The sequence below is a fragment of the Oryzias latipes genome, chromosome 3, assembly GCF_002234675.1.
Source record: "Oryzias latipes chromosome 3, ASM223467v1".
NCBI classification, from domain to species: domain Eukaryota; kingdom Metazoa; phylum Chordata; class Actinopteri; order Beloniformes; family Adrianichthyidae; genus Oryzias; species Oryzias latipes.
Window position 1 is genome coordinate 3,786,124 of NC_019861.2, and position 70,672 is coordinate 3,856,795.

General features: G+C 44.3%; 4 protein-coding genes across 5 annotated transcripts in view; 2 read left to right on the top strand and 2 right to left on the bottom strand.

The window, feature by feature from the left end:
• Positions 1 to 5,942: 5,942 nt before the first annotated feature.
• On the bottom strand, positions 5,943 to 14,174 carry psmd13 (proteasome 26S subunit, non-ATPase 13). Its single transcript, XM_004066777.4, has 13 exons — positions 13,852 to 14,174; positions 10,925 to 11,003; positions 10,697 to 10,731; positions 10,561 to 10,616; positions 10,435 to 10,478; positions 10,272 to 10,358; positions 9,809 to 9,980; positions 9,658 to 9,737; positions 9,429 to 9,554; positions 6,594 to 6,656; positions 6,434 to 6,514; positions 6,250 to 6,366; positions 5,943 to 6,159 (listed from the first exon to the last, which is right to left on the bottom strand). Exons 1-13 carry the CDS (start codon positions 13,950 to 13,952, stop codon positions 6,064 to 6,066), a joined length of 1,137 nt encoding a protein of 378 aa, XP_004066825.1. The 5' UTR covers positions 13,953 to 14,174; the 3' UTR covers positions 5,943 to 6,063.
• A 459-nt stretch (positions 14,175 to 14,633) lies between these two features.
• Positions 14,634 to 18,436, top strand: sirt3 (sirtuin 3). Of its 2 annotated transcripts, none has more exons than XM_023951749.1 (8): positions 14,634 to 15,049; positions 15,133 to 15,178; positions 15,522 to 15,701; positions 15,771 to 16,003; positions 16,086 to 16,186; positions 16,573 to 16,734; positions 17,752 to 17,961; positions 18,201 to 18,436. In XM_023951749.1, exons 1-8 carry the CDS (start codon positions 14,971 to 14,973, stop codon positions 18,210 to 18,212), a joined length of 1,023 nt encoding a protein of 340 aa, XP_023807517.1. In that variant the 5' UTR covers positions 14,634 to 14,970; the 3' UTR covers positions 18,213 to 18,436. The 2 variants fall into 2 exon arrangements, with proteins under 2 accessions (XP_023807517.1, XP_004066826.1); XM_004066778.4 differs by having other exon boundaries at positions 14,635 to 14,973.
• Positions 18,437 to 25,266: 6,830 nt separating this feature from the next.
• On the bottom strand, positions 25,267 to 48,814 carry LOC101164385 (D(4) dopamine receptor-like). Its single transcript, XM_023951747.1, has 4 exons — positions 47,441 to 48,814; positions 46,456 to 46,568; positions 44,028 to 44,620; positions 25,267 to 27,650 (listed from the first exon to the last, which is right to left on the bottom strand). The coding sequence occupies exons 1-4, from the start codon at positions 47,681 to 47,683 to the stop codon at positions 27,448 to 27,450; spliced, it is 1,152 nt and encodes a 383-aa protein (XP_023807515.1). The 5' UTR covers positions 47,684 to 48,814; the 3' UTR covers positions 25,267 to 27,447.
• Positions 48,815 to 64,289: 15,475 nt separating this feature from the next.
• Positions 64,290 to 70,672, top strand: part of cdhr5 (cadherin related family member 5) — a 17,166-nt gene continuing 10,783 nt past the window's right edge. The window contains exons 1-2 of the mRNA XM_023951760.1: positions 64,290 to 64,540; positions 69,126 to 69,298. Coding sequence (XP_023807528.1) covers positions 64,312 to 64,540; positions 69,126 to 69,298 — 402 coding nt within the window. The 5' untranslated portion in view covers positions 64,290 to 64,311. The remainder of the gene's footprint in view (positions 64,541 to 69,125; positions 69,299 to 70,672) is intronic.

Consider the following 70,672-nt stretch of genomic DNA (forward strand, 5'->3'; position numbering starts at 1 on the left):
AACCACTCTTGCCAATCACCTTGTTGGAAGTCCATCAGCGGGTGTCAGTCAAACCTTTTGAACATTGGACCACTCTATTGAGGCACCTGATTGGTCAGTTTATAACAAGAACAATTTCAGAAAAAATATGAAACTCATCAAGAACATGTTTAAAAAAAGGTATCAGAGCAAGAACGGTTCTTCTGACGGATAGAATGAGTGAGTAACAGCTGTTTATGTCTCTATAGAAGTCTATGGGATTTTGGCTTCTTAGAGCCAGCAGGTACTTCCTCTTTGGAACGCCAGGGGGAGGAGTCACTCAGTCCAGTTCTAATATACATTGAATGGTTTCGCCTACAATCATTAGCCAACTCAAATGAACCAAAAGACACTTTGATTTTAGGAATGTTCTGTCTGCTGTTGTCATGGCGCCTTCCACACTAAATGGCTGCAGAAACCAACACCAGATCACGACTTCAGTTTGTTGTTCATGAAGGCGGCGTTTCACTTTTGTTTGGAAATAGATATAGAGAACATAGAGATAATTACTTGATGAATCTTAGTATACCGGTCAATCTTGAGTTCCAATACTCAACTATGGTCATGAGCTATGGGTCATGACCGAAAGAACGAGGTCCTGAATACAAGCGGCTGAAATGAGCTTCCTCCGTTGGGGGGCTGGACGCTCCCTTAGAGATAGGGGGTGGAGCTCGGTCACCCGCGGAGAACTCGGAGTAGAACCGCTTTTCCTCCACAACGAAAGGAGCCAGTTGAGGTGGCTCGGGCATCTAGTTCGGATGCCTCCTGGACGCCTGTTTCTTTCATGTCCTACTGGACGGAGGCCCCGGGGAAGACCCAGGTCACGCTGGAGAGACTACGTCTGTCAGCTGGACTGGGAACGCCTCGGGGTCCCCCCAGAGGAACTGGAGGAAGTGGCTGGGGTGAGGGAAGTCTGGGCATCTCTGCTTTATTAACCCTTGTGCTATCTTCGATGACCCCCCCCCCCCTTACATTGACGTGTTCTCCCTACCATGATAAAGGTGGAAAGATTTCATGTAATCCATGGACACCAGTGAAGATCACAAATCATTGAAGAAAAAAGGTTCAGAGCACTGTCTAGTGGGTCTAGATGACCCAACTCCCAATGTTAAAGTGCCTAGGATAGCACAAGGGTTAAACTGCTGCCCCCGCGACCTGGTCCCGGAGGAAGACGGATGGATGGATGGATCTTAGTATAAATTACAGTTTATGTCGGCTGCCTCTTTTCCGCTCGGAACCGGGATAACTGTAGAACAGGATGGATTATCTGGCAGCCAACCATTGCTTCTCCTGGACATCAGACATGGTCTGAACCACAGAACCGTGTTCTACCAAAACCTTGTCCCCCCCAGTCTCCAGTTTATGTGACGTAACCATGACAAGTGATCTAAACAGCTACTCCCTGTGTCCACAGCTGCATGTGATCATCAAACATTTCTAATGTTCTGCATTGTCAGGAGACAAGGAGACAAATTCAGAGAGGACAGGTGAAACCAGAAACTCCAGAAAGCCTTTTGCTAACCAAAAAGAAAATACTTTTCTACTTTTTCCATCTTGAAATGTGGAGCTGAAACCAAAGGACTGAAGCATACGGGGATCCAGAATACGCAGAATTTGCGTTTACGCAGGGTGAACATCTGCCAGATGGAAACAAAACTCATAGGATATTTGAAAAAGATCTTTGTTTTTTTGACAAAGGTATTTTGCCTGATATGGTTTTTTTTCATTGTTTCTCCACATGGAAACTATGCAGACTGGCCCCATGTGTTTGCAGGAGCTTCTTGCAATCGTTGATTTAACAATTCTATTCTCACCGCACCTTCGGGCAAAGATTTTGGCCCCCCCACAAACTCAACAAAATGTTTACACATAGTGAACAGCCCCCCCCCCCCAAAATAAAGATGACATCAAAGCGGGAGAAGCCGTCAGAAAACCAGGGCAGTCATGGTGCACAGCCAGAGCAGCTGACCTCTGATCGGAGGTTTGGTTCCCGCCCAACACACATACAGTCAGGACCATAGATAGTTGGACAGAGACACACTTTTTCTAATTTAGTTTCTGTACATTACCACAGTGAATTTTAAATAAAACAACTCAGATGCCATTGAAGTGCAGACTTTCAGCTTTTATTCCATTGGTTGAACAAAAAGATTGCATAAAAATGTGAAAAACTAAAGCATTTTTTAAACACAATCCCTTCATTTCATGGGCTGGTAAGTAATTGGACAAATGAAATAACCGAAAACAAAATGGTCATTACTAATATTTGGTTGATGTTGTTGGCAATGACAGGCTGAAGTCTTGAACTCATGGACATCACCAGATGCTGGGTTTTCTCCTTCTGAATGCTCTGCCAGGCCTTTACTGCAGCGGCTTTTAGTTGCTGTTTGTTTGTGGGCCTTTCTGTCTGAAGTTTAGTCTTCAACAAGTGAAATGCTGCTCAATTGGGTAAAGATCAGGTGACTGACTTGGCCATTCCAGAATATTCCACTTCTTTGCTTTAAGAAACTCCTGAGTTGCTTTGGCTGTATGTTTTGGGTCGCTGTCCATCTGTATTATGAAACGCCGCCCAATCAGTTTGGCTGCATTCACCTGGATCTGCGCAGACAGTATGTCTCTGGATCTGCGCAGACGTATGTCTCTGAACACCCAGAATTCATTGGGCTGCTTCTGTCCTGTGTCACGTCATCAATAAACACTAGTGTCCCAGTGCCACTAGCAGCCATGCACGCCCAGACCATCACACTGCCTCCACAGTGTTTTACTAATGATGTAGTGTGCTTTGGATCATGAGCTTCTCCACGCCTTCTCCATACTTTTCTCTTTCCATCATTCTGGTAGAGGTTGATTTTGGTTTCATCTGTCCAAAGAATGTTTTTCCAGAACTGTGCTGGCTTTTTGAGATGCTTTTAACAAAGTCTAATCTAGCCTTCCTATTCTCGAGGCTTAGGAGTGGCTTGCATCTTGCAGTGTACCCTCTGTATCTACTTTCATGCAGTCTTCTTTTGATGGTAGACTTGGATATTGATACACCTACCTCCTGGAGAGAGTTGTTCACTTGGCTGGCTTTTGTGAACGGGTTCCTCTTCACCATGGAAATGATTCTGCGATCATCCACCACTGTTGTCTTCTGTGGACTCCCAGGTCTTTTTGCGTTTTTGCTTTCTCAGGATGTACCACACTGTTGATTTTGCCTCTCCTAATACTGTAGCAATTTCTCACATGGTTTTTTCCTGTTTTCTCAGCTTAATGATGGCTCTTTTCACCTGCATGGAGAGCTCCTTTGACCGCATGTTGTCTGTTCACAGCAAAATCTTCCAAATGCAAGCACGAGTCCTCTAATCAACTCCAGGCCTTTTATCTGCTTCACTCATAATGACATAACAAGGGAATTGCCCACACCTGCCCATGCAATAGCATGGAGGTCAGTTGTCCAATTACTTACAAGCCCATGAAATGAAGGGATTGTGTTTAAAAACTGCTTTAGTTTTCACATTTTTATGCAATCTTTTTGTTCAACCCATGGAATAAAAGCTGAAAGTCTGCACTTCAATGGCATCTGAGTTGTTTTATTTAAAATTCCCTGTGGAAATGTACAGAAATAAAATTAGAAATAATATGTCTCTGTCCAAATATTTATGGTCCTGTTGAAGTGTCCTTGGGCAAGGCACAGAACCTCACATTGCTCCTGGTGGTTAAGGTTGGCACCAGCGTTTGGCCATCAGTGTGTGAATGTGTGGGACTGCAGCGCTCCGGGCCGTCTAAGAAGGTAGTAAATGAATGAATGGGACCAAAAGCTCTTATGGGGCTCCTAAAAATAGTGTTTTTAATCCACTAATGAAACCAAAACATACATGTAGAGGATATCCAAAGGGAGAAAGGAAATTATTATGGGATGTCCACAGGACCAACAGCTTAGCAGCCATTTGTGGCAAAGTTTGAAATTTAGCGTTTCTTTTACATTTTCCCTCAAGAAAACCTTTGTTTGAGGGATCCTCAGGAAATTTCACACACATTCCACCAGCTTAAGTCTACAACCACCACCAAAGTTTAGTCGACCTTTGACCTTAGGAAGAGGCAGCATCTTCCCTTTAGAACCAAATACAAATTTAAACTCCTGTTGGGGATTTCATTGAATTGCCTCCTAACTTCTCGAGCATCATGGGAAAACAACTGAGATTTTTATTGATACCAAACACAATGTTCACCACTTTAGCATAGTTAACATAATGAACATTTTTAGCCATTTTATGCTGAATGCAATGCTAGTGCTGTCAGGGGGACCATCAGTGTTTCCATGTTTAGCTTAAGTTGCCTTTCTAGGCATCTTGATTTTTTGCTGTGAGGGGCTGGAAGAGGTCGCTCAGCCAGAAAGAAAGGGGGGCACAAGTGTGTGTGAGGGGGGGGTAGTGGCTGTGGGGTAGTTCATGGCTTTAATTCGTCATTTTAAGTTTCTTAGTGACGTCAAAAACGGAGGTAATGAACAGACGTGGAGCGGACAAAGGCTGGGCAGAAACCAACACCAAACTGTGGTCACACCTGTGGTTTTACAGCTGATTTAACCCGGCAATTGTTTTAACCCGTGGTATCCTATGGGGTCCAGATGACCCCCCCCCCCCCCCCCCATCCATTGACGTGTTCTCCCTACCATGACAAAGGTGGATAAAGGTGGAAAGATTTCATGTAATCCATGGACACCAGTGAAGATCACAAATCATTGAAGAAAAAAGGTTCAGAGCAATAATGTCTAGTGGGTCTAGATGACCCAACTCCCAATGTTAAAGTGCCTAGGATAGCACAAGGGTTAATTTAACATGTTGACCGCACGTTTACAGGGTTTGTACACTTTTCAGCAAAGGTTTTCCATAAGATTTCCAAAACTAAATAAAATAGACACATTTCAGTCCGACTATTGTAGTCGGTGCAGAGGCAGGCAGGGACCGTCGATCAAGTACAGGAAAACAGCCCAGACAAGCAACAGCAGTTTCTCACCAGAAATCATCACAAGAACTCATTATTGTTAACCAAACTGCACAGAAATCCCTTCTGTCATCCCTCTCTCCCTCTTAGAGTGAACCAGCATGTCGGAGTCATGCAGGTTGTAGACGCGTCCTTATCGCCTCGCTTTACGACGTCAACTGTTGCAGTTGGAAAAAAAATATTAAAGCAAATTCTGAAAAAAAATTACGGCAAAAATCAGAAGAAAAAAACTTGTAAAAACGTTATTAATAAACTGACTTTGTTGCTTTGTGCTCAATATTGTCGTCAGGATTGAGTCAAACAAATTAAATAAACAGGTCATCCTGCTCAATATTTAATACTTGCCCAACATTTTCCTCTGTAGTGTTTGTGGATAAAGTCAGTGGGAAACGGCGGTGAAGTTAGTTTTATGTTGGATATTCCACAGACATTCAGCGCGGCGTCTTAGGGACCGTCAACAAGTTAGGATGTAGAGGTGACTTTAGATCAAACCCTAGACTCGCTGCTTTGCCGAGGTTCACACATGAATTCTGGCCGTTTCTACACGACCCAGCGATGTGGCACCGCCACACCATTTCAGTTTGCCAACACACAAATGTTTTCTATTCAAATTTCTGAGGTCTGCATATGAATTCTGGCATTTTTTTCCTTTAACTCCCAAACCAAACGACCCAACGAGTCCAAACGTGAGCCGAACTGTGACATCAGACACCACTTTGTTTTGACCTTTTTTACGTAACAAACTCCCAACACCGATAGCGATTTCAATCTCATAAAACTCGCTTCTTTTTAAATGTATTTTTGCATCCACAATATTAAAGTTTCAGGACTTTGACAGAAGTTTTCCTCCTTCATAAACTTTTCACAGACTTTCCAAAACCCGTGTTTAGCGCGTCGACCCGTAAACCCCCCGTCCAGCTCAAGAGATTTGGTTCAGAATTGACTTGTGTGAACGTCGGGTTGCAGTTCTTTATTCGTGGAACGGCGCCGTGTAAATGTACAGAACCAAAGGTCACAGAGAAACAAACGTCCAGTAGAAAAGACCCAGCAGACGGGGGCGCCGCCTCAGGTGAGGATGTCGTGGGCCTGCTGCTCCACCAGCACGGCCATGTTCTTCACGTCCCCGCACCACGAGTCCAGGCGCTCCTTCATGCCTTTGATCTGAAAGGAGACGGGTCAGAACCAGACCTGAGGTTAACCGCAGCACGGAGACGGACTTCCTGTTTCAGAAGGTTTGCTCTTTGATCTGACCTGCTGCAGGTCCAGGACTCGGGGCTGCACCCAGGTCATCTGCACCTTCTGGTCCACCTCATCGATGCTGCCTTTGATCAGGCCCACAGACAGAGCCTTCATCACCAGCAGCTCCACCTGGAGGAGGACAGAGCGTCAGGGCGGTTCCCAGGGTCTCCTGACCGCCTCCAGCTGCCACACTCACCTCGTTCTCTGGGATTTTGGCACTCCGGGCTATTTCGGTGAAGCTCAGCTGTCTGTGGTTGGCAGGACGAGTGAAGGTCATCTGGGGGAGAGGAGGGGGTCTCAATCTGCATGGATTCAAACCTGCGGCGTGCTGGGATAGAGGAAAGGCGTACACTCACCTCCATCACGCACAGCAGCTGGATCTTCTGCATCAGCTTGGCTTCGTGCCCCGCCAGGTCCGGCTGTCCACAACAGACCACAAAGCAGTGAGTGAGGGCGGAGTCAAGCACGGGGAAATGCGCTGATGGCGTTCAGATGAAACGATTGCTAACAAATCAGGATTAGGATTAAGAAGATGAAAGACAGAAAGCAAACAGGAGCCTTTGTTTCCAGTCTGTAGCTTTATTTTTAAAGGTTTATTCATTTATTCAATTTTCTTTTTGATGTTTCAAAATCATTTCAGTGAAATCTCGGTGTGTGGACAACGTTTACACGCTGTGACTCTGAAGTACATCATTACTGTGAACAATAGAGGAAGGAAGTATTTGATCCCATCAAGTACCCATTAGATCAGGGGTCTCTAACTCGCGGCCCGCGGGCTATTTGCGACCCCCGCCTCAATGTGAAAGTTTAATGTTAATGCGGCCCGCCAGTTTGTATGAATGACATTTTTTCATTGTCGTGTGTGGAGCTGATGAACCAACCAATCACAGTGGGGTATGTGACTCTAGAGGGCGTGACAATGACCGGGCTTGAAAGCAGGAGAACATTTAAGGCAGGACACCTGACAGCCTCCTCCCCGGACCACATTAAGGAGCTCCTTACTTTCCTTTTTAGAACGTATTTATTCACTCGTAATTTTCTAAATGCATGCAGTCCGTGCTGAACTTGTTTCTGGGCTGCACAGAGCCGGAGGAGGGTTACGGTTGCGGTTAGGCGCGCGGCGGCGTATCAACCCCGACCAAACGGTTCTCGTGCTGTGACTGCAGCACACCGCTCCCGCAGGAGATGGTCAGCTGAGGAGAATAAATGTCCCACACCTACATGAGTGACAGCTAACGGGGCTTGAACAATAAACACGTACGAGCGACAACAACATGTAGTGACACACTAAAAATACGTGGGGAAAATGCAACAATGAGATGAACCGGCACCTCGCCTGGATCGTTAGTGAAACCAGGCTGGGGGGTGAAGGCGAATCTGCAGCGAGACTGAAGGAGAACAGGAAGTTGGAGTTGTCCTTAACATTCAGTTTAGTTTTAATCTGCCTCTCCCCCTTAGTATGATCTGTTATTATATATTTTATATTTATTTGAATGTTTTGTAATATCTGTAGCCTTTTTTAATCAATAGGAATTTTAAATTATTTTAATTGATCACTCAACTATAAAAACTGTCGGACACGTTTCCCATAATGCATTATTTTGTGATCAACTGGCAGCTTGCAGTCAGCGCAGTACTAAATTTCTAGCTGCGTTCACTTAGGTTGGCGCCTTGGTCCCGCCCCTTTCTGGTGATATTTTTTTGATGATTGACAGGTGATGTTGGAGCAAAACTTTTGCTCGGAAAAAAATCATTCTGACATGAGCAGAACTCTCTGAAATTCCGAAAACGACCGTAGAAGAAGAAACATCGAGTTCCGTTGTGAACAAACAAGCTGCAGCAAGGAGTGAGACGATCTTCTAAACGCGATTTTATTATTGTTCTGATTATTATGAGGCGCCTGTTCGCTCATTATCTTTTTTAATCTGTGATGTTTTTTCTTGGTGGAACAAAGCCAGCAGAAGGATTCGGCTAACACGTGCCAACGACATCTAGCTTCTGATGTACTTAAAATCCATGCAGTCAATGCTGCAATCTGCATCCTGGATGCACGTCAACATGCAGGGAAAACATCAGCCTTCATTTTGTCTGGACACGACTGGAAACAGGAATCCACGTGATCAACACGGTTTCTCGGGACCGAGTAGCATTTCTCCGTCCCAAAGCCGCTCATCTGCTCAGAGACACGGTCCTCCTGAGTCCAGCAGCTCGCTCATGCAGAGTGGCGGGGCGGACTGCAGGTGGAAGCCTCCTTTGGACGCACACCGTAACAAAGGTCCCTCCCCTGTCCGCAGACACGAAGCTACGAGTCCAGCTTCACTGCACAAAGACGCGGTTTGTTTGCGTGGAGCAGCCAGCTGGTCCGGTTTGTGGTCTGAGGCCGCCAATGGAGCGCCACACCGTCTACGCATGACGCAAAGCCAGAGCAGCAGTGACCCACAGTCGGAATAAACGGTTTACACGCTCCACGATCGGATGTACAATCGGCACAACCCACCTGTCTCCACCAGAAGGAAATTTTGATCCGAATGAGTCTGATCGGAGCAGAGTATTTGGAACGGCGTGCTGACATGACGTTCATTCAGATCACTTCTGTCCATGTAAACACAGCTACTCGGGACTTGAGGGTACATGGCTCCACCCATCCTCCCATCCACATAGTGAAGTAGCCCTGTGCAGAAAAACACCTCTAAAGCACACCAAGGGTGTTCTTGGTGACTGTGGTTCAGCTGCTTTAAGAGCATCAACTAACTCCTGCTGTGTCGTTTTAGGCTGATCCTCTCTGTTCTCATGATCATAGAAGCCCCACCAGGTCAGATCTGGTTTGGACCTCAGGCCTAAAGGTGGATTGATGGTCATGTTCTTGTATTTTGTCCCAGTTGGACCAGCAGTCGTCCACGTCACCTCCAGCTTGTTGCTGATGGTTCTGTAGTCCAGTCCGGTCTGCTGCAGCTCTACAATCTTCTCCCTTAAATCCACTGAAAGCTCTTTAGAGTTTCCATGTTGGAGAGTTTCTACAGGTGATTAGTTCCAACGGGTGTCTTCAGTTTTAAACCCAACTGTCCGCTCAGTGGAAACGAGGCTCTAACGGTTACCAGGAGATCAAATACTTCTTCCCTCCACTGTGCGCGTGTGTGTATGACCATGTGATGGCTGCACATGGCAGCTGTGTGTGTGATGGCGTGCGTCACCTGCTGGCCCCAGGCCGACTTGAAGCCCTGAAACTTCTCCACATTTCCTGCGTTAAAGGCGTACAGCGTGTCGATCAGCCACTGCTTGTCCGTGTTTCTAAGGGACTCCAGGACCGGATGCATGAGCTGCAGAGACGAAGCGCACGTGCACACGTCACCTTACATGCACACGTCACCTTACATGCACAGCTCCGCCTGCATGTCAACGCCAGCGCGGCCCCGCCCTCACCAGCTCTCCAAAGTTGTAGACTCCCTCTCCCAGGAGGCCGGCCAGCCCCAGAGTGAAGGCTCGCTCCTGCTTCTCCGTTTCTGCGGAATCAAACGGTCATTCAGCCGCCCCTGTGCCGCCGACAACCCTCTGCCGGCACGCCACCTCTCACCTGGAAGGTCTTTGACGTCCACGCAGCCCAGGTAGCGAAGAGCGTCTTTGTAGTAGGAGGCGTGGTTCCCGATAATGCGGTAATATTTGCTGGACAGGTCGTAGAAGCGGCCGTGCACCGACGTCACGCCATGCAGGTTGTTGAGAATCTCCTCCACCTCCTCGATGATTTTCTGTGGAAGACGCAGGAAATGGTGACGCGCTCCCCCCTCGAGTTTTAACGAGGCTTTTACTCAGAGCTACGCCTGAAATCAGAACCTTTCACATCATCTAAGATGCTCCTCCTCCTCTGTGATGTCACTAACGCTCAGACCAGCAGCAGCTCATAAGCGTGCACGTCTTCTCTGTTGTGCACGAGTTAGAGTTCCAACATGGCGGCTGTCCTCCTCATCCTCAGCCAGGTGTGCCCCCCACCCCGCCCTGAGCGGGTCTGAGCGCGTGCGAGCGGCAGCAGGAGGTCTCACCTTGGTGGCGGGAAGGTCGCTGATTTCCAGCTTCAGACTGCCGATGGAGGTCTTGCAGAGAATGACGGCCTCCTCGCTGCTCTTCACCTGAAACCACGCAGAAACCACAAGTGTGACCCAGAATCCTTTGCTGCGCTCCGAGGACTTGCCGCGCATCACTCACCTTCTCTTTGGTCTTCTCCAGAAACGTGATGGCCTCTTTTGGATCTGGAACAAACACAAAGCTTACATGAAGGCTCCAGAGAGTTGGGGGGGGGCTCTGGGAAAAGGGGAGGGGGGGGCGGCTCACCTGGCATCTGCCGGGCGACGTACAGGATGATCTCCACCAGAGACAGGGGGTTGATTCTGCAGGGGGCAAAACAAGGCATCAGAAGCCACAGAGTGAATGGGGGGGGGGGGGGCAGCTTTAAGCACCTTCAGCTCACCTGTGTTCGAAATCGCAGATGAAATTTTCGTAAAGCTGTAAGAGAGGAAAAGACGGAAAAGTCAGCTGGGGGCAGACATCCTGTTTCAGCAGAAACCAGCCCCTGCAGGGACGTGGAAGCAGCATCAGAACCTGCTGCTGCTGCAGAAGCTGCTGCTGCTGCAGAACCTGCTGCTTCCACTTCCCTGCAGCAGCAGCAGCAGCTCAGGTGAGGCTCCGCTGCACTCACCTGAATGAGGCCGCCCCCCGTCTTGAAGCTGGGATCTTTGACGAAGTCTGTCAGGTTCAGCGTCAGCTGATGCCACAGTCTGTCAGGAGCAAAAAAACAAAACAAAAATCTGAGCCGCAGCGGGAAGACGCAGTTACGGTTTTCTCTGCCGAACACCTTCCCAGGCAAGAATGTTCCCGCTGGAACAGCATTAGACAAGCGTTCCCACAGGATCCATTTCAACTTGACCGCATCACCAGGAGACCTCGGTGTGATTGATTGATTGATTGATTGATTGATTGATTGATTGATTGATTGATTGATTGATTGATTGATTGATTGATTGATTGATTGATTGATTGATTGATTGATTGATTGATTGATTGATTCATTCATTCATTCATTCATTCATTCATTCATCCATCTTCTTAACCGTTTACTCCCTTTCGGGGTCACGGGGTTGCCGGAGCCTATCCCGGCCACTTGGGCGTAGGCAAGGGATGCCCTGGACTGGTCGCCAGTCTGTCACAGGGTAGAATATCTTCAACCACACATCCATTCACTCTCACACTCACACCTATGGACAATTTAGAGTTGCCAATCAACCTATGAAGCATGTTTTTGGAGAGTGGGAGAAAGCCGGAGATCCCGGAGAAAACCCACGCATGCACGGGGAGAACATGCAAACTCCACACAGAAAGGTCCCCCATTGATGTTGTGTTTTTCATGTCCGGGACTTGAACCGGGGGCCTTCTTGCTGTGAGGAAGAGCGCTAACCACTGCGCCACCGTGCCCCGTGCGCCCTCACCATATCAAGCTGTGCAATACGCATACCTCAGAATATGGCGAAAATTGCGATAAATGGTTACATTAAATGTAATAAAACAATCTTACGGCAGCTTGAAGTATTAAAGAAACAAATAAATCCCTTTCTGCATTTGACCAATCGGATGGAGCTCTTCTAGGTTAGATGTTCCTCCCATGTAGACGAGGCTCAGAATTTAAGGCATGTTGACTCTTATTTAAATTACACCATTGCACTGAAATGGAAATGGTGTTTTTGGCTGTTTTGCTATTTGTTCATGTATCGCAAAACCCCAAAAGATTAACGAGTAACCAATCTGAGGTCAGTGAGCACAACCAAAACTTTAAGATTACAGAGCAGATTTTTTATTTATGTAAACCTTTCAAAGATTTGAAGTTCACCATATGGCTCAAAAATACAGTGAAGGGTCAATGAATGCACTCAAATTTAACTTTAGGTTGTTAGATTGACACATTTCTGGCTGAGATGAACCACAAAGAGTTAAATAAATGAGTACTTTTACTCAGATGATCCTATGAGACACTTTATTTTGAAAGGAAGTCATTTGAGGGCTGCACAGTGGGGCAGTGGTTAGCGCTTTTGCCTCACAGCAAGAAGTCCCTTGGTTCAAGGCATGAAACAGAACACCAATGGGGGACTTTTTCTGCATGTTTTTTCTCTGGGGACTCTGCTTCCTCCCACCGTCCAAAAACATGCTTCATCGGTTAATTGGTCACTCTAAATTGTCCCTAGGAATAAATTCGAGAGTGCATGGGTGTGTGATTGTGACCCTGTGACAGACTGGCGACCTGTCCAGGGTGTCCCCGGCCTTCACCCGTAGTGGCTGGGATAGGCTCCAGCAGCCCCGTGACCCCCGAAAGGGATAAAACGGAATAGAAGATGAATGAATGAAATCCTCTGAACCAACTTCTGTCAAAGTCAGAAACTACTTGATATTTCAAAAGAAGGCTATTTTCTCTCTCTGTTTCATCTATGGCAAAAACAATAGTTCATATATCTTATAGTTTGACAACATAAACACAAATCGTCTTTTAAATTTTGAGTGAAATGAAACTTTGTGGATCCTACTGGGTTGCGGTCGATGAGAAATGGACCTGAATGACTCGTGTTGAAGGTTGAAGACCCCTGACTCCTCCAGTTTGGAAGTTGATATTCAAGTCAATAGACCTATTTTAGTCAGTAGAAAATCTACAGACTTGATTGGGTCTGGTTTGACAATGATATAATATTTTTTTAAGACCTAACAGATAATGGAGGAAATCTTTTGACGTTCACAGAAAAAACATTATCTTTGTAGAACGTGTGTCACGCTTCCCCACTGCTCTGACTCATTTAAGCGAGAACACTTCATATAATAAGGAAAATAATTGTCTCATTGCCAACGTTACAGACTTTTTGGATTAATCTTAAACTTTACATTCCTCCTTTGTGTGCTTCAGACATTAACATTCATGCATAAGATGATTCATGATTAGATGATTCATTCTCAAATATGATTTGATTACTTGGCAAATATCACATTCATAGCCGTAAATACTATTAGCAAACCATCTTTTCTATGTTTTATAAAAGATTTCAAAATATATTGAACTTCACTAAAAACCATGCATACCTGCAAAACTGCCCGATTATCAACAAATCTCTATTTGGTTATTGTTTTCGTTTCCTTTGTGTCCTTTTTTGGTTCTTTAATTTTTATTCTGATCTTATTTTATTTTGCTTCAAGTAATGTATCACTTTGGTCACCAAGAGATGACTGTATTATGTCTTCTGAACAGCTCCTATAATGTTATGTCATCAATAGTGTATTAGCGTGTTGATACGGTCTAAAAAACGTTTTCATTTGGTCTTTTTTTGGGCTGTAGAGTTTAAAAACTACATCGTTTTCCTGATCAGATCAAAGGCATTACTGCCCCGCGTCACCATCTACTTAATGTTAAACAATTTAACACTTTAGTAGCTTTGAGAAACATAATTTATTCCTCTTCTAAATCTGGTAGCCAAATGTTTTGGTAGGCTAATGCTAGCGCTTAGCATTAGCTCCGTGACTCAGCGCGCATTGCAATGAATGAGCGGCTAACGGGGAGCTAAGCTAAGTTTTCACATGTCAGACTTTTCTTACCTTTTGTTGTATAAATCTTCCAGCGCGTGCCACTTTGCCGCCGTCTCCGGCGTGGAGCTGCTGCTCTGTTGTTGCTTAAGGTACCCGCTGACATCTTTCATGGTAGCGAAAAGACGAAAGGTAGCTTCAAAGAGAGGCTCTTAAGTGAATCTCAACTGTTAGTTAGCCGTCTTTGCTGAGAGTCTGCGCATGTGCATGCCGCACAGTGCGCTGGGAAATGTAGGAGGTTGATCTGTTTGCTAACTTAAAGTATTTACTTTCTTTTAGTATAAATTTTAGATTGCAAATAGGTGACATACTCGCAAACTCGCGATTTTCGGTATAAATAGAATATATTTAGCCACATTCAGAAAGACTAACCTCTAAACAAAGCTTTAAAACATTTGGCAAAAGAAGAATCTGTAAAAGCTAACGACGGACAGGAAGTTCATGAAGCTCAGGGGTCATGATACGTTCACTGAAACAGGGAATTTGTATAAAACATCTACCACGTTTTTTTAAGTGGCGATACAAACATGAAGCCCATCATTAAAAATCTGTAATAAAATATTAAAGTCAGACTGAGACTTTCATATATCATATATCTGTGCTGTTCAGTTTTCTATTCCATCGTTTTTTTTTTAAACTAAGGATAAACCCTGCTTCCTTAACTTACTTCAGATACAAGCAGTGACCGTTTACATTCATTTTTTATATAAATAAATAGATAGGTAAAACTACCAAACCTAACAATCTAACAACATCAACCACTTTTTATTGTGAAAACTGTGAGAAATATTTTATTTCCGATGTTCACGAATGCATCAGGACGCCAGTGTTTACAGTCAAAGCAGATGATTTTGCTTTTCATGCGTCAGGAAAACGGGCAGAGTGCCGCGTCTGTCACTTTATTTTGAGTGGACGTCCGTGCAGGTGTTGCACAGGTGTTGCACAGGTGTTGCACGGGTGTTGCACAGGTGTTGTACAGGTGTTGCACGGGTGTTGCACAGGTGTTGCACAGGTGTTGTACAGGTGTTGCACAGGTGTGCAGGCACAGCTGCGCGGTGATGGCAGGGTGGGTGTCGCTGCATTCCTCCAGACCGCGTGCATTGCTCGGCGCTTTTGGATCCAGGACTGTATATGGTCAGTGCCCAAACAGCGCGGTCACATGAACACTGCTGTTTTACTTTTCATCCTGTGAAAGGATGCAGGCGTCAGTGTGAGTGGACACTGCTCAGATGTGTTCTCTCAGCAGAGGTGATCTAGATGTTTATGCTCTTGATGGGTATAATGTCTCCACAGGCTCCTGGCTGGTTGGCTGGTTCCCGCCCGCTGCTGCTCTGCTCAGGTACTCACCTGCAGGACACCTGAACCACACCTGTCCTCTCACCAAAACTGTGGGTTCTGTTCCACTGTCACACAAACTGCAGACAACAAAGGAGGCTTCGTTTTTTGTTTGTTTCTTTTATTGGTGCGATGCATTTGCCCATAGGAGGAACTGAATCTGAGATGGGGTGGGGTCCTGAGGGGGGATTTATTCAAGTAAAAACTGTCTCTGTCATCCGTTTGGATCAGCAGACACAGATGTAGAGGAGTCTCTTGAATTCAGATTCAAACTGTTTCCACATTCCTTTTCTTCCAAATCTCAGCGTTTTTTGGTGTTGTTTTTTGTTGGGCTTGGTCACTCACAGATACACACACCCGTCCCGGTGGGGGGGCAGCAGAGGACTCTTCACTGGAGGTGGGGGTGCGTCTGTAGTGCAGCTGACTCTGCAGGACATTGCCAGGAGCCTCCGGGATCGGCAGCACAAGCGGGTGGTGGTGATGGCCGGAGCCGGGATCAGCACGCCAAGCGGCATCCCGGATTTCAGGTTGGCTCGAGAAAGCGGGCGGAAAAACGTTTCTTGTGCTCTGCCGCTAACGTCTGAAAACACCTGCAGGTCTCCGGGCAGCGGTCTCTATGACAACCTGCAGCAGTACGACCTGCCGTACGCAGAGGCCATCTTTGAGATTGGCTTCTTCCACCGGAACCCCGCCCCCTTTTTCGCCTTAGCCAAAGAGCTGTATCCAGGAAACTACCGGCCCAATCCGACACACTTCTTTGTGCACCTGCTCCACCAGAAGGGCCAGCTGCTGCGCATGTACACGCAGAACATCGACGGGCTGGAGAGGCGTAGGTGTTGGCCGCCGCACGCTCGCCGCAGAGCGTGCCGGGCCGTCACTGAATTCCCTCTGCTGTCTGTCTCTGGATCTAGTGGCTGGGATTCCTCCAGAGAAGTTGGTGGAGGCTCATGGGACGTTTGCCACAGCCACCTGCACCTCATGTCTGCAGAAATACAAGGGGGAGGAGCTCCGGGTGAGTCCTTGCTGCCCCCCCAGGGGGGCACCTGCGTCCCTCCACAGACTCCTGACAGACGTCTGGACTTGCTATGTGCACGGGGGGGGGTAGAAGAACCTCTATTCGGGTGTTTCTCAAACTGCTGGACTTGAAAACTGAAACAATAATGCATGATCCCCTCTGCCTGTTCCCACACCGTCATGCTCCCACCACCGTGCTTCACTTGTATCTTTGAGAAACACGTTTTAATACAAAATGGAAAAAAACGGCTTTTCTGATATTGTTCCTTCGAATGTTCAGAAAACTCCAATCAATTGTTGGAAGACGACTTCTCCTTCCAGACTCAGCCTTCAGTGACAGGAACGGACCAGCCGGGATTGAACTCGTGGTTTCTGTCTCCTCAGCCGGCTGTGATGAGCGGGAGCGTCCCAAAATGCTCCGCCTGCGGGGGGGTCGTGAAGCCTGACATCGTCTTCTTTGGAGAGGAACTGCCCCCCCATTTCCTGAAGTACCTGACGGATTTCCCTCTGGCAGACCTGCTGATCATCATGGGAACCTCACTGGAGGTCAGGAAGTCCTCTTTCTGTCTGAACTGGTCTGAAAAGCAGTTTTCCTGTGCCGAGGGCCGTCGCAGCCCTCGCCATGCTGCCGCCATGCTGCCGCCATTCTTCAAGGGGCCGGAAAAAGCCTCTCATGAGAGGTGTCTACAAATCCAAACTCATTCTCACGAAAGACAAACTGCACTAAATCCTCTCTGCTGGATAGAGTTAAATCCATCTGAGCAGTTTTCTGATCTGTGGTTTTTGAAAGGCGCTCTAATGTGAAAAACTCTCTTCCCTTTTTCCAAAACTTTGAGTCAAAGACGGATCAGCTTAAAAGGAAGGAAAACCAAACTGTACATAAAAAAATGAAAGCAGTTTGAACTCGAAAGTACACTTTGTAAACTTGAAGGAAGGAAATATTGAAGATTTGATTAAAAATTTAAATGTGTGTTTGAAATTTTTTTTTTTAAGTTTTAAAAAAACGTGTGAATTTAAAACCTAAATTAAGACACTATAAATCTAAATTTGTTACCAAAAGAAAATGAATATTTATTATTAACAGCTGCTGTTTCTGTTTTTTTCGTTTCTGTCCTCGCTTTCAGAACTTCTTTTATAGTTTCAGTTTGGATTTTTGGATTTTGGAGTTGAGCCTCTGGCTTTACGTGAGGGCGGGGCTTTCAGCCCATCGGGACATGATTGACATGGGGACATAGAAGCTGTGGGGACGTGATTCCCGTTTGTTTGGTTCATCAGAGCAGGAATGACGCAGACGGCGGCAGCAGCAGACGCCGTTCCTGAGCGCAGTTTTAGGTTCTGGAGGTTTTTAAAGTCATGTTTCAGATTTACAGTTTTATTTTTCACATTTTCAATAATTCTTTTAAATTTACGATGTGTACTTGAAACTATTTATTTAGAATTTTTAACTGTATGATGTAGTTTTCCAGTGACTTAAAGCTGATCCTGGAAGCTGTAAATGTAAACTTCAGTGCAGAAAACGGATGAATCAGCAGGTTCCTGCGTTTGCTGCGGCTCGCCCCACAGGTGGAGCCCTTTGCCAGTTTGGCAGGAGCCGTGCGCAGCTCTGTGCCCCGCCTGCTCATCAACAGGGACCCTGTGGGGCCGTTTGTGTGGGGGCGGCGCCCTCAGGACGTCTTGCAGCTGGGGGAGGTGATGGGTGGCGTGCAGGCGCTGGTGGAGGCTCTGGGCTGGACCCGGGAGCTGCAGGCGCTGATGGCGGCCGGCGTTGAGCAGGTGAGCCGCTCCGCCTGCATCCGTGATGCTGAGAGGCGGTTTTCTCCCCACATTCAGACTCCTCCGTCAAAATGGAAGTACAAACACACAATAATTACCAGACTCTTAAGAGAAGTCTTGCATTTTCAGTGTTCAGTTTTCCTGTCAGAAGAAAAATGCCAACCAATTGCAGACGAGGAACTCCTTTTATGGTCCTCAAGTTTCAGCCTGAAACTTCACTCGTGGCGTTTGCTTTTCAGAATGAAGAATGAGGAGTTCCCTCCATCCAAGCCGAACGCTGGACCTGCTCCTCTTCTCTGTCGTCCTGCGTTAAATGATCAGAAACACGCAGAGAGCCACAGAAGAAGAGAATCTGACACGCAGCACAGGAAAATCTGCAGGGTTCAAAGAGGCATGCAGAAATGTGAACCCTCACAGCATTTCTCCTGCAGCAAATCTGAAGTTTGTGTGAATAAAAGACAACAAAGAAACACAAGTTTGTCCTCGTTTCATTTAGTGCAGCGGAGGCTCTTTAAGCAACACGGACAGCAGTGTTTCAGCTCTAAAATATCCGTGTGGAGCGGCATGATCACAGAAGAATCTGCCACTGAAGGAAGAGCATCCGAATGTTTCCAACTAATTCAGTCAAAATGTCTTGATTTTGTATTTACAGTTTTTCTCAGTCGCTTTAGTACAATTCTCAGATCAGAATTGAAGTTTGCAAATACGTGTGTGCATTTCTCAAAACAATTTGTACAAACAGCAAAACACTATGGAGTTCTTGCTAAAGCCTGTAACTTGCTCAAAATCTTTAGTTCATCTCTCAAATCTAAGTCTTTATGTCATTGAACATGTCAGTGCCATCAGAATGTCAAGTCCTTGTGTCATTGTCTACGAACAAGACAGTCAAATGACTTAGTCATGTTGTCAATATAACTGTGTACTTTAGAGGGAGGTTCTGATGGAAACTATGGCTAAAGTTTTGATGACAATTATTGTAAAATGTAAGTTACACCTTTTTTGTTTGATTGCAAGAGACTGGACAATATTCACATTTACACTTTTATTGTTCATATTGTAATTTGTTGACAGACCATGTCATACCAACATAGAAAAACCCACTGCAAACAGTAACACAAAGGAAAAAAAAAGAGGACAATAGTCTGTACAACAGTGCAGGCAGTGCAGTAGGAATTGGTGTGGTCTTCCTACACTTCTTGTCGTTCTTCAAATTCTCATCCACATCACAGCGAATATCCTCTCTAGCAATGCAGTAAAATATGTTTGTCACATTATGACAACTTGGTCAACCATTTTGCAGTTAATGACTTATACGATGAACTAATGACTAGGTGTTTTGAGGAGTAAGACTATTGCACAGTGAAGTATATAATACATTTTGATCAACATGACATAAACAATTGATAATGTAGCAAAGAGCAGAGAATTGTACATAATCATTTGCATGGATGTACCAAAGCAATTGCAACTTGTTCAAAGAAGTGAGAAACTGCTTATATGATGTGCACAAGTGACATCATGATGTGAAGATTGAACAAATAGTTTGGGGAATTTCATTCTGATCTGAGAATTGTACTAAAGCCACTGAGAAAAACTGTAAAAAAAAGAATCTTGCTGAGCTGCTGTGCTGAGTTTTGACCAGCAGAGGGAGCTGCTGACACACGCATGATGCAGCTGTAGGGGGGGTAGTGGTCAGTGCTCTCACCTCACAGTGAGAAAGCTGAGGTTCAAATCCCAGCTGTGCCCCCCCTCTGTGTGGAGTTTGCATGTTCTCCTTGTGTTTGTGTGGATTTTCTTTAGCAACATGTTTCTAAAGTGTCCTGTTCAGGGGGATCCAATTACCCTGTGACCCCCAAATGGGGTACTTCTGTAGATGGATAAGGGTTGATGCCATCCAGAAGTCTGAATTTTCTAGTTTCATATCTTCACTAGCCCCCTAAAACCCAAACATTTAAACATTTCTGTCATCGAACAGCAGTTTGATTAGAGGGTTTTAGGGTTTCTGTCTAAAGACGCTTCAGACTTTTTATACACAGGAAGCGTCACGAATCTGTCCTAAAGGCTGTCGGCGTGTCCTTGAGCAAGACACTGAACCCCACATTGCTGCTGGCAGGTGTTGGTCAGTGTGGGAACAGGACTGTGACTGTGAAGCGCTTTGGCTGGTGTGAACGGAGCATCGGTGAGATTCGTGGCTGGGTAGGCTCTGACGTCATCATTCAGAGCTATAACAGAGAAGCTTATTCACCATTTCACTGGCAATAGTTCAAGTGTTTTGTTTACATTTTCATTACAACGTTTTTCTTCCACTAAAAACGGTAGCATAGGAAAAAAATCACCCAAATTGTTATTATTGACTATAACTATGCCGCTTCCTCTGAAGAAACGCCTGAATAACCTGTTTGGAGAAGTTCTCCTTTTCTTTCTTTAGTTATAAAAGTCTCTCTGTCTGAATGGAGACGTCTGTAGGACAGTTGACACATAATCCTCCATTTAGAAAATAATAATATTAATAACACTGATAATACTATTCTCTGTGTAAAGTTAATGTTTGTACCTGATAACTTCATTAAATGTGGTTCATTTTGTAACTAGCTTTTTCTTAATTTAGTTGAGCTCGTTCTTCTCCCAAAGGAAAGACTGATGGATGGCAGAGGGAGCCAATCAGGACAGTGTTTAGTTCAGTGGCCTCGTGATAGAGTGTCCGCCCTGAGACTGGGAGGTTGTGAGTTCAATTCCAGACTTTCTCTCAGCATTAAGGGGTTGGATTGGGGGGTTAAACCACGGTTCCCAAGTGCGGCTGTGTCTGCAGCTCACCGCTCCCCCAGGGGATGGGTCAAATGCAGAGAACACCTACTGTAGGTGTGTGACAGATAGTGGAACCTCAACCTGACTTTAAGTTTCAGTCTGAAGCTGCACTGTTTCAGGCTGTTTGACTTTTATTGTGGTTCTTCAAAGGCACTTTTTCTCGTTCGTACAGGAAGCATTTGTGTTTGGCGGACGTCTTATATGACAAATTCTCCATTTAGCTTTTTTTTTGTGACCAGATGAACTTGACTGATGAAATTTCTTCATCTTCTTCTCCTGGTTTTCCTCTCCCATGTCTGCAGTCTCTCAGCAGTTTTTAGCCTCCTTGTGTGTCTTTGCTGGTCTTTCTGCTCTGTTTCTCCTGGCTGAGTAACTATGCTCCTCACAGCCAGCAAACAACATTTACAATCGTCCGGACGGGTTTCAGCCTGGTGACCTGGACCTGCTTCTCTGTGAAACTTGGGTTTTTGAGGAACAGCAGATGAGCTTCAGAGTCCAGATGCGTAAAGGTCCACTTTTACAGAAGCTGTTTTCAAATATTCATAAAGGTGACGGATGGGACATGGCAAATTACTGAGAGAGAGTGTGAGCTGGGAGGAGTGTGCTTCTGTCCTAGAGATGGATGAAGTGATCAGAGCGAAGAGAATAAAAAGGGAAAAGGTGGAAATACAGTCGTGTGGAGACGGGGGGGTCATGGTACTGCAAATCGAAACCAAAACTTTCAAATCAGACACAAAAACTCCAAATGTGTCTCGGCGACATGAAGGTGAGCAGCTGAAGGCTCGGCTTCCTGTGGTGACGAGTCAGGTCTGAGGAACAGAGAGCTGAACAGTGGAAGAGGACCGAAGAGAACGAGAGGAGGTTTTGATATGGATGAGGTCGGAGAGATAAGGAGGAGCCAGGTTATGGAGGGCCATAACCCTTGTGCCTTCTTAGATGACCCCCCCCCCTTACATTGACGTGTTCTCCCTACCATGACAAAGGTGGATAAAGGTGGATAAAGATTTCATGTAATCCATGGACACCAGTGAAGATCACAAATCATTGAAGAAAAAAGGTTCAGAGCACTGTCTAGTGGGTCTAGATGACCCAACTCCAGACGTCAAAGTGACTAGGATAGCACAAGAGTTAAAGGTGAACAGGAGGAGTTTGAATTGGATTCTGGAGGTTATGGGGAACCAGTGCAGCTGGTGGAGAACCGGGGTGATGAAAGTGAAAGCGATGGAAAGAGTAAGACTTGTGGCTTTAGAGAGGGTGGATTTGGAACCTACTAGAAGTAGCTCGGTTTAAGGTTAACCAATTTTTGATTTTAGATAGACAGGAGTGGAGGGAGGAGAGTGGAAGAGATGAGTCAGGTTTGCTTGATACAAAGAGATGGGTGTCATCGGCAAAATAATGAAAAGTAACATTACATTTACGGAAAATATTGCCAAGGGGTAGAAGATAAGTTATGAAAAGAAGAGGATCAAGGACAGAACCTTGTGGTACACCAGAAGAGACGGAGGAAGGCTGAGATTTAAATGATTTAAGCTGAATGAATTGGGTGCGGCCTGAGAGGTAGAACTGAAACCAAAGGAGGGGGGTGGAGGTGATGCCGAGGGAGGAGAGCGTTTAGAGGATGGAGTTAGAAATGGTGTCAAAGGCTGCACTCAGATCAAGGAGGATGAGGATGGTGAGGAGGCCAGAATCAGCTGCAATGAGAAGGTCATTGGTGATCCTGAGCAGAGCAGTTTCAGTGCTGATCCAGAAAAAATTATAGTAAATTTATCACAATTAAAAGGAGGATTTCAAAGGACAAAGTAGATGAGGCTTACTCCTTACAAACTACAGGTTCAATGTTCAATTTTTAGGATTCAGCTTTTTCCTACATGAAGAGAATCTGTTCATGGTTTTGCTGCCCTGAAATTGATCGTAGACAAAAATGAAATTTAGGAAGATAAAAAACTAAAGAGCTATGAGTTGAGTGAGAACGTTCCGTGAATTAACTGTAAAATATGTCGTAAATATTCCTCTCTGCAGGAATATTCCCCTCACTAAAAAGTATTTTGTAAGTAAAAACACAAATAAAACATTCCTGTCATAAATAGTGGGAACTTGAAGTTTCTGAAATAATGGGGCAGATGAAGCTCCCCCCCATACATTAAACTTATGCTAACTTTAATGGAAAATGTGAAGTGAGTGATGGTTTTGGTGTGGGCGGGGCTCCAGATAGATGTGTTCCTTACTCCACAGTAAGGTGAGCTTTTATGTACAAAGTTGCAGACATTGCTCTCCAAAAACTCCTACTTTACAAAATGTTATCCACTTTTTTTACCTTCAGTTTATGCAGACCTGCAGTCTTCTCTTATATCTAAAGAACATAAAAAACATTGGTGATGCTCACATGGTTTACCTCACCAAAGATGACTGTAGGTTCCTCAAACTGGATCTAGTGTGTAAAAAACTGAGCAGGTGGAAAAAGTCCTGATTTTAAGGCAGTTTTTCCATATTTCCACAAGTGCTTTTACTTTACTAAAATAACAATCCAACTATATTTATTCCCCAATCCCTTCATCTCAGGAACCTCTTAGTCCTCTGAAATTTCCCCCAAAAAACAAACAAATGGTTTGGCAGACTTCCCCAAAAGAATAACAATTTCCTGCTCTCTTAATGTTTCTGAAATATTTTTTATTTTGAACTGTTTTCCAGCTAATTTCGTTAGCAGTCATACTTTTTACCTCATTTTTTGGTATTACAAAAATTGCGTCCTTGCAAACTCTGTGATCAAAGTTAGCTGAACATTTGCTTGCGGTGTGTGTGGGGGGGTGTGTCTGCAGAGGAGATGGGTTTGGAGACTGGCTGGAACTGCCCCATCTCTCTGACCCCCAACAAGGACGGTTCCTGTGACGGGGCCCGTCCCGCCTCCGGGCTGTATTTTTGTCCTTCAGTACTTCTGTTTTAGTCTTAGGACTTCTTCAGGTCAGAAGGGCTCTGGTTCTCCACCTTTCCTACTCCTGACATGTTCCTGCTCGCTCTCGGGACAAGTCACCTCGTGGGATCCACCTGGTTTGTCCACATTTGAAGAACATGTGAGTTCTGGTTCCACTGTTCACCCACTGAGAGAGTGGTGAGTCTACTGCTTCCATCTCACCAAAGGAGAAATGACCATTGGTGTGATGAGATAACCTTTAACAGCCTTTGTTTCCACGTTTGGTGTCTGTGGGTGTAAACAGGATCCCGTCCATGGAAGTGCCTGTTCACAAAATGCTGAGCCAAATCCAACAAATGTGTTCAAAAATGTTGAAGTCCCATCACCCAGATTGATCTGTCTGAGGCAGACCTATACCATCATAAGTAAGGGTTAACGGCCGACGAAGTGTGCGGTTATTACTTTTTAAAGCACGCCGTGGAAGCCTGAACCGTACGACGCGAAGTGCGTTAAAAAGTAATAACGCACACTTCGAAGGCCATTAACCCGCTTATAACATGGTCACTTACAAAAGCAATACATATTAACCAGGATTTAGTCCTGGTTGCCGGCGCAGTGATACAAAACATTTAAGCTAGCTGACCGAACTTATTTTTTCACCGTGCGGTTATCAGGTTTTAATGCATACCCAGCAGCCAATCAGAATCGAGTATTCAACCGAACCATGGTATAAAATCGTTTAACACAACACTTGACTGTCATGGTGGTTTGTGCATCATTCCTTAACCCTTGTGCTATCCTAGGCACTTTAACGTTGGGAGTTGGGTCATCTAGACCCACTAGACAGTGCTCTGAACCTTTTTTCTTCAATGATTTGTGATCTTCACTGGTGTCCATGGATTACATGAAATCCTCTCCATCTTTATCCACCTTTGTCATGGTAGGGAGAACACGTCAGTGTAAGGGGGGGGTCATCTAAGATAGCACAAGGGTTAATGTAGCTTCTCCAGTTCTTGTGACCCTTGTGCTATCCTAGGCACTTGTGTTACTGTCTCTGCATGTGAGAGCCTGTGACCATTTTCCAAATTGGGCTCATTTTCATTTCTAACCTGCGAGCTGTGAAAGTTTTTAGTGTAGTTTTTTGGAACAGTTTTGACACTCGAAGCCCTCAGTCCACTGAAACCCCTTAGAGGAGAGAGGTTTTCCTGCGTTCCCTCACAGTCTGCAGGCTCCCACACAAGACAGGGAAACGGGTTTTAAAAACCACATTATCTTTGAGAATTATTCAAGTCACGCAACGAACAGAATGCAGCCATCGTCACAAAACGTCCACAGGAAACACGTTTTTGTTCATAAAAACACGTCTTTGTCAGAAACTGTGGTGTTTACAACAAAACAGTTTTCTTACCAGAAAACACCCTATTTGAAGGAAACACACTTTTTTACAGAAAACATTTGAATAAATACTAATAATGTGACGTTCTTCCATCCTTTGTTCAGACTTTTATTTTCAGGACATATTTTTTCTTTGAGGAAACTCATTTAATAGAAATCCCTTGAATTCACATTAAGCACACTTATATTTATGAGGATAACACTTTTATTTTCAAGAAACAAACATCAACAAAACATCAATTTGATATGCATGAAACATTCTTTGGTTTTTAAAAAAGAACATTTTTATTTACAGGAAACATGTTCACCACACTTATACAGGAAACAAACTTTAATTAACAGAAAGCATACTTTGGTTTTCATTTAAAGTAACATTTTTTTCACATTTTAATGTTGACAGAAAACACAATTTAATTTACAGTAAACCGACTTTCAATCTCAGGAAATGGACTGATTTAGCGGAAACAGACTTTCTCTCACAGAATTCTTCTTTAATTAAGAGGAGGCACTATTTGATTTGCTGAAAACACACTTTCATTCATAAAAAACACATTTTAATAGAAGAAACCCGTTTGTTTTCATTAAAAACACACCTTTATTCACAAAAAACACTTTAATGTACATGAAGCGTTCATACATCAATAGTAATCAGACGTTTACAGGTAGCACACTGGTATCATTTGAGTGACATTTCATTTCAACTAGGGGACGTTGTTTTACCTCCGGCTCTGCATATTCGCCCTGGAAGTCTTCAGGAGCAGAAGGACCAGTCAGAAGAATCCACCTTTTCCACAGATTTCAGCTTCTTCCCTGTGAGTCCGGAGGTTGGATCTCATGTCCCGGTCTTCATCAGGGGGAAACATTTTTCCACTTTCCCACTCCTGCTGGACGTCAGCATGGAGACAAACTTGTTTATTCAGTGAAAACTGTTTCTGGTTCTGGATCTTTTGACACATAAGGTGTATATTTGAATAAACCCCTTTTGTAATTTAGACTAAACTTTATTCATATTAATTATATTTGTAGGGGGGGTAAAAGCATGAAGCAGCATAAAGCAACAAGTTGCTGGATGTTTATTATCATTAAGTTTAGGATTCATATGTGATACAAATCTAGAAGGGGCGGGGCCTGTCCAGACACACACTCAAATGTTACAAACATACCTGCAAAAATGTTCACATACAAACATGTATGCATGTACACAACACAACTAATGTACATTAGTTCTGAATGTTGTGCATTCAGAACAAAACATGGGAAACATTTCATTCAGTCAGGCAAACTGTTTGTGCAAAAGTGAGATAGTGAGTGTTTACGTTCTTCTAAGGTGGATGATGGAATGTGAAAAGAAGGAGGGAGAGTTTGTGGTTTTTACTTGTCTGATCTCAAACGTGTGAAACAACTCTAAGGCGAATGTGTTCTGAGTTCAAAGGACGTCTGAGTTTGGACCTTTTCAGTCACGTTAAGGTGTGTGGAGACATTTTCTGGAGTGAAACTCTTAAGCCTTAGTTTCCACTGCCCTTACAGAGCTGGCTGCGGGGGAAAATGGTCAAACCCGTACGGGACATGCAGGTCACCCGTGCCAAATATCAAGTCAAGAGGACTGTAAAAAACACACCTGTGAGTGCCGCTCTGTTGCCGTGCACGCTCCTTGCTGTTAGAAATGATGAAATTAGAGTTTTCTTTCCTTGGACGTCCTGCAGGCGTTCTACGTGCACTTACATGTCACGTGCACATCCTACGTGTGCAGCATTTGCGTGCGGTCATTAAGGAGCCAGTACACCTCACTAACAACTAGAGGGTGGCGTAATAACACCATACAACAGCAAAAGCTGTCCGTCATACGTGTGTGCAACTTCCATTATCCTCATGGGTAATTCACGAAACACTTACCACGCGCACAACAATGGTACGTTCCACTTTCATGATGTCCCTTAAGGTGGCCGTATGAGCCTGAGCGGAACTGGAACACACACCTGCGCCCCCCCCTAAGATGCAGCCACTCCTCTCTATGACCCTCCATGGAGGGTCATAGAGAGGTCCTTCCTGTTTGGTTTTGAAGCTGCTCATTACAGAGTTCAGGTAAAAGCTCTTCGCTCCACGGTCCATGAGGGTCTTGCTTCAGAGCCGAGGTGGTACCATCATGATTGGAGCTCCTTTCAGTTTGAAAATCCAAAGCTCCACCCGCCGATGAGAAAGTGGAGATGCTTTAAAGCTGTGGGGCAGGTCTTGATCCTGCGCTCCTCCAGTTTCAATACTTTCAAGGGAGGGGTCCCTCAGCATCAGGACCTAGCCGTCACACGCGGTGGATCCGGTCAAAGCAGCTCCCGATCCTTCCCGACCGCCATCAGATCATCCTGGGGGAGTCGGTGCCGCTGTCAGCAGCAGCTGCGGAAACACTTCTTGAAGAATTTCTTGAACTCTGTGTTAAAGATGGTGTAGATGATGGGGTTGAGGGCGCTGTTGACGTAACCCAGCCAGGTGACCGTGCTCATCAGAGCGGGGGGGATGTTGCAGGTCAAACACAGGGCTCGCATCGTGTGGACCACGAAGAACGGCGTCCAGCAGAACAGGAAGCAGCCTGCAATGAAGGGAAGAAGAGGGGAGTTCTGTTAGAACCAGAAGCAGTCCGAGTTCCCCAGAGGAACCTCCTCCATCAATGCAGGGAAAACCGACGAGCTGTCACAGGCAACCAGGAGAAAGACATGGTGGGTATTCGTTAGAGCCTGCATCACATAACACTGATGCTCAGCACAGAAAAAGACACTCAGGTCTTCTGGAAACCATTTCTTAAGACTGTAGTGACCTCAGCTGCTCCCTGTAAACCCACTGATCAGCCTGTGTAATATCAATGCTGTTCCCTTTCTTCTGTATGACTGTATAGACATGTGACATTTTCTGCTTCTAACCCTTGTGCTATCCTAGGCACTTTAACATTGGGAGTTGGGTCATCTAGACCCACTAGACAGTGCTCTGAACCTTTTTTCTTCAATGATTTGTGATCTTCACTGGTGTCCATGGATTACATTAAATCTTTCCACCTTTATCATGGTAGGGAGAACACTTCAATGTAAGGGTGGGGTCATCTGGACCCCACAAACTCCTCTCCCCTCAAACTCAGACCTCAGAAAAAGGTCACATTTTTCTGCCTGGTGCTTCAGTTTCAGTGTCAAACCAGGACAGGATGACAGAAGACGAGCTTCAACGTTTGACTTGTTTTTTAATGAAAATCTGCTTCAGTGATAGAGCTCCACCCCTAGCCGAGCCCATTCCTGCTGAACGCAGTCTAACGCCCCCTCGCGCTCCGATTTGTTAATATTGAAGACATTCCCGTTCCTCCGGTCGAAGTTGTGGCGAGTGCAAACCAGGAACCGGGCCTGATGGCTGGATTTGGATCCGGTCTACCTGCAGTGGTGCCTGAGCTTCATCCCTGGGTCTTGCTGGACCGTTGCTGATGGAAACTCCAGCCATCAGCTTCATGCTTCACGCCATCAAACCTGGACAAACCTGGAGGCACTCAGAGAGGAAAGCCTGGAGGGTTTTTCCTGTGTCCGCCTGCAGCTGAGGTGTTGTGCTGCGGTTCAAATCCGGTCATTAGTCTGAATGGTGTAATGGTCTTAGGCTCCACGTCACTAAACCAGAGTTGGCCGCTAATCTGTTTAGCACTGCAGTTTGTTCCAAACATGAAGATTTGGGTAGATGCCGAACGTTTGTGCCGTTTCCATCTGCAGGAGCAAACCTTTGGAATCAAATCGTATCTCTGGTGGCTCCACCCTGCACTGTGTGCTGTGAACGGGGAGGGGGGGCAGACTCACGTGTTGCAGGATAATGGGATTGGAGGCTTGAGCTGGAGTGGTGGTGAGCCGTGCATGTGGAGGCACGGCCGCTCAGAAGGCAGGCTTTGATCCCCAGAGGTCAGGTGCTTCTCAGCTTCAGGAGCTGCAGAGGAAAATCTGAAAGTTCATCCAACCGATGAAGCTCTCCGCCTCCGGCTGGACTCTTCATCATCAGCCAACGCAGGTCCAGCTATCTGGCTGCGCCGCTGCTGCATGAGTTCTGTTTGAGGGGAGTCAGTCTCATCCACCATGGGAGTGGATCACTTGATGGAGATGATGGTTAGTTTGGAGGGAGGAGGGTCTTGTTTTAGAGCCAAACATCAACACACTTTGATCAACGTGGCCTGTCGGACGTAGATGCTGAAAAACTGAAAAAGCAACAAGAAGAGAGGATTTCTGCCTGTTTCAGGCAAGGAGCCAGAGGGCCACGATGAAGAGCTCACAGTCATCATCAAACATTCACCAACATCAAGATGTCTGCATCTCTTGTTGGACACTCTGTGGAAAAGAAATCAAGTTTCTAGAACGTTTCTTTCATCACTGAGATAAGAGTTCCTCGTCTATCTCTTCATCTTTCCACTTCTGTTATTCTGCTACTAGAATTCGGTTTCCAATCATCTGTTCCAGAACTGCCCTGAAAGCTTCAGCTGCTGCCAGAGCGTCATGAAAGTTATACCATGATCCGGGGGAATCCTCCATTCTGATTGGCTGCAGGGTGTCCATTAAAAAAACGCCTAAAAAGAAGTTTCGGTCACATACCCTGAATACTGCTCTGCCCTGAAGGCCAGTGTGTAACTGGAACAACAGAAACTTGGAACTGGTGGACAGACGTGATTCCAGTGGATCACAACAGCAGACAGTAGAAAAGATCTCTGTCCTTCAAATGTCTCCATGATGGACATGACAGGATCTCTGTCACATTTTACCATCAACACCAATGTTGACTTTCATTTGAAATATTTTTTTTCTGTCTTTCTGTCTTATTTTGTTTGTTATTGCTTGATACAGAGAAAATACGCTTTAAAATACATTTCTTATTAGTTAATGAGAGAAATTGTTTAATGCTCCACATTAAATTACCAGAGTTAAAGGGCCAATATAAGGGTTTTCTTAAGCCTTTCAGAGTAAAATTGATGGACTTTGTTTCTTAGAAACAGACTTTTTTTCATCATCTGGACGAAAACAAAGGGGAAGAGGTGAACTTGCCCTCTTAAATGCTGCTTTGAATCACTCAACGTGACGTTTAGCATAGAAACCACTTTCCTCTGCTGCTGCAAAGAGAGGTCAAAGCAGGTTCTGTAGCCATTGCCATGACAACGCTTCACAAGAGGGATCATACAGGTCACTCACGAGAAAAACGTACTAATAATTGATTCAATATTTATTTATTTCCAAAGTAACCATGGCAAAAGGGGGATAATGTTTTTCAAGGTGTTCATCATCAGAAGTGAAGGAGGCGTGAATCGTCCGGTGCCAGGCGGACGATGGGTAGAGGACACGGTTTCAGTTTCGGTTTCAGTCACTTGCCCAGCAAATTTTGAAACTAGATCAACAATACTCCTGTAATCCAAATCCTCAAACCCTAGCGGAACGTACAGCATTGCAGACTAAGTTTAATCTACTCTCTACAAATGAGACAATGAAATTAATATGACAGACAAAACAACATTTTTATGAACATGGGGAAACACCAAGTAGACTTTTAGCTCATCAAATTAAAGTAATGGCGGAAAGAAATCAAATTGAGGAAACAATAACAAAATCAGGCACTAAAACCTCTGACCAACAAGCAATTAATACAGAATTTAAAATGTTTTACAAAGATCTGTACTCATCCGAAGTTGACGATGCTAACCTTGTAAACAATTTTTTTGGAGATCTTTCTATTCCTTCTCTTTCCTCAAAAGAGTTAGAGAGCTCAGTTACATTGGAGGAAGTAAAAGAGGCCATTAAAGACCTTCAGAGCTCAAAAGCTCCAGGACCTGATAGCTATACTGTTGAATTTTATAAATCTTTTATTGATCGGTTGGCCCCGGTTTTGTTGCAGGTATATAATGAATCTCTCTGCCTTGGTAGGCTCCCTCAAACTTTTTATCAGGCAACGATATCTGTGATCCATAAAAAAGACAAGGATCCTACATCTGTGTCCTCTCCTCATAGAGACCTATAAGCCTTTTAAATGTTGGTACTAAAATTCTGGCAAAATTTTTAAGTAACAGATTAGAGTCAGTGCTACCTACAATTATCCACTATCAACTATCCCAACTATCCCATAACCTTCGTAGTCTCTTTAATATCATCTTTACAAGAGGTGAAAAGCCCCCACCTGAATTACTCATCTCAGTGGATGCGGAGAAGGCCTTTGATAGGTGGAGTGGTCTTACCTCTTCTTTACCCTTGCAAAATTGGTTTTGGAGACAGTTTCATCTCCTGGGTCAAATTATTATATGCCTTTCCAGTCGCCTCTATTCAAACAAATGGCTATAGATCAGAGTACTTTCCAGTTGCCAGGTCCACAAGACAGGGCTGCCCATTATCCCCTTTACTTTTTGCTATTGCAATTGAGCCACTTGCAATCTCTTTACGCACTTTAGAGGACTATATTGGCATTGTAAGAGCTAAATACGAACATAAAGTTTCACTTTATGCTGACGATCTGCTGTGATACATCTCAAATCCTAGCATTTCTATTCCAAGTATAATGAGAAAACTAGAATTCTTTGGATCCGTATCTGGCTATAAGATAAATATAAATAAAAGTATAATTTTTCCAATTAATGACACCCGTGTCAACATATCTGGACTTCCCTTCAAGATTTCATACCAATTTAAATACTTGGGAGTTACAGTTACCTCGTCGGATAAAGAACTTTACAACCAAAACTTCGCCAAACTAGTTGAACAAACCACCATTGACCTTGAGAGATGGTCTTTTCTTCCACTCTCTCTTGCTGGTCGTGTGGGGGTGATTAAAATGACAGTGCTGCCCAAAATTTGGTTTTTGTTTCAATCTATTCCTCTCCACTTAAGCAAATCTTTCTTCAAAAAATTAGACAAGAGAATACTGGAATTCATTTGGAATAAGAAAGTCGCTAGGATTACACGTGAGTTTCTACAAAGACCAAAATCCTCAGGAGGGATTGGCTTACCAAATTTTCAGCTTTATTATTGGGCTTGTAACCTTAAAAATATCTCATTTTGGATCACAGAGAAATCTCCAAACTGGATGGAGATAGAGCAGAACCATTGTAAGCCTTCTTCCCCTAAGGCAGACATAACCACAATATCACTAAAAAACATTAAGGATTTGGTTGTATCCCACACAGTCAGAATATGGAAACAGATGTTGCGTCATTTTGGCCTCCAGGCAAGTCCATTGTCAGGGCCTATTGTTAAAAACCATTTGTTTTCTCCTTCAATGAAAAATGATAATTTTGCTGACTGGTATGATCGTGGATTACATGTTTTCAAAGATCTCTATATTGATGGTTTGTTTCCATCATTTGAACTGTTGAAAGACAAATATAACTTGCCTAACACTCACTTTTTAAAATTTTTGCAAGTAAGAGACTTTGTTGGACACAACTCTCCAAATTAGCCACAACTCCCAGAGGAATCTGTTACCGATTCACTATTTTTGAAAGACCTTGCGACTAGAGGTGGAATCTCACAGTGGTACAACAAACTGAGCCACCTCAATGGCCACAGCACTTTGCAGCACCTGAGGGAGGCCTGGCAGGAAGAGCTCGGAATAAATATTTCAGAAGAGCAATGAGATCTAGCTTTAGGCTCCACACACACAACCTCAATCTGTGCCAGGCATGGTTTGATTCAGTTTAAGATAACACACAGGCTCCACTGGACCAGGCTCAGGCTGAGTAAGCTATTCCAGTCAAATTCACGTTGACCCTCTGTGTATACGCTGTAGACAGGCTCCAGAATCTTTGTCGCACCTGTTTTGGGGTTGCTCTAGGCTGTCAAACTTTTGGTCTGATGTTTCTCTGACACTGTCAAAAATTTTAAATCAGACAGTCAAGTTGGACCCCCTCATCGGAATTCTGGGAATCACCGACCCCCAAACTTTTAAAAAGAAATCGGAGCGTAGGTTAATTCAGTTAACATGCTTAGTTGCACGCAGAATAATACTTTTAAATTGGAATCAAACACAGCCCCCCACACACATCCAGTGGATCAGAGACATTTTGTGTTTTCTAAATTTAGAAAAAATTAAGTACACCCTGCAAGGACGGGAAGAGAAATTTTTCAATGTTTGGTCCACCTTTATTAAGGACTTTGTAAAAAACAGTTAAATTTGTTTTATTTTCTTTTTTATTCATTTATTTATATTTTTTCTTTTCTTTCCACAAACTGTTCTTGTAATCTGTTGGTGTCTATTTGTAAAATATGTTAAAAACTCAATAAAAGAAATAAAAAAATGTCATTGGGAGAGACACTGAACCCCACCTTGTTTCTGGTGGTAGGTTGGTGCCAGCGTTCGGCAGCAGAGCCACCACGTGTGTGTGGGTGTGTGTGTGTGTGTGTGTGAATGTGACTGCAAAGTGTTTTGGGCCTTTAAGTAAGGTAGAAAAGCACTAAATAAGTATATGCCATTTACCATTAACCCTATTTTCCTAACAGAACCCTTTATCCTCAACTGCAGGACTGCTGGTCCCGACCGAGAGTTTCCTAAACTAGAATGAATCCACTCTCAGTTTCAGCTCTGTCTTTGAGGTCAAACTGAAAACTTTCCATAAAGCGTATAGTTCAGGATGGCGGTTTCGCAGCCAAAGACTCCGACTGCTGAGGGTCATTTCAGGTGACTCTGGGTGTTTCATCCCCTTCTGTAGGTTAATATTATTTAACTGTTATCATTAAATTTAAAAGCAATCAAGCAACAGAATTATATTGTACTTTCATATGTTTACATTTACTTTAATTTAGTTTTTCCAAAATGACTCTGACTTTTATATTTAGAGGACACTTCAATTTAAAAAGCTATATAAAAAAAAAGGAAAATAAACTTCCAACACGCTTTGGCAAAGTTTTGAAATAAAAAAGATTTTAGCAAAGTTATCCTGAATCCGGTTTAAATTCAAGGCAAATAACAGAAATCCAGAAGTGTAAATCAATGACGGCCGTAGAAGTGGAAATTCGGTTTGTATCAAACTGAACATTGAACCTTTAAAGTTCAACTAAAGACTGAGTCACTTCAATGCAGGTGTAACTCTTTACAAAAATAATCTTTTAACCCTTGTGCTATCCTAGGCACTTTACCATTGGGAGTTGGGTCATCTAGACCCACTAGATAGTGTGCTGAACCTTTTTTCTTCAATGATTTGTGATCTTCACTGGTGTCCATGGATTACATGAAATCCTTCCACCTTTATCCACCTTTGTCATGGTAGGGAGAACACCTCAATGTAAGGGTGGGGTCATCTAAGATAGCACAAGGGTTAATTCAACAAGGTCCCAAGTCCAGAGACTTTAGTCTCTGAAATGATAAAAGCGAGGTACTTCAAGCATTTGTAAGCTATGAACTGGTGCTAAATCTGGGTAAAGTATTAATCATTTGGTGTAGCCTCCCTTTAAGCTATGCAATTCAAATAATTTCCTAGAAAAACAAACCTCTTGGACTTGGCCCCCTTTTGAACTATTCATTCATTTTCATTCATTTTCTATTCCGTTTTTCCCTTTCGGGCTCACGGGGCTGCCGGAGCCTATCCCGGCCACTTATAGGCAAAGGCAGGGGACACCCTGGACAGATAGTAAATGTTTTTAGATCAGTGAATGAGGGCAATTTCCCACGGCACACCTGACCTTCACCCACGGCAGACTAGTGCGCCGCGGCACGCTGGTTGAAAAACACTGCTCTAAACACAGCCTTCTGTTGTGATTGGAAAGATTTAATGTAAAAGACGGTGAAACTGAATGATTCAGAGTTTAAAGAAGGCAAATCTAATTAGAAAATATTACATCAAACAGATATATTTAGTGTCAGACCCGTCGTGAGGAAGCTGTGAACTCGTCCAAAATACTGTTAATTTATTTTGAAAATTCCCCCGGTGTTTGATTTTGTAGTTAGTACCCAACTTACTGTCCCCGCACGACCTTCTATGTGTTGATGCTTCGCTCAGACCTCTGGCTAAAGTAAAAAGTGATTCCTTGACTTCCTTGAGCGTTTTTCTGAAATATGGACCATACTTAAGCTTGTTCAATCAGCGGACGGCTATGGAAGCGATTCTGTAGCATAATTAAAAATAAAAGTCAATACCAGAAATGCTTTTTCATTTTCAAAATGTAACTACATCAAATGACTCAAAATTAAAAGGAAAAAGCAATACTTCAAAATGCTTTTTCATTTACTACTTAAAAACGATCATTCTGTGTCATAATTAAAATGAAAATGCAAAGAGGGGATTGCATTTTCATTTTATCATCCACCCTGCGAACATTGTCGCATTATTCATTTCGAAAAAGCATTTCCAGCGGGGAGGCGGGGCGATGACGTCAGTGCTTTCTCCGTGCGTCCGGCTGCTAAGAGACACAGACATGCTAGCAGCAGTGCAGCTTGGTGTTAGCGACAGAGAAGACGGCTTTGTGATGGTTGTGAACTTCTGATGATTTTACACAGCTTCTTAGGACTATGTAGCAGCATTTCTGCTTTTCGCGGTCCTCCTTTGGACGCACCTCATCCAAACTTTCCCTGGGATTAGCTTTGTCTTCGGACCGGCAGCCGCCTTGGCATTGCGGAGCGCGAAGCCCCGCGATCCGAAGCTCCAGATTGCTGAAGGCGGAAGTGCTGCTACGATCTGAGAAACTCTAAACCATCATATGAATTTGTGTTTCCATTGGTGTCCAGAACAAAATAAAGGATGATGTAATTCCCACATACTTATATCTAAGATGCTCATTGCCCGCACAGAGTTTTAAGTACATCCAAGGCCAATGCTTTTTAGCACATATTAGCCTAATGCTAACCCGTCTTCCGGGTCCTTGCAGCGAAGAAAAAAGCCCTGACCGCACAGATCTGCTCAGCCTGGTCTCATTGTTTACAGACATCTCAAACATGGCGCCGCTCTTTAAGCATCTTGGACAATGGTAACAGGCAAGCGTAGCGTCTCCAGCAATATAACTCACTGGTCTTTGAGACAGTTTGATTGACAGCGATTTAAAAGGGGAAATACTCAGAAATGCAAAAAGTGAAATTATTTTGTGATCCATTTGTTCTCTTTCATAAGAAAAATGCCACACGTCCATGTCAAAAACTCAAAAAAACATGATCGGAGGGGGACTTTAAAGTACATTTTACTTTTTGATCCAACAAAGAAATCCAATACATTACTAATCAATTTTCATTATCATTAAATATTCAGTAACTTGCGTATTTCAGACCAGAAATGCTCACAAGTCCCTTCAATTCCACAAACTTAAAGCTAGAATATTTTACCATCAGAAATGGTCACTAAACTACTTTGGCGACACAGTAACAGTCAGTTGGTGTTTCTGCATTCCAGACCCAACGTTGTGAGGAGAGTTTCGATTTTTTTAGACCTGAAGCTCAAATTTAAGAAAAAACAGATGTTGGTCTTTCTGAGACAGACGCATGTTCTGCTTTTTTTTGTTTTCATTTTTAAAGTTGACGTCTGCATTTTTCTTTTGATGGACTAAACTCACTTAAGTTGTTGGTCCTCTGATTGTTTCTCCTCCGCTTCACTTTCCCCAAAAAATAAACTTTTAGCTGTGGTACAGTTTTTTATGAAATCAAACTTAATTTATAAAGCACATTTCATACTCATGTAAAAGTGCTTCAGATTTTAGGTTCTGCTTCTACAGGTATTACAGTAACAGTCACTGATGTTAAAATAGAATAAAATAATCTGGATTATACCATGGTCCTGGTAAATCCTCAATTCTGATAGGCTGCTGGGTGTACGTTAAAAAGTAATATACCACAGGATAACCACACGGTGAAAAAAGAAGTTCCGGTAAGCTAGCTTAAATGTTTCGTTTCACTGCGCCGGCTTCTTTAAAACAACCTTTTGCTTCATCATTTGGACAAAAACAAGCGGTAAGAGGTGAACTTTCTCTCTGAGCTGATGCTTTATTCAACCCATCGGAAAGATCAGTACATATATATCGCTGAATCTTGACTGCAGCGGTGGTGCGGCGCGACACGAACTATTTGTTACGTACCAAAATCAAGAATTAAGGACTAAAAATGGGTTACTATTTCTTTCTTTTGTAAGTGACCATGGTATAAGCGGGTTAGTGGCCGACGAAGTGTGCATTATCCCTTTTTAACGCACTCCGCTTCCCGTCAGACGGTTCAGGCTTCCATGGTGTGCGTTAAAAAGTGATAATGCACACTTCGTCGGCGAATAACCCTTACTCATAAAATTATCTGGGTCTGAATTGATTCACAACAGTCTGGAATATTTGGAAGGATCTGGATCATTAGAGACACCCAAACTGAGTTCACTCCTGCAGTTTGCATAATTTAAGAAGCTGGAGGAATGATCTGTCTCTGATCTTTGCCGTTGCCTTAAATATCTTTATTTATACGTTTATGGACCGTTTGTCATCATGACATGTAATGAAGGCTGCTTTGCATTGTCTCTAAACCAGGTCATCCTCATTTACCTTCCTGCTTGACTAAAATATAACAATATACTAGCTCTGGTTGATGATGTTCATCTTTGTGTGGTGCCTCCAACCGTTTGTGCGTGTTTCATTCCAAATGTGTGTTTTTGTTCTGCGTACAATCAAGACTCCTTTGGTGACAGGTCAGCTCAGTCTGGGGAAATCACAAATAACACAAGCTGATTCTCTTTAACCAGAAGACCTTTTTCCCTGAAACAAACAGGTGCTTTGTGAAATCTGCCACGTGGAAGCAATTCCTTTTGCATAAATGAAGATATTAATAATGTCCAAATGTAAACTTTAAATGCAAATGTCCTATTTCATGAACATATTTATGCAATTTTTTTTTTTACATAAAACAGGATTTTACCTGAATACATTTTTACCAGAATTAATGTGAATTTCTGATGTAAAGACCAGAAATAAAATAAAATAAAGGAAAACTCTGTAAACAAAAGTACCTTTTATCATCTTTAAATCTGGGCTCACATGACATATTTTTCATTATTAAATGCTCACTCTAAACTTCTAAATTTAAATCATGTGAAACGACACAATTCGCCATCCACTGTGGCTGGATGGCTGTTGGTTAAGTTGGTTGAGCTCATGGAAAATCAGAGTTCAATACCCAGGGGGCATAATGAGTTGGGTGGGTCTTTGGACGCCACTGCCTAACTACAGTATGTGGCCACATGTGCCAGTCCCCATCCCACATACATGAGGGGGTCGAGTCAGGAAGGGCATCCAGCATAAAGTTCTCTGCCAAGCCACCTGTGAGAATCAGTGGGAGCTGACTGGCTGTGGCCAACCCTGAACGGATATGCTGAAAGGTGGCCGTTCAGAAGTACCTCTGTGGTTTTGATCACAGAAACAAAGAAATCTGTTCTTCTTGTTTAGGCTCTAAAGTTCAAGTAGCCACAGGTTTACAACGGCTTATAATGTAATTTAGCCAATGGGGGCTGCATACTACTGATTTTATGACAGGAGCTTGTGGACCGGTAGACACTTCAACATGGGCCATGATTGGCCCATTGGCCAAATGTGGCACATGGGCCGGACTTTGGACATGCCAACATCCACAGTTTAAACTCCAGTGTATGACGTATAAACCACTGACTGTATCAGAGAGCTGGACTGAGTGAGTGTGACGTCATCCATTTTCTTATGGCTCCAACGAAATGAAGACAACTCAGTCGCCATGTTGTTGTGGTAGGATAGGAACGCCGTCATGTTGGAGCCAGACGATAGCAGTGAGCAGTGATTGGTCCAAGTCAGTCGGAGTCAATGTTTCTATGGCAACCAGTCTCGCCAATCAGAAGTGAGCTTGTTGAAAAGCCACACCCCTACCACTAAAAGCAGGCTACACATTCTGTGTATCGAAAGGTTTCAACATTCGATGTGAGTCCACATTTTATTGAGACATCTGTTTGGTCAGTTTATAACGTGAATAACTTGCACTGAAGGAAAAACATCAAGAACAGTTAAAAAATGTATCAGATCAAGAATGGTCAAAGACTCACAATTCCAGTTAAAACAGGAAATATCAAATATCTGGGTATCTACTTTTCCCCCAAACTATCAGAACTGGTGCAGCTAAACCACACCCCATTACTGAAAAGCATACAGGATGATCTAACACGCTGGACCAACCTGCCTCTGTCCCTTATGGGCAAGGTAGCCACGGTTAAAATGAAAATCGTACCCAAGGTTAATTATCTCTTCTCAATGATTCCTACACAACCGCCATTAAAATGGTTCAAAACATTAGACTCATCCATATCAAGCTTTCTATGGAACAATAAATCTGCAAGAATTAGTCTAAAAACTTTAAAATCTGCAAAAAGCTGTGGGGGATTAGAATTACCTAATTTCCACAAATACTTTCCTGCAAATAGATTACAATACATCTTAAAATGGTTATCCAGAAAACAACTCATGGTTAGACTTGGAACAGGCGTTATGTGGAAAGATCAACCTGTCAGAGCTACCATTTATTACCCAAACAGTTAAAAAACAGGATTGTTTCAAAACTATTAATATAAACGCCACTTTAACAGCCTGGTGGGAATTTCTCAAAATATCAAAATCATCAATTCAACCGTGCAAAATGACACCCATCTGGAACAACCCGGACATCCTTATAAACAAAAAAATGATTCACTTGCCAGCTTGGCAAGCAGGGGGCATAAAACAACTAGAGCACGTAATTATTGATAGAAGATTCATAACTCCCCAGGAACTTCAATACAAACATGGAATAAATAACTTCTTGGAATATCAGCAATTTAAATCAAGTATTACTAAAAAGTATATATATAAAGACGACGATTTAAAGCTACCAGATGTAGTTACCACTCTGATTAATTTTTCAATGAATAGAACTCTCTCCAAAATATACCAACTTTTATGTAAATTAGATAACAATATTGCCCTTCCTACAACAAAATGGGATGCAGATTTGAGCATCAGCACAGATGAAAGCTTCTGGTCAGAACTCTGTCTAAACACATTTAAACTGACAAAAAGTCCAAATCTGCAGCTAATCCATCTCAAAACTCTTCACAGAATTTACTACACTGGACAGAGGATGTTCAAGATGGGTCTCAGTAACTCAGACATTTGTGAGCACTGTGACAGTAATCTACCCGACAGCTACATGCATGCACTGTGGTTCTGCACACCTGTCCAGGCTCTCTGGCAGCAGGTATGTGCCGATTTATCAGTCTGGCTTAAGGTTTCAATCACGGCCTCACCGTCACTTTGTGTGCTTGGTGACATGAGTGCCATCGATATAGAAGAGGGATTAGCATCTATCATTTTCATAACTCTTTCTATTGCCAAAAAAACTATTTTAATAAATTGGAAAAACAAGAAAAATATAAACATAAGTCAACACAGAAATCTGCTGTTTGATCATATCAGCTTGGAAAAAATGTCAGCCCCAAGTTCAAGTAACCTTGAAAGAATTCAGTCTCTCTGGTCTCCTGTGGTTGACTCCATGACTTAGGGGGTGGGGGACTTGGTCGTCGCTGCTCCTTGCCCTTCTGCCGTGGTTTGGGGTGGGGGTCGGGGCCTCCGGTGCATGGCGGGGGCGGTGGGGGCTTCGTTGGTCGGGGGTCGGGTCCGGTGCCTGGGTGGGGCGGGCTGGGGCGCTGCGTGGTCCTCTGGGCTTGGGTGTGGGGGTGCGTGGTGGGGGGGTGGGGTGGTGGTCTGGCTTGGCTTGGGGGGGTGGTCCCTTTGCCTGTGCTGGGGGGGGTTGGCGGGGGGCCCTGCTCGGGGGGGGGCCCAGCGGCGCTGGATGGGCTGCCCATCTGCACCTGGGGCTGGGATCGGCCCTTCCCTGGCTCTGGGACGGGACAGGACAGCCCTTTCGGGGCCCCCGGTCGCTCTGGGTGTCATCCGCTTCGGCTGCGGGGTCTGGGGTGGGGTGGGGGGCTTGTCGGCCCTGTCCTGTGGGGGGGTGTTCTGGGGGGGAGGGGGGGGGGCATTATTGGTACGGGGCGGGGGGGCTGACGGGTCGTTTTCGGTGGTTGCCTCGGCCGGTTGGCTGCCTCAGTCCCGTCAAGGCCTGACCAGAGCTCTTCTAGGGCCGGCGTTTGGGGGGGGGGGGCCTGGGCTTGCTCCGGGGGGGGGGGGGGCGACGCTTTCTGGCTCCTTTTTCTCTGTGTGGGGTGGGTGGTGCCGGGCCTGGGGTGTCGGCGCCTCCGGGGGTGGGGCCCCTGGGCTGGGTGGGCCTGGCCCCTTTGCTGGGGGGGGGGCTGGGGGACAGCTGTTTGACCACCGGGGGACAGTCTACCAGCTGTCCCCAACTTACCCCCTTCCTCATATAAGCTCATATTAGGGTGAGGGGGTGGGGTGTCTAGCCTGCGATGCGCCTTGGGGGGGGCTACTTGGCAGTGGCCCCCCTCCTATGGTTGCCGTATGGAGTGGGTCCCCCCTCTTTCGGTTTTATTTGCACCTTAGACATGTAGGGTCCTTGGTAAGGGGGTGCTTGGACATCACTGCCAGCAAGCAGCAGATGTCCTCCTAGCACCCTACCCGCCAATTTTAACCGCACCTTAGACATTTAGGGCCCCTTGGTGGGGAGGGTGAGGGGACATCACTGTGAGTAATCAGGAGATGTCCCCTTAGTGCCCTACTCGCCAATTTTAACTGCACCCCCCTTAGTACACCCACCCCTCCCCCTTCAATATATACATTCTAACATAAACACACACACATGCACACACACACCCTCTCAAACACACGTACACGCACACACATTTTGCAAAGAAGGTGGGACCTGGGTCCGTCTGTCCCCTACCCCTTCCCTGGTGGGGGGTGCGGGCCCCTTGGCGACGGCGGCCGTGTCCCCTGGGTGCCGGCTTCCTGGGCCCGGCGGTGCTCTCTCCGCACGGTGGGGGGGTTCACATTACACCTGAGCCGGGGCTGTTCATGTCCCTGGGGGGTGGGTCCTGGTCCTTGCCCCTGAGCGCTGGGCCCCGCCAAACTTCCAACAGTGGCCGAGCCTGGTCGGACCATATTTACAACAACACTTGTGGGCCCCCTTTTTTCCCCGGGGTTCCCCCCTCCTGGGCGGGGGCGGCGGGCCCCTGCCTTGCTGCTCCCTGGACCAACCGTGGGCCGGGTGGGTGGCTGCCTGGAGTGCGGAGCGGGTCTCCCTTGGGGGGTCCAGGCTCGTACCTGGGGTTGGGGCGGGGGGATGCCCGGAACTCCTGGGTGGTGGTGGGGTGCTCGTCTGGGGCTGTGGGCGTCCTTCTCCGGTGGGGCCCTGCGTTGGGTTCTCCCGGCGCGGCGGGGGGGCTGCTTTCCTGGTTGGGCTGGGGCGGCGCTCTCTTTCCCTCTGCGCCTCCCTGCTCTCTGGCTTTGGGGGCCTCGCGCTGGTCCTGCTGGCCCTGGCCTGGGTGGCGGTCTTGGTCGCCCGGGGGGCGGTTGTTCCCTGCCTGTTCCCGTGTGGCGTTGGGGGGATTCCAGCTGCCGCTGCGGCGGGGGTCTGAGTGTGGGGGTGGCTGGGCGCTCCTCCTCCTTCTTTTCACATTCGACCATCCATTTTAGAAGAACATAAACACTCACCTGAGCACAGGTGTTAGCTCACCTTAGCACTAATAGTTTGCATGATTGAATGAATGAAAGATTTCACACTAGTTGGTTTAAAGGCATAGGTATGCGTTCGTGAACACTATCTGTTTTGTGTGCATGTTGACATGTGGACATTTTTGCGGCTAGCAGGTGTGTTGATAATATTTGAGTGTGTGTGAACAGGCCCCGCCCTTTCTGTACTACATTTGAACCGTACCGTAATGATAAACAACCAGTAAACCTGTCTGCTCTATGCTGCTTCATGGTCTTACCCCCCCCTCTCACTATCACCCCCCCCCCCTCTCTAACATCCCTCTCTCTTCTTCCCCTCTTTCCTTTTCCGTCCGGTCCAACACCAAAGATTTTCAAACATGGTTGAAATGAATAAAGTTTGGCCTCAATTACAAAAGGGGTTTATTCAGACATACCTCTGGTTTGTATGAAGATTAATAACCCCTCTTGTTAAAGTAAAATATGTCCAACACAAGAGGCCCTCAGCTCTCATCTGCCTGCCTAGCTGTTGGACAGGACAAGTTAAAAAAATAAATAAATAAATAAAATAAAATAAAAAGAATGGTAATTCTGACCAATAGAATGACTGCATAACAGCTGTTGGTTTCTCTACAGAAGTCTTTGGGATTTTGGCTTTTTGGAGCGAGCAGGTACTTCCTGTTTGGAATGCCAGGGGGGAGGAGTCACTCCGTCCAGTTCTCATATACAGTCAGTGCACAGAACTTTCTGCAGGAAACGTTCTAACCAAATGTGATACTTTTACCTGTAATCGAGCCCAAAACAAGCTGAATTTAGGGATACGAAGGATCCCATAAAAAAGAAATTATGATTGTCTTAAGGAAAGTTGTGCTTTGGCCGTTCCACCACGCTGACCCTGAATCTATCAGAGACAAAATTCCTGTTGTAGCGGCTGCAGCCTTATGAGCCGCTAGAGATTCTGCCGCGGGTCCTTGCTTCCAACGCTCTCAAAAAAATGAAAATATCGTCATTGACTGAGATGATACATTAGATCCAAACCATCAAAAGCAAAGAGTTACTAAACAACCAATACGAAAAGCGGTCAACAAAAAAATGTGCACCCTCTCTGAACCAAACCAAAAAATCCCCTAGCTAACAGGTGCCAGGTCCGTCTCTGCTCATCATGTGACAAAGATAAATAAACATGACCGTGGCGGTAACTGGTGTTCTTTCTTTGAGGTTTCATACTTAAGTGTCGGTTATTACATTTTACAAATACTGAAATTATCCAAAATGTGTTGTGCAGCAGAATGTGAGTGTTTTACTTTTTTTACCTAATTTCTTTTCAATCTCAGCGCATTTGCTTCCTTTGTTGTTTAAATAAAGGTTAGATTCAAACTGAGGGGGTGGGGCTGACTGCGTGAGGTGCTCACCTACGACGACGGGCAGCACCCTCATGGCCTTCCTCTCCCTGTTGTTGATCTTGGCTCTCTTCCTGCTGTTCTGCAGCTGGGTGAACGTCACCGTGGGAACAGAGTTCTCTCTGTACTGCCGGGGATAGGGAAACTCCTGGATGTAGTCCCCCGTGTCGTCCAGCCTGGACTGGGCCAGATCCCTCTCGATAATCCTGGGAAGAGGCATGGGGAGGGGGCCAGGAATGGTACCCGCCAGCGGCGGGAGCGCGGTGGCGATGGCGGCGTGCTGCAGCTTCCTGCACGCCTCAATGCTGCTGCGGAGTTTGGCCTTGCGGGTCTCCTCCCAGTGGCGAAGGCCCCGGAAGATCCCAAAGTAGAGGAGGACCATGATGGGGCAGGGGATGAAGAAGGAGCACACGGATGAGTACACCACGTAGTTGTTGTCTTCCAGTTTGCACTCGCCGGGATCTCGGTTTGGCACGTTGTTGATGCCAAAGATGACCGGAGAGGCCACCGCCAAGGCCAGCAGCCAGGTGGCGGACAGCAGGACCAGCTGCCGCTGATCCACATGTTTACGGTTGTAGTTCAGGGGGATGGAGACGGCGATGAACCTGCAGACAGAGAGAAGCAACCTGAGCAGGTTCTGTGGAATCTTCTGCTGCAGCTTCGGTCCACCTGGAGCCTCAGAGTGAGGGAGGTCTCCCAGGGCTGGAGGACACCGGCCACAGAAGTCTGCTGCGGCGCCTGTCTGAGCCGGTCTGTGAGGGTTTGCTGCATCTACAGAACACCTCAACAGGACAGCAGTGGAGCCCAAAACCCATTAAAAACCTACCACGACTCAGCAGAAAGTGACCAGACGAGCCTCCTCTGCTGATGGGGCGATAGCTTTGGACTGACTTTAAAGTCAACGTGATGAACTTTGGAGCGTCTGTCTGAGCGTGCAGACGCTGTCAGAAGCAGACGCTCTGAATGGCCGTGTACCGCTAAACGTTCAGAGCAGAGAGCAGCGGCTTTAAACGCTCCAAAGCTTTCACACGGAGCTTTAACTCTCAGAAAAGCAGCAGCAACACGGACAGAACGAGACAATCTACAAAAAAGTGCAGCAGGGAACAGACAAGTCTTTGTTTGATAAAGCAGCTTCACTTGGTTCTGACCCGAGCTTCTACAGCTGACCTGCTGGATTCCTGACCCACCAGGAGGTCTGACAGTAGTCAGGGCCCCCACCACTGAGAGATGTATGAACTAGCAGCAGCTTGTAGTCCAGTTCTGTGTCTAACTGGTTTCCAGTGGGAGGAACTGAGAACAGGAGTGAAGTGGTCTGTTCTCCTGGTTCTGGTCCAAACTCTGGCAGCAGCGTTCAGAACCTGACTTTGGTCAGCTCGGCAAAAACTTTCCTTGTTGAACTGAAGGAAGTTTGATGTTCAGCAGCTGAGTCTGACGGTCCGTGGTGGTTTGGTGACATGACTCTCAGGGTGCATGAACAGTCAGAACCCAGATGTCCTGCGTCCCTCCCTCCCTGTCCATTTAGCGTCCCTCACATGAAGATTCCCTACTTTCGTTTTAAGAGCCTCCTTTTATTTTGTAAGTGAACCCAGTTTCCACCAGCATGCAGACCCGGTTTGCATCAGTCTGTCAGACACTTTGCTGAAATCTGGTTTGTGCTTCATGAAGCTTTCACATCTCAAACTGTTTTCTATCGCACCTGCAGCTTCTTGCTGGAAAAACACACCTGACCAAAGACTTTAAGCTGCAGCCGAGGGAAGGATGTCCAAGCAGGGAGAAGGACACGGCCCTGCAGGACTCGGACACCCCGGGATGTATGGTCCCTCAGGTCCATAAAGTTCCACTCCGATCATCTTCTGATCTATTTTCAAAGGTTTCCCAGGTCTTTTAATTCTGATTCTGCCGTTTTTAGCCAAAATCCAAAAGATTGTGTAGTTCTCTAGGACATAGTTTCTGCAGAGTGGCAGTAATTCATTAGAAATTCACCTCTGAGTTGTGGGCAGGACTGTTGGTGCAGAGCAACCCCGCCCTGTCAATGAGAGCTCTCTGTTTACACGCTCTCCCACTAGCTTACAGCCGCTCACACCCCCAATATTACCAGTGCAACAAAAATAGCAGCAACATCAGATCCATCCAGCCGTCCAGTTCTGAACCAGATTCCAGCTCAGACGAGGAAAACAAAGACGTTCATGGATCTATTTGTCGGACAGTGGATGATCAGAATGGAGCAGAGCGGGGAGACTTTGGCTTCGTCACATGTGGGATCTTTTTCAAACACATTTTTTCATCAGCCTGTGATTCACAATTTGAATAAGGAAATACCCAGAAAGGAAATTAGCTGAATTTTCAGAAAAATGCCTCGGGAACATGTTCAAAACACCAAAACCACAGTTTTCGTCAGAGTGGATCTTTTAAGGTAATGTGGGAGGAGTCTTGGACTCACCTGTCCACGCTGATGGCACAGAGGTTGAAGATTGATGCGGTGCACAGCATCACGTCCATGGTCATCAGTCCATCACACATGGCCATGCTTAAGGTCCACACCCCCCCCTGGAACTGCTCTCTCTCACACACACACACACACACACACACACACACACACACACACACACACACACACACACACACACAGATCTCCGTTAAAACGCCTCATCCAGTTGAGCTTCAGTCCAGGGCCCCCCCCCCCCCCCCCCCAGGTGAACATGGGGGCACTGGTTAATCCATGGCTGCATGTGGTCAAAGAGGGGATTACCTCAAACACTGTAGCAACAAATCCATCTAATTGGGGGGGGGGGGGGGGGGGGGGGGTCAATGCATTTCTGGGATATTTAGACAGACAGGCAAGAAGTGCGTGTGTGTGTGTGTGTGTGGGGGGGGGGTTGCAAGGAGTAAATCTTTTGTTTCCTGTTTGCTCCTTTGCTAAACTTTCACCCCCCCCCCCCAAAGGCCCCAATCAGAACTTTCAGCTCCATAAAAGCATCTTTAAAAAAAACAAACATTTTTTTACGTTAGTTTTTGTAGATTTTTTTCCTGCATTTTTTCAGTTTCTTAACTTTTTGAAAGTTTCTGAATTTCTTAGAAATTTTAGAGACTGCAGTATTTTTTTTTTTTTGTTTCTGTAGTTTATCTGAATTTCTGTAATTGTTTTATTACTTTTCTGTACTTATTGTCCTTTAGGCCTAGTGTTTTTTTATTTTATTTTTTAGTTTCTGTGGTTTTCGGACGTTCATTCGTCCGATCGTTTCCTTTTTCTTTTCCTCTGCGCCTCATTGACCTTTGAATGTTTCCCTGAGGACCTCTGAAGTTGTTCTGTTGTTGCATCAAAAATCCAACTTTTGTTTGTTTCTGCGTCGCCGTCAAAGGGAGTCAGAGCTCGGGTCACCGTGCGTGCCCGTGCGTGCCCGTGCGGGCTGGTCGGGGCGCCTCACCTCTGCGTAAACGAAGAGCGGCAGAACCAGCAGCGCCAGCAGCAGGTCCGCAAAGGCCAGACTCACGATGAAGTAGTTGGTGGTGGTTTTCAGCGCCTTTTCCACGTACACGCTGAGGCACACGAGCACGTTCCCGCCGATGACGGCCCCCACCAGCAGGACCCCGAAGATGAGCGCGGGGAAGTTGCGCTGCGCCTCCTCCGCGGGCTGCGTGGCGTTTAAGCCGGTCAGGTTTTCCGTCATAGTCCCCGGGAGGGGGGGGCGCGCGTCTCTCCAGGACACTTCTCATCTATGAACCGTGTCCAGAAGACCCGGCGTCCGCGGGAACGGCGCGCGCGAGGTCTGCATCCTATGAGGAGCGCCACGCACACGAAGCTTCTCCGGTTTTACGCAGAGCCGGGCTCACTTCCAAGCATGTTTGACGAGAAAAGTCACGCACCTCAGGAAGAAGAGTGCGCAACTCATCCTCAGCCTGCAGCCGAAGGCGCTGCAGCGAATCAGAAGGCAAGAACAAATCCGCAAATCTTCTTACTGCAGCCCTGCCGGCTGCATGGGAGAACCGTCTCAGCTGATCAGGTTCAGGAGCGCAAAGTCCAGGTCTGCGACTCAGACCTAGGCTGGGGGGGGCGGGGGCGTTCTTTGGCCCACTTATCAAGCTGGAGGAATTAAACTCCCCCAAAATACAAATAAGGTCATTTCCTGCGTCACGAGCCACAAGAGCTGCGAGGCTTAAAATAGACTCAAGAACTTCTTAAAACGAAAGTCACCTAGTCTGGAGAAGCCTGGAGAAATCTGGAGAAGCCTTGAGGAGCCTGGAGATGTCCGGAGAGCTTGGAAAAGTCTGGAGAACTTGCAGAAGCTTGGAAAGGCACGGAGAAGCCTGTCCAGCCATGTTTCTGCACAGCAGCTGGACTCATGAACAGCAGGTTTCTGCTCAAACAGAAGGTCTTCTCAGAGTTTCTTCATTGAGATAAACAGAGCTCCGTTTCCTCACAGCGTCACGTTCCTCTCTCACACAGGATGTTTGATCTCGTTCAGCTGCCCTGTTTTCTGTCCTTTCATCACACCACATCAGCACCAAGCCCTGAATTTGTCTGGAAGCTTCATTCCTAAATCCTCCTGCAGCAGAAGCTGCTCCAGCTTCCTTAGCTTGTTTGTTTCAGCCCTCACCGGAGGAGGGTCTCTGAGACGAAGCCGGGGTCTCCAGAGTCAGTATAATCTCAAACACGTATGGAAAGTGCAGTTGAAAGAGAGAAAACGCTCAGGGAGAAAAGATGAAGTTCAGTGGGTCAGTCTCTTCCAAATGCATCTAGACGTTCCTGAGGAGCAACAGAGAAAGGGAAAGATCAAAAGTGAAGTTCATGGTTACAGAGGAGGAGGACATACGGATGGTTGGTGTGCAGGATGCAGGGGGGGGGGGGGGGTAGATTTTAGGGACCCCTAGAGAGAGCAGCAGAAAGGCAAGGAGACAAAGAAAAAGAGGAAGAATAAGAGTGAATCAGAAGGTTTTATTGATCCTGAGGGAAATGTTAATGCAGGAAAAGTGCAGCAGGTCTGAAAGATGATGACTTTGATGAAGACTCTGATGTTTGGCTGATGTTCTTCACGTCAGCTTTGCTCACAGTTTCTCCATGTGAGCCGGAAGAACTCAGATGATCCGACCAGAACGACCAATTTCTTCACCTGTGACAATTTTTCACGACTTCTGATAAAAAAAATCTGAACAAGGAAGGAAAAATTCATTTGTGTGGTGTTCAAAATATTCATTCATTTCCATAGACACATTCAACTTCACTTCAGTCATACTTTATTCTTCTTTCCCTTCAGGAGTTGCCACAGTGAAACAACCTCTCTTTTGAGGATGGTTAACTTGGCAATGTTTTATCCTGGATGCCCTTCCTGATGCAACCCTCTCAATTTAACTGGGCTTGGGACTGGTACAGGAGCAGAGAAGGGAACAGGGAGCAGCCCGGTTTCAAACCTGGGTTTCATGGATGGAAGGTGCTGCAAACCAGCACGAGCTAAACTGGCTCCCTTCAGTCATACTTCATTAATACATCAAAATCAACATTTGCCTCAATTTTTCATCAAGTTTAATGTGGAAATCTCCAAGTAAAGAACGTTTCTGTGGAGTTCCCAAAATGCAGACAGAGAAGGATTCTTCATTCACATACAGACAACTCAGCTTTCTGGAATGTGCAGACTCCGTCTTTCTTTTCTGTGGATGTGAGGTGAGACCTTACACAACAAAAAGCCAGAGTTCGATGGCCTGATGTCCAGTTTCATCTCACGGCATCAGTCCAACCATCTGTGCAAGAATCACTTTGTTCTCCTGGTCCAACTTCTTCCCTTCTTCCTGTTCTGTCTCACATTGTCCTTGATGAGTTGGGTTATGGACAACGGCCTCGTGGGAGAGTGTCTGCCCAGAGACTGGAAGGTCAAAGGTTCAAAAGTCAAACCAAAGACTCTAAGCAGGTGGTGGGCGTGGCCTAACCTGTTACCCCACAAAGAAGAAGAACAAATGTCACACCACAAGGTGTGTGACAACTAATGGAACTCTAAAAGAAGAAAAGCTCACGAGCGCAGAGAAAAAACAAGTCTAAAAGAAGTTTTAAATATATCTAATATGTCTGTCTTCAGATCCAACCACGGGGGAAGAGGTGGAGAGGCCGTCAAGCAGGTTGGCACAGGTGGAGGAAAGTTTCAGGTGTGAAGTGTGACTATGGTGCAGGGGTTCTCAAAGTGCTGCCCGGGGGCCAATGGCAGCCCGCTGGAAGATCTTTTGTGGCCCTCAATAAAAGAGAGGCAGAGCGGGTTCCTTTGCTTTTAAGCTAAGTGGACAAACGCTCACTTTGTCGTACCTCATGGATAAAGTCGTGTCTTATTTGCAAGCAGGTAAATGCAATGCTCAAAGTATTCAATATAAATCTTTACTATGTTACAAATCATAAAAACTATGACAACTTTACCCTCGAGGAGAGCAACAATGAGCTCCAACAACTACAACGAGGCGATGCTGCACAGAACATGTTGATAAAAATGGCTAAATCCAGTGAAGCTGTGACAGAAGCTAGTAGCTACATTGTGGCTTTGGAAACGGCCCGGCGTAGCAAGGCTTTAAGTGATGGGGAGTTTGTAGAAAGAATGTATGCTGAAAGTAGCTGATATTGTTAGTCCAGAGCAAAAGAAAGTCTGTCAAATGATATAAATACTAGACGAGTAGAAGATCTGGGCAGCAACCTCGGGCAGCAACTGGGAAAACATCTGGAACTCTAACTGTACAAATGACACTTGGTCATCAAAGTTATTAAAAACAACTTTTTCTGTTTATCCATTTTTTTTTCTCACCAAAATTGGCCCCCAGGAGTTCCTAATTTGGCCCTCTGGTACAAACACTTTGAGAGCCCCTGCCATAGTGTCATCAAGTATGGAAGGAAAGATGAAGAAGACTGTGGTGAGAGCAGCCATGTTGTTGGTTTAGAGACTCTGATGCAGAGGCAGGAGGCAGCAGAGATGAAGATGCTGAGGTTCTGTTTGGGAGAGACCAGAATGGACCAGGAATGAATCCATCAGAGGAACAGATCATGGTAGATGTTCTGGAGATCAATGCAGGGAAGCAGATGGAGATGTTTGGACACGTAAGAGGAGGAACAGGGATGATGGGAGAAGAATGCTGAGGTTGGAAAGAGAGGAGGACCAAAGAGGAGGTTGATGGATGAAGTGTTAGATGGCGGCGGATGATTTGTCGTGGCGCTCCCGAAGGAGAGCAGCTAAAAGAACAAAAATACGACACCAGGTGTAATTGCTTTTCTGTCAGAACGATGTTATGAGGATTCTCTTGCATCAGAATGATGACCAAAATGTTCTGTGATGTCATCAAAGCAAACTGAGCGTCTTTTTTTCCTGTGCATGTGAGTGGCACCATCAGCCGCTCAGAGGCTTTCGTATAACTTCACCCTGTGATCATGTGTCTCATGTCTCCAGTGAGACAAGCAGAACAAACAGGAAGTGACACATGTTGCTGTGTGAGTGCTTAGTGGACTCTTCAACACAGCCAAACAACCAAAACCAAATGAGCTGTTGACCTGACTGACACTGAAGCCACATCTTTTTTTGAATGCTTCTGAAATGCAGACAGAGATGCAGCTTCTCCTCCTCCTCACTGTTGGAGTCAGATGTCTCATGCAGCAAACAGCTGACACGCTTTTCTCCTCATCACAGAGGAAAGGTGTTTGGGCCGCGGCGCCTCCTGTGGCATGAATATGATTAGAACAAAGTCAGGAGCAATTATCTTCTCCTACGCCGCCTGAATGCCTCAGGAGAAGAAGGAAGTTCACAGGCTCAGCAGATGTTCACGTCATTTTCGCGCATTTCTGCAGAAAGTGGTTATAAAGAGCCCCTGTATAAGAGAAAAACATGACCACATGGTGAGAAAATGGAGCTGGTTCTTCCATGGATCATCCTGGCGTCAGTCTGCAGGCGGCGCTGATGGATTCTGGGCCGTGTGTGTGCGGATCCTCTGCAGGCGCCTCTGCAGGCGTGTCTGCGCACATGGATGCTCTTCATCAGAGCTCCTGTGAGCGCTCAGCGTCGGGACAGCGTGACGGATGCTGACAGTGAATTATTCAGATCCTCTTCATTTATGTCAGAAGCTAAAACTGAAAATAAAACTTTCAAGAGGCAGAAAATGACGCAGAACGACCAGAGCCTTCTGTGGACGTGGGACCCAACTCACATCACAGTAGAATACTACAGCTTCGGCCGCGTGAACACTTTACAGAAGAGTCGTGATCAGAATTGAAAAAGCCTGAAGAACAAACCAGAGCAGAGTCAGATGCCCTCAGTGGACAAATGACATCAATCCCTGGGAAGAGCGTCTTTGATCCAGAAGAAGTTTGCTGTTGTCAGCAGCACTCCCACGTTGCTGTTGTGGTGGAGATATTTATAAATGTGAAATGAAGACAGATGACATGAGGACGTGGCGCAGCGGTAGATCACGGGTTCAGTTTCTGATCTGTGGGTCAATGTGTCCTTGAGCAGGAAACTGAACCCCCAACTAGCCTCCAGTGGCCTGGTTAGCGTCTTGGAAGGAGGCCACACCTCTTCTTTCTGCTTTGGACTTAAACAATGCTTTATGCCGTTTTGGAGCCCCGCCCCTCTTTTGTTTTTAACCAAACGTTGACACAAAATCAGAGCTGGGTGTGGATGGAGATGGATTCTGGAGGTTTTTTTAAATCACACAGCTCTGCTGCTTTGTGCGTGCCCCGCCGTGCCCAGGACGAGGCCCCACCCAGCTGGGAGCAGGAGGAGGGTCCCAGAGGGAAGTGCGGATCTCTGACAAAAATGTTAAGCGACCCGGCTCCTTTGTCACCCTCAGTTTCAGATCCCTTTCTCATGGTATAGCTGAAGATCTCAGGGATCCCTCCCCACATGGAGAGAGGACCACTGGGTCCTGGAAGCCAATAAACCCAAGGGACAAAGCCACCGCCACTGAGGGCCGGGTTCCACACACAGGGGATGGGGGAGGGGACTAAAGATGATCCACTTGAAGACAAATAGATCCGTGTACGACTTTGTTTTCCTCGTCTGAGCTGGAATCTGGATCTAATCTGTACGGCTAGATAGCTCAGATATTGCTGCTATTTTTTTTGCACCGCTAATGCTAATTTGGAAGTGTGAGGGGCTGTAAGCTAGCGGGAGAGAGTGTGGAGAAAGGGATGATGGGAAATGAGTGCAGGCTTGCTCTGAGCCAACAGTTACGCTCACAGCTGAGAGGTGAATTTCTAATTCCGCTCTTCAGAAACTATGTCCTAGAAAAAATATACGGTGTCAAATTTACGGTTTGATCCGGCCCACTCGTGAAGAGTAAAAATAAAAAGGGTGTTTAAAATATAGTCCGTTACGTTTCTAATCCATTCATGTGGCCAGTTATGATTTTCTAAAGAAATAACCAAAATGCGCAATTCTGCCACTAGGGGGAGCAAAGGAAAAGCAAAACAGGTGAAACAGCAAATCTCTGCATGCGCCAAAAGTGAAACCAAACAGCTCTGTGTCTGGGTAAGATGCGGTTTGGTTCCCTGTGAGCCTCCCCGCTGTTACATTGTTATGAGAATGATATAGTGACAAACTAATGACTAAAATGTTGTCAAAAACAAAAAAAGGTTGAAGTGGAGTTCTGAGCTTGCCACGAAAAATGGAAAAAGTTTTATTTGTTCACGGAACTGAATGCAAAACCTGCATGTTTGGTATGTCATCAACAGGTGCTCAAAGAATATAACATTCAGCACCACTATGAGACTCAGCATAAAGAAAAGTTTCACTATTTGGAGTTAAGAAAAGAGAACATTTAACTATTGGCTGGACTGAAGAACAACCGTCTGCATTTACTGCAGCCGTGACGTCACTGATGGAGCAGTGATGGACACCTTATTGCAAACAAGTTGGAGCAAACATCCAAACCATTTTCTGATGGTGAACTTATAGAAAAATGCTGAAGGCTGCAGATTTTTTGTGCCCCAAAAAGCAGTCGACCTTAAACATGAGTCTGTCAAGAATTATGATTGCAGGTACAACATCTCTGAGGAGACTTGAACGCCAAATGAAGAAATCCAGTCATTTGTTGCATTTTCAGTCACTGTTGATGAAAGCACAGATACAGATATTGCACAGCTGTGCATATTTATTGGAGGTGATGAAGAGACCGTCACAGTGGAGTTTATTGAGTTGATGGACACAACAGCTAATGACATAGTCAGCTCTCTAGTTACTGTGCTGGACAATGTTGGAGTGAACTGGTCACATGATGTCAGTCTGGTCACTGATGGCGCCCCATTAAAGGTCAGGAAGAAGGCAGGTGTTTCCACAAAATTCAGGAAAAGATTCTTGGACATTTCACTGTGTTTTGCACACTTGAATGACAGTGATGTAACAAGCTGACCACTTGATATCAGACATGTTGAAGATGGCCCCCGAACCAAAATGAATTTTTTTCAATTTTGGCTAAAAAAGGCATAATCATAATTAAAAGACCACTGGGAACGCTTTGAAAACAGATCAAAAGAAGATCGGAGTGGAACTTTAAGCCATAATTTTAACTTTTAACTGTAACTGTAATAACTTTTAAAAGTCAACCAGTTCTGTTCAATAAAAATACAGAAATATCACTTGTAGGTTCTTGGTCCTATAATGTCTTTTGCCATGGTTACTCTGAAGCTGTACTCTGAAGGTGTAATACCTGTGAAGTCCATTTATTTTGTTAAAGTTCTTGTTTTGTCTCCTGTTTTTTTCTGTTTCCATTTTTCTCTCTAGCTTGTTTTTTTATCTGTTTTGTTTTTGAATGCATGGATGAAAATGGTGTCTCAGTGGCTCTGCTGCAGGGCGAGCAGAAAACCCAATAAGTCCGTGTTTAATCAGATCCGCTTTGCTGCTGAAGGGAACAGGATTCAGCCAGGACAACCCGAATCCTTAGGGAAGGGGGTCAGGGGACGGAGAGGCTCATAAACACATCCAACCTCTAAACGCAGAAAGAAACTGTGGTCTCCTGGATGAAGAAGGAGGAGGGCAGATCTGAGTGCTGAACCACAGCTGAGTTCATGTTGCTACCAGGTCCTGCAGAGGAGCCCCCCCAGAAGCAGCACACACAATCATCTATTTGTCTTCCTGACGCTGAAGCAGATCTGTGGATTTGATCTCTCCTGTGTTTCCTGTTCCCACCCTCCTTCATCGGGTTGTCTCTGTGTTCTTTTCCTGTAATTCTTCCTGCGGGCCTTTTCTCACAAACTGCATGTTTTCTCTTTTCTCCTCGTCTCCTAGTGACCTCAGAGCGGTTCCTGACAGCTGCAGGTTCTGGACCTGCAGATGCTGGACCTGTAGGTTCTGAGAGTCAGAGAGAGGATGGTGTAGAAGGCGGAGCTTCTGAAGGAAGATGGCATGATGCTGCACCTGTTCAGGTAAATGTGTTCGTTTTGTAACATTGTGCTCCGGACAATTTGAATAAAACGTTTTGTTTGACTAAAGTTTGATTCAATGAGCCGGTTTACTTAAAACCATGGATATATGTTGCTGGATTGGCGTGACATACGACGTGAAACACATGCAGCATTAGTGTGCATTGAGTCTTGTCCGTCTTGCTGAGAGAAATAATGACGAGCTCCAAACACGCAAAGAATCCCAAACAGGGACGCAATGTTTGGCCATCAACTGCAAAAATTATGAGAAAAAAATAATCCTATGGAGAGGAATTACTTTTCACAGGTTGGCCTGAATAGAGAAATCAGGCTGGGAAGCATGAAGTGGGCACTATATTGGGTGCTGGCATGCTAGTTTGGATCATCGATGTATATTTTTATTATTAAAAAAGTGATAATTCACACGTCATTCTCTAAATGAACTTTTGTCTTAGCTGCATGGACCCAGAGGAAGGGTTATGGTTAGAGTTCAACCACTGACAGGTTCGGCTGTTTCTGTAACTCACTGCTCCTCCAGGGGATGGATCTAATCTGGAAACCACATTTCACGCTCCTATGTGTGTGACAGCTACTGCCACCTTTAGCTTTCATTTTAAATACATGCAGCCAACAACATTCAGCACATAAAATACGTGCGGGCAATGCAGCAATGGCCATCTTGGCTGCACATTGTATTATGTGAGGCCAACAGGATTTTCCATCACTTTTTGTGCTGGTCGCGTGTAAATATGTACAAATAACATCAGCTAAAGAGTTTCATGTTTTAATTTAATGTTTACAACATCAAAACAAAATAAAAAACATGCTGTTTTCAAGATGTTAGGCTTGCAGTGCAGGAATAAAATATATCAATGTGGTTTTAGAGAAAAACAGGTCAACCTGATTGACCATCATTGATGCTATGGAGGAAATCACAAATGCTCTGGACAAAAACAAATATGCAGCTGGAATTTTCATTGACTTGAAAAAAGTCAAAGGATGATGGGAATCCTCTGTCACACTTCTTTTTCTCCCTTGTGCACAAGAAACTTTGCTCGTTTGGTGTGTCTCTTATTGTAATTTCTTTATTGTCTAGAAGAATTTATCTGACAACATCTTACTTGACAAACTGGAAGTGTCTGGGATAAGAGGACTAGCGCTTACGTGGGTCAAAAGCTATTTACCAGGAAGAAAACAATTTGTCAAGATTGATGAATTTATATCAGAAGCCAAAGAGATAAGTTGTGGTGTCCCACAAGGATCAATTCTGGGCCCGCTGCTATTCCATATTCACATAAATTACAGTGGTGGACAAAATTGTTGGTAGCCCTCAGTTAAAGAAAGAAAGTCCACAATGCTCACTGAAATGACTTAAAACGTTCAAAAGTAACAATAAATTAAAATGTATTGAAAATTAAATAATCAAAGTCAGCCATTACTTTAGACTTGTTGATTAACAGAATTATTTAAAAAAACAAACTAATGAAATAGGGCTGGATAAAAATGACGGTACCTCCATAAGAGACTGAGAACTAATTGCCCAGAGGGTCATGATGAACTCAGGTATGTCCTTTAATTGACATCACAGCTGTTTTCAAACCCATAATCAGTCAGTCTTTAAAGGGAGACAAATAGTCACGTTGCTGTTTGGTGAAAAGTTTTGTACCACAATGAACATGGACAACAGAAAGCAAAGGAGAGAATTTTCCCAGGACATTTGAAACAAAATCATAGACAAACATGGTAAAGGTAAGCGCTATAAAACCATTTCTAAGCAGCTTGAAGTTTCTGTGACCACAGTGGCACATATTATTCAGAAGTTTAAGACCCACGGGACAGTAGCCAACCTCCCTGGACGTGGCCGGAAGAGGAAAACTGATGACAAATTGAGGAGACAGATAGTTGGAACTGTATCCAAAGAGCCCAGAACAACCTCCAAAGACATTAAAGGTGAACTCTTAGATCAAGGTACATCAGTGTCAGATCGCACCATTCGTGGTTGTTTGAGCCAGAATGGACTTCATGGGAGACGACCAAGGAGGACACCACTGTTGAAAGGAAATCATAAAAAAGCCAGACTGGAATTTGCAAAAATGCATGTTGACAAGCCAGAAAGCTTCTGGGAAAATGTCCTTTGGACAGATGAGACAAAACTGGAGCTTTTTGGTAGGGCACATCAGCTCTATGTTGGTAGACTCAAAAATGAAGCATAAAACCAAAAGAACACTGTCCCTACTGTGAAACATGGAGGAGGCTCAGTTCTGTTTTGGGGCTGCTTTGCTGCATCTGCCACAGGGTGTCTTGAAGTTGTGCAAGGTCAAATGAAATCTCAAGATTATCAAGGCATTCTGGGTAGAAATGTGCTGCCTAGTGTCAGAAAGCTTGGTCTCAGTCTCAGGTCATGGGTCTTCCAACAGGACAACCATCCAAAACACACAGCCAAAAACCCCCCAAAATGACTCAGAAAAAAGCGTTGGACTATTCTGAAGTGGCCTTCTATGAGCCCAGATCTGAATCCCATTGAACATCAGTGGAAGGAGCTGAAACATGCCATTTGGAGAACCTGAGACAGCTGGAGCAGTTTGCTCATGAGGAGTGGGCCAAAATACCTGTGGACAGGTGCAGAAGGCTCATTGACAAATACAGAAACCGTTTCATTGCAGTGATTGCCTCAAAAGGTTGTGCAACAAAATATTAAGTTATGGGTACCATTTTTGTCCAGCCCTATTTCATTAGTTGTTGTTTTTTTAATAAATCTGTTAATCAACAACTCAAAAGTAATGGCTGATTTTGATTATTAAATTTTCAATAAATATCTAATTTTCTGTTACTTTTGAATGTTTCAAGCCATTTCAGTGAACATTGTGGACTTTCTTTCTTTAACTGTGGGGTACCAACAATTTTGTCCACCACTGTATGTGTTTAATGTTTCAAAACTCAAATTATTTGCTGATGACACAAACATATTCTATTCTGCAGATAATCATAGGGAACTTATCAATGCGGTAAACACAGAGTAAAACAAAATAAAATCATGTATGGATTACAACAAATTACATTTGAACCTAGATAAAACCAAAGTGATGTTTTTTGGTAACTACAACGCCAATACCGAGCTCTCAATTAAAATAAATAATGATTCAGTTGAAAGTGTTACAGAAACCAAATTCTTGGGGGTTGTGATTGACAAACTAAGTTGGAAGCAACACATCAGACACATACAAACTAAAGTCTCAAAAAGTTTTTCAATCGTAAATAAATCTAAACATTTATTAGAATACAAGAGTACATATTTATTGTACTGCTCCTTAACCCTTGTGCTATCCTAGGCACCTTACCATTGGGAGTTGGGTCATCTAGACCCACTAGACAGTGCGCTGAACCTTTTTTCTTCAATGATTTGTGATCTTCACTGGTGTCCATGGATTACATGAAATCTTTCCACCTTTATCCACCTTTGTCATGGTAGGGAGAACACGTCAATGGAAGGGGGGGTCATCTAAGATGGCACAAGGGTTAACCCTTGTGCTATCCTAGGCACTTTAACATTGGGAGTTGGGTCATCTAGACCCACTAGACAGTGTGCTGAACCTTTTTTCTTCAATGATTTGTGATCTTCACTGGTGTCCATGGATTACATGAAATCTTTCCACCTTTATCCACCTTTGTCATGGTAGGAGAACACGTCAATGTAAGGGGGGGTCATCTAAGATGGCACAAGGGTTAATACTACCATATTTCACCTACGGTTTAGAAATTTGGGGGAATAATTCTAAGAGCTCACTATATCCTCTCTTTTTACTTCAAAAATGAGTCATCAGAATTGTACAAAAAGTCGGATATCTTGATCATACAAACAATTTATTTGATCAATCTACACTTTTAAAACTTTATGACCTTGTGGATTTTTACACTGCGCAACTTTTATACAGAGCCAGTGGGAAATCGTTCCCATTCAATATCCAAAAACAGTTCTTAGAAAATGAAGGAGGAACAAACTGAGGGGATGTAGGAACTTCTAGATCAAACTGATAAGAACCACAAAGAAAAGTTTTTGTGTGTCGGTGTGTGGCACTAAACTTTGGAACGGGTTCAGTAATGAGCTCAAACAATGTTCAGATATCCAACTATTCAAGAAAATGTAGAAATAAACTGTGATTTCCAGATATAAAGATAAGAGGAGTTAAGGATCAACAGGTGTTTGAATAATTCCAAATCTATGTGTGAACTTGATTGTGGTGAAATAATCAAAGTTCTTTTAAAATAGATCAATGAGTTTTACATTGTAATGAGTAATAATCATTACTGAAATGTTTAAATTACAATAAATTCTTTACTTGATCTGCAATAATTTCTGGTTTAATGTGTTCATGTGATTTAATGATAATTAATGATTATTACATGTCGGTTACCTAAAGTGTCGATCATTAATGTTTACTGAAAAGTTATGTATAAAGTTAATCAATAAGAACTCAATTTGTTACTTGACAACTTGATGTGTAGCAGTGATATCTGGATTTAATGAAGTAGTATTCTGATTATAATCAGTGAGTGTCACATTTCTGCTACATGGTGTGTGATTCACATAACTGTTTCACTTTTGGCGTCAGGGGTTGCCACAGCGAAACAACCCTCCCTCGAGGATGAGTCGCATGGTTAACTTGGCATTGTTTTACGCCAGATGCCCTTCCTGACGCAACCCTCTCAATCCAACCGGGCTTGGGACTGGCACAGCAGCAGAGAAGGGAATAGGGAGCAGCCCGGAATTGAACCCTGGTTTCACGGATGGAAGGCGCCGCAAACCAGCACGAGCTAAACGGGCCCCCGTGTGATTCACATTACTGTTTACTGAAATTATGAATGAATGTTTTCTGAAGAAAATCAGTCATCAATATACATTTGATTTAGTAACCAGATTACAAAAACTATGTAAAACTATCAAATGAATGAACTCAGTAGGAGTGGGATTATATAAACTCGCTTCTTCCCGCTCCTTTACAAGCAATAAATCAAGCTCTTCATGACTTTAGTTAATGATCACTGTTTTTAATTAGGCTAATGTCATTGAAGTGGGTTTTGCTTTTTTATCTATGCATTTCATCATTTCTGTAATGAGTTTGATAAATCTGTGTGAATCTTTTATTGTATTGTCTACAATTAATTCTTAAAATTGACATAATGAAAAAAAAATCGAGCTCTGTTTTGTGAAAATCCGTTTAGAAATGAGGGAACTAGCCCGATTTTTGGGATTGATGTCTGCCTGTCCTAAAGTGGAACAGCAGAGTTCTGTTGATGTGAATCAATGGCCACACCCCTACTGCTTTAAAGCGGGCTACACAAATCCTGTCGATCAAACGTTTTGAATGTTTTACGTGGGGCCAGCAGGCTCCACCTACTTTTATTGAGGCATCTGATTGGTTAGTTTATAGCTTGAACTACAGAAAACAATGAAAAAAAGGAAGATTATCAAGATCATGTTAAAAATGGTATTAGAGCAAGAACGGTTCTTCTGACCAAAGAATAACTGAGTAACAGCTGTTTATTTCTCTGTAAACGTCTTTGGGGTTTTGGCTCCTTGGAGCCAGCAGGTACTTCCTGTTTGGAACGCCAGGGGGGAGGAGCCACTCAGTTTAGTACTCATACACAGTCAATGGTTAAAACCAAGAGAATGAGCCCCTCCTCTCTATGTCTACCCAGAGTTTGTGATGTCATGGAGGATTCAAAATGGTCACCAAACGGCGATCAACTACCAACGAACTTTTGCGAGTGAAGAAAAAACAGACTTTCACTTTAAAATATGGAAGCAAAAGAAAACAATTTATGACGCCAAATGTGGGCTACAGCCAATCATTTAACCAGTTTTGGATCATTTGAGTTTAGTAGACTGCCAACAACTATTCACGACATAAATGTTTAGATTTCGACATTCACATGATACCTATCTGGTAAAGACTAAAACCAAAGGAAACGTCAAAAACTGGGTTTAACATTATGTCACTACATTCTCTGGATAAATGGACTTAAATAAAACTTTTACAATTCAGTTATTGTTAGTATTCCTTGATGGCCACATATAGACATAAATGAAGAGTATTTTTAAGTTTTAGTGCGATGTTGCAGCTCTAGCTGGGTTTTGGTCGCTCTGACGCCTCTGTTGGTGTTAGAGGTCGCAGACCCCTGTACTAGATATGTTCTAGACACTTTCTTGGAGCAGCTGCAACAGAAGAAAAGCCCCACAAAGCTGCATATGATGGACTTTAAACTTTCATCAGGCTGATTCCGTCCTGTGTTTGATAACGACGGACTGTCCTCGGACGATCATGTGATCAGGCTCCATCTGTTCAGGACTGTAGCAGGAGCTGCAGCAGTTTCATCTGAACTTTACGTTCACCGTTTCTGATGAAGAACTGAGAGCATGAGCTGACCAGAGAATAAAGCAGAAAGGTGGTCAGGGGATCCAGTCTTCTTCTCTGAGCTGTGTCTGCACCAAACCTCCTGGAGTCCAACTGAAGCTGAGGCGTATGAAGAGGAGGAACCAAGATCTGTAGCTGAAGCTAAGATTTGAGTAAATGGTGGAATCAGTGAGCATTTCCTCTCAGGACGCCTCTGACATCTTTGAGTGTCTGAAAGACTCCATAATGATAAAGATCCAGAAGGACACAATCGGGGGAGCGCCAGCGCCTTCCTGTGGCCACGGAGGGACAGCCCCAGCAGCCGCACTGAGTGTGGCGTTCCTGAATGGAGGACGGAGCTTCATGGGAGATCATGAATCTGTGAGCTCATTGTTCCCACACAGATGGGGGGAGGGGGGTATGTGCCCCCCGCTTCACATGTGAGGCCTTTACGTGTCCCACGATGTGAGTCTGCCATTGTTTTCATGTTAGAAAACTCCCCCAAACACACAAACACAAACAGGGCAGGCACACAAAGAAAACACACAAACAAACAAAAACAAACTCAAATAAACAATCAAAACAGACACACGTCATCAAAAATGAAACGGTGCACAAAACACAAACACCAACACAAAGACAAGCACACAAACATACACATGCAGGCACGCAAATGGAACACACACACAAGAAAGAAACAATTACATATATATATGTTGTTTCTCTTTCGGCTTTTCCCATCAGGGGTTGCCACAGCGAACGAGTCGCATGGTAAACTTGGCAATGTTTTTACGCCGGATGCCCTTCCTGACGCAACCTTCTCAAACCGGGCTTGGGACCGGCACAGAGGTAGAGAAGGGAACAGGGAGCAGCCTGGAGTCGAACCCTGGTTTCACAGGCGGAAGGCGCCGCAAACCAGCACGAGCTAAACCAGCTCCATATATATGTATATATATGTATATATATATATATATAAAAAGAAAAAAAACGCCCCTCTCACCCTCCGCGGGTGGTTTCTCCTCCAAGCTCGGGTCTTCTACCAGAGGCCTGGGAGCTTGAGGGTCCTGCAGTATCTTAGCTGTTCCTAGCACTGCGCTTTTCTGGACTGAGAGGTCTGAGGTCTTTCCAGGTATCTGTTGTAGCCACTCCTCCAGCTTGGGGGTTACTGCCCCGAGTGCTCCAATTACCACAGGCACCACTGTCACCTTCACTTTCCAGGCTTTCTCCAGTTCTTCTCTAACTCCCTGGTATTTCTCCAGTTTCTCATGTTCCTTCTTCCTGATGTTCCCATCGCTTGGCACTGCCACATCCACCACAACGGCTTTCCTCTGTTCTTTATCCACCACTACAATGTATGGTTGGTTCTCCATTACCATCCTATCAGTCTGGATCTGGAAGTCCCACAGGATCTTTGCCCTCTCATTCTCTGAACCTTTGGAGGTTTTCCCATTTTGACCTTGGGGTTTCCAGTTCATATTCTGCATATATATATATATATATATATATATATATATATATATATATATATATATATATATATATATATATATATATATATATATATATATATATATATATATATATATATATATATATATATATATATATATATTTTAACACATATATATAGAACACTGCTGTTCTGCATAGGTCTGAACCCCCTCAGCCAAATAATCACCAAGACTGGCTATGGATACCGACTCAGAAATGGGGCAGCGCAGTGCTAGGAACAGCTAAGATACTGCAGGACCCTCAAGCTCCCAGGCCTCTGGTAGAGGAGCCCAGCTTGGAGGAGAAACCACCCGCGGAGGGTGAGAGGGGCGTTTACATTTATATATAGATGGATGGATGGATGGATGGATGGATGGATGGATGGATGGATGGATGGATGGATGGATGGATGGATGGATAGATAGATAGATAGATAGATAGATAGATAGATAGATAGATAGATAGATAGATAGATAGATAGATAGATAGATAGATAGATAGATAGATAGATAGATAGATAGATAGATAGATAGATAGATAGATAGATAGATAGATAGATAGATAGATAGATAGATAGATAGATAGATAGATAGATAGATAGATAGATAGATAGATAGATAGATAGATAGATACAATAAAAACAGACACACATTATCACAAAGGAAACTGTTCACAACACACAAAGACAAGCATATAAACAAACACATGCAATAAAAAAACATACAAATAACAGCACAGTAAAGCTAAACAATCATAAACACACAAACCCAGAAGCAAAAAAGGTTTAAGTTAAAAGTTTTTCTGTCTTGTTTTTTGTGCTGGACCCTTCACATCAAAGGGACCCTACCCAAACCCCCCCCCAGCAGAGATCTCTAAAAGAAGAAACTGCCTGGAGCAGAAGAAACAGCAGAAAATGTCTGCAGCTGGTCGGGTTTCTCCCATAATGCATTTGGGCTGCCAGAGCAGAAAAGAGATGCAGATATTTCAGTGGGAGGCGTCAAGTCTGCTTCTGGCAGGCGCTTAATGCAACGTGTGGCCGTAGATGAAGTCACAAACATTTCAGCTGCAGTGTCCTCCCACAGAGCGGCCCGCACAGACGGGGCATTATGCTGCCGGGTACCAGCTGGTACCACGACTCCTCATCTTCCTCTGTACTTCACGCGTGGCTCTGTGGACTCTGAACATGGAGCTGGCCTGGAGGAGCAAACCTGTGGACCTTCTCTTCAGATGTGCTGTGTGCTTCTCTGTGGTTTCTGTGGCTCAGAAAAGATGTGAGTACCCTCTGGTATTGCTTTCAGGGGCTGGTGTGTGTGGGGGGGTGGGGGGGGGTGGGTGGCACTGACTACATGATGCTCAGCAGTCAGAAACAAAGCAGAATTACCTGAAGGTCAACCTTTACTTGGACAAGCTGACAGACAGAAAGAGTCCATAAAGCTGGAGACAAAGGGACAGCGGAGAGAGGACGGCTAACCGAAGACTCTGTGCCCTGCAAGGAATCAGGAGATGGACATGTTATGGAAACCGAACTCCATAACTTCTGGGTCCTGATCTGAGGACACCAGAAAACCCTGCTGCTGTTAATCCATGTAATTTTTTTAAAAAGCCCTCATCTTTAGAGTTAGTAACCAATCTCGGCCTGAAAATACTGCAAAAGTTTTAGTTCCACCCAAAAAAACTTTAAAAAAAGCAATAATACGAGACTTAAAGTCGTAAATGTATGATTTTTTTGTCGTAATTGAACAGTTGTGACTTTTTTCTCATATGTTTAGAACTTTAAAGTTGTAGTTAAAAAAAAAAAAGTTTGTTTGTAAACTGGCCCTAAAACTCCGCCGTAAATATTCCAGTAAAACTAGCCCCCCTAAAACTTTTCTTATTTCTTTTTTCCCACTTAAAATGATTAGGTCTGGTGACATCCGTGGTGTTACGGGTCGAAACCAACCCGTATAGAAAAATATTCTTCTTCCTTCCAGTTTGGTCGCCTCGTCTTCTGTGGAGTCTTTGGAAAGATCAGCTCCCATGTTGACTTGATGTTTTGGTTGTGTGAATTAGTGGGCAGTGGAGTCATTCTGAGGTTTTTCTCCTTCTGAGGCTTGCATTGGGTGTCAAGAGGGCTTGATGACCATGAAGAAGGCCATCATTGATCCCCTCCACAGTCTGGGTAGGCCACAGAAGTCCATGGCTAAGGATGCTGCTGGCTGTTCAAAGAGCGCTGTGTCCAAGCAGATCGACGGAAAGATACAGTTCATAATGGGAGCTTCCTCTCATTAGCAAAGGGCTCGCTGGTGCTGTGCGTGGTCCCTCACGCTACATATGCGTCTCTTCTGCGCCTGTTGGGCTCTCCTTGCTGCAGCCTGACTGTTAGAGAAACAGCATCACCTGTACGTCATAAGTGCGTGTAACTTCCATTAACCTTAGAAAATACTTCACTTACCACACACAAGACAATGGTATGTTCCACTTTCATGACATTACTTGAGATAGCCATATGGGCTTCAAGGGAACTACCAGACATGCCTACGCTTCCCTTTAGATGCAGCCGCTCCTCTCTACAACCCTCTGCAGGCCTAGAAAACCTAAAAACCTCCAGTACCCATACGGGCCAACCCCCTGTATGGGTGCATGTGACTAAAATATTGGGTGTTAATGTGAGTGTGGTTGTGTAGCCCTGCGACAGACTGGCGAACATTCAAGAGTTTACACAAAAGGTAGCTCAATAGACCTGAAAAAGCATAAAACAGGTTGGATCAATGGATGGATGGATGGGTCTCTGTTCCATGGACAGAAGATTGTCTATCTGAAAGGGAAAGAAATAGATCATCTTCATAGAAACTTGTTTTATGAGAGTTGTGTTTTAATTCTCTTCACACCTTATTGTAGTGATTTCATAAAAAGGCAAAGAGGAAGGAAGAGAAGGGCTGGTTTTTATTTCAAGAACAAACCTGCTGGAAGTTTGTTCATTTTTTCTTACTGATGTGTTTGAACTTAATATTTTTCGAAATTATCCAAATCCAAATTTATCAAGTAAGCTGGAAGTTCCAGTTCATTCTGTCAGAGGCTTTTTCAGCCTCTAATAGAAGGGAAATGGTTTTTCTATTAGCAGAATTTATTTTATGAACAAGCCTGAGTATATTGAATCTAGTCCGATCAAAGTGAATTTTGTGAGGAGTAACTTTTTCTGATCTCTTTGGAAGTGTTTCACATTTTATTTTAAGATCTGCATTGACCACAGAGATGGAACCATAGCTAGACGGAAGTGTGGGATCTTCTGTGGTTTGAGGTGGAGGACCACGTTGGCTGTAACCATTCTATGGTTAAACGTTCCAGCTGTTCCCAGAATTCAGCATGGAAGCCGGTAGGGTCTGGAGCTTTGTTGTCAGGCAGAAGCAACCAAACTTCAGACACTGAGGCTGTGTCCAAATTCCTTCACTAATAATGAATTATATAGTGTTTTTGTCATCTATATAGTGCTTTTGCCATTTTTATTGCTGTCTGAATCTACATTTCTAAAATCCAGTGCCCTAAAAATTTCCCAGAAGTCTCTGTGAAAAACCAGTGTTCATCGATGCTCACTAGATTGGCGCATAAAGACCACAATGCATTGTGTTTAAACAACATCAACGTTTCCATCATCCAAACACAGTGGATTCATAGATAGTTGTTGTAAAACACTCCTATTGATTAGACTTTCACTTCGGGAAATCAGTGATGTCATATTCGCCATTTAAAAGAAAAGGTGAGCATGATTTACCAAATTGCTTTTAAAATTCAGAGCACTGCATAATCCTGCACTGTTTAGTTTTTAGTGGTTAGGGATTAGGGTGGGAATTCAGAAACATCCTGAGACTTCCATTTTCTTTGGAATAGTGCACCTGTTGAGCTTTGAGGTAAATCCAGAGTTAGCTTGGATCGGTTGTGATAAGTAAACATTAAGATAAAAATGTTAAAACATGTTTTTTAATTCATCTGGATTGTTGCCTATATCTTTGAAATTAAACTTCATTAATTCAATTCAATTTCAATGTTTCAAACACAAATGAGAATAAACACAAAAGTTGAAAATAGGAAGTGTGATGGTAAGGAGGGGGTGGAAGAGAAATCTTGTCAGTATGTACATGTTATACATTCACATTACATTCTGCATAGCACCTAAGCAGAATTGACGATTAATTCTCATTTCCTCACATAATCCTGAATGTTTTAGGAATTCAAGGCAGAAACATTCAGAGGCAGGAACAGTAGTTTCCAGCAGGGCCGGATTAGAGACTGACTGACTGATTGAATTTGTATTTATCTATTTTAAGCCTGTCTGTGTATTCATCTCTGTGCTTTTACTTTTTAACGTCTTTTTCAATTCATTATATACTTTGAGTCACTTTTATTTATTTTTTAAGTTTATCTTTGGTTTAGTTTTTTGTCTTTTTCGTTTATTTTTATGTATTTTTTGTCACTCATTTTAAAGTGTGTCTATCTGTTTAGCTACATATTCTTTTGACTTTCTTGTTTGTGTTTTATTTCTTTTTTTTTATGGTCACTTTAGTTTATTTAGTTCTGAACACACAGCATGGCTTCTACCAGTCTTTAAAGCATTAGTCATCTGTTTTTTTGTGCTAAAGTCTTAACAAACAAGTCCATATCCAGTTTTCTTGTTATGGCCATCTCACAAACTAAAAATAACTACATTTTGTTTTGTTTCATGTAGCATGGTGCAGCAGAATAATAATAATAATAATAATAATAATAATGATAATAATAATAATAATAATGGATCAGGTTTATCTGCACTTTTCCAGACGCTCAAAGCGCTTACATTGTGTCCATTATTCATTCACTCCTCAGTCATTCTTGGTGATGGTAAGTACTGTTGTAGCCACAGCTGCCCTGGGGCAGACTGACAGAGGCGTGGCTGCCAGTTCGCGCCCCTCTGACCATCACCGGGATCATTTATACACATGCACACGCCAGTGGACCCACATAGAAGGGGGTAAGAACTCGAGACAAAGTGGAGAAAGAGCTTTCACATTTTGCAGATAATACCCAAATCACAATGGAGGACACATGCATATGATGGAGCTGAGGAAATGCGTCCTTATACCCATGTAGATATTTGCAAACAGTGCAGAGGTCAAAGCACCGTAGAGTTTCTTTGAACTCGTTTGAATCTCGTTGGAAAGTTTGTTCCTGTTTCTGCAGAGGACTTAACATGGCAACATCCAGAAAAGAGGAAGATTGATGTCGAGATTGGTTTGGGAAAATACCGTCTCCGTCTCTACAATGGCTATGTCCACAATGTTGACAGGAGCTCTCTTCAGTGGCCTGGCAGGGAGTCGAGGAGTCTTCCGCACGGACATATCAGCACTGCCTGTGAGCAGGGAGCTCATTGTTGTCTTTCTTTTAGCAGCTGGTGCGGGCATGCTGGCTCATGTCTCACTCTGCTCACCCCTCATCTGCTTCAGAGCCTGCAGAGATGCACTGCCTACTTCTGAAGCACAGCACAGGTCAACAGAATGAGCCTGCAGCATGACACTTGCAGACTTTGAGGAACCTAAAACTTTTAGGAGAAACTTTCCTGTTTCAAAGAAAGGATGCCTCATTGAGCCATCCTAAGTAACCATGATGCCTCTGTGCAGATGTCAACAGCAGCAGCTCTGAACAGCATCCTGATTCTCCACAAGGCACTTGGTCACATCCTGATGGCTTGTCCACCCGATCTCCAACAGTCACTGTAGCCAGGGAACATCATAGTTCTGTGACACATAATGATGATGAAAAACTGAAAACCCGACCATGGAAATTGAAATGATGGATGGAGAGTGAATGTGATGTCCCCCTCCATCCCTCCCTCCCTCCCTCCCCCAGTGTGTACAGTGCCTCCCGGCCCTGTCAGCATCGCAGAAAACAACACGGCTGACGTGCAGGTGGTGAAGATCATCTCCAGCGCTGACGTGACTCTGGCGGTCTCCGTGAACCCGGAGAATCTGTTCTACATCAAAGGCAGCATCCTGATGATGAAGAAAGGCCTGGATTATGAGGTATTCCTTTGTGTTGCGGTCATCTGGTCAGCTCCAGGCGAACAAACCGCCCTTTCTGGATTATTGAGCGAAGATCTTTATTACAGTTTTTCTCAGTCGCTTTAGTACAATTCTCAGATCAGAATGAAATTCCCCAAACTATTTGTTCAATCTTCACATCATGATGTCACTTGTGCACATCATTTAAGCAGTTTCTCACTTCTTTGAACAAGTTGCAATTGCTTTGGTACATCCATGCAAATGATTATGTACAATTCTCTGCTCTTTGCTACATTATGAATTGTTTATGTCATGTTGATCAAAATGTATTATATAGTTCACTGTGCAATAGTCTTACTCCTCAAAACACCTAGTCATTAGTTCATCGTCTAAGTCATTAACTGCAAAATGGTTGACCAAGTTGTCATAATGTGACAAACATATTTCGCTGCATTGCAAGAGAGGATATTCACTGTGATGTGGATGAGAATTTGTGGCCTAACATGCAGGAACGACAAGAGGTGTAGGAAGACCACACCAATTCCTACTGCACTGCCTGTACTGTTGGACAGAATATTGTCCTATCTTTTTTTTTCCTTTGTGTTACTGTTTGCAGTGGGTTTTTTCTATGTTGGTATGACATGGTCTGTTAACAAATTACAATATGAACAATAAAAGTGTAAATGTGATTCTTGTCCAGTCTCTTGCAATCAAACAAAAAAGGTGTAACTTACATTTTACAATAACTGTCATCAAAACTTTAGCCATAGTTTCCATCAGAACCTCCCTCTAAAGTACACAGTTATATTGACAACATGACTAAGTCATTTGACTGTCTTGTTCGTAGACAATGACACAAGGACTTGACATTCTGATGGCACTGACATGTTCAATGGCATAAAGACTTAGTTTGGAGAGATGAACTAAAGATTTTGAGCAAGTTACAGGCTTTAGCAAGAAATCCATAGTGTTTTGCTGTTTGTACAAATTGTTTTGAGAAATGCACACACGTATTTGCAAACTTCAATTCTGATCTGAGAATTGTACTAAAGCGACTGAGAAAAACTGTAACAAGTTACCGGTAGTTCATCCACTATAGTCCCAACTGCTCTAATGGGGGATACAGGCTGTCTGCAGGCAAAAAATGGTCAAACCCGTCCGAGGCACGCAGGTGGCACCTACCACACGCATGAGAATAGTACGTTCCATTTTTATGACATCCCTTTAGATGGCTGAATGAGCCTCAAGGGAACTGCAAGATACAGTTCTTAACCCTTGTGGGGTCCAGATGACCCCACCCTTACATTGACGTGTTCTCCCTACCATGACAAAGGTGGATAAAGGTGGAAAGATTTCATGTAATCCATGGACACCAGTGAAGATCACAAATCATTG

Excerpts from the sequence above, each read along its gene's own strand:
- sirt3 (XM_023951749.1), top strand. The coding sequence starts at position 14,971 with ATGGTCAGTGCCCAAACAGCGCGGTCACATGAACACTGCTGTTTTACT. Across the intron at positions 15,179-15,521 it reads CCCGCTGCTGCTCTGCTCAG|ATACACACACCCGTCCCGGT; the intron begins GTACTCACCTGC and ends GGTCACTCACAG. Across the intron at positions 16,735-17,751 it reads TCATGGGAACCTCACTGGAG|GTGGAGCCCTTTGCCAGTTT; the intron begins GTCAGGAAGTCC and ends CTCGCCCCACAG.
- psmd13 (XM_004066777.4), bottom strand. The coding sequence starts at position 13,952 with ATGAAAGATGTCAGCGGGTACCTTAAGCAACAACAGAGCAGCAGCTCC. Across the intron at positions 10,732-10,924 it reads CGGGGGGCGGCCTCATTCAG|CTTTACGAAAATTTCATCTG; the intron begins GTGAGTGCAGCG and ends CCTCTCTTACAG. Across the intron at positions 9,555-9,657 it reads TCTACAACTTTGGAGAGCTG|CTCATGCATCCGGTCCTGGA; the intron begins GTGAGGGCGGGG and ends TCGTCTCTGCAG.
- LOC101164385 (XM_023951747.1), bottom strand. The coding sequence starts at position 47,683 with ATGACGGAAAACCTGACCGGCTTAAACGCCACGCAGCCCGCGGAGGAG. Across the intron at positions 44,621-46,455 it reads TGTGCCATCAGCGTGGACAG|GTTCATCGCCGTCTCCATCC; the intron begins GTGAGTCCAAGA and ends CTCTGTCTGCAG. Across the intron at positions 27,651-44,027 it reads GGTGCTGCCCGTCGTCGTAG|GCTGCTTCCTGTTCTGCTGG; the intron begins GTGAGCACCTCA and ends CCTTCATTGCAG.